The 72,089-nt window shown below is 44.0% G+C and overlaps 1 long non-coding RNA gene across 2 annotated transcripts; it reads left to right on the forward strand.

The window, feature by feature from the left end:
* The first annotated feature begins 36,739 nt into the window (after positions 1-36,739).
* Positions 36,740-56,366, forward strand: LOC140190108 (uncharacterized). 2 transcript variants are annotated; one of them, XR_011883536.1, is made up of 3 exons: positions 36,740-36,887; positions 54,250-54,598; positions 55,361-56,366. It is a non-coding gene; the product is annotated as an uncharacterized lncRNA (long non-coding RNA). The 2 variants fall into 2 exon arrangements; XR_011883537.1 differs by having other exon boundaries at positions 54,250-54,427.
* Positions 56,367-72,089: the final 15,723 nt, after the last annotated feature.

A 72,089-nucleotide genomic window follows, 5' to 3' on the forward strand; every position in this document is an offset into this window, starting at 1 on the left:
GCTTGGTCTCATCCACCCAAGTAGGCTGTCAAGAAACTTTCCAGAATATTTTATCCCTAATTAGCATTACGTCTTCTCTACTTGTTTTTTTAAATCTTTCCTTGCAGGTTTCCTTACAAAACAATTATGTACACAATCTTAGTGTAGGGGCACTATCCTCCCACATTTCTCTTCCTCTTTGCTTGAACATAGCGACGGAGACGCAACATAAAGATTTTTACTCCGTCATGTTGTGAGATAGATGCAAGAAAAGAAATAAATACATAAACAAATAGATAGCTAATAAATAAGTAATAAACAAATAATAGATAGATAAATGGTTAGAAAAAAACAAATAGATAATAAATAAATAAACAAACATACAAACAAACAAACAAATAAATGGATAGATAATAGATAGATACATAGATAGATTAGATTAGATTATGAGGACGCACAGTCCTCTTTTATTGTCATTTAGTAATGCATGCATTAAGAAATGATACAATGTTCCTCCAGAATGATATCACAGAAACACAAGACAAACCAAGACTAAAAAAACTGACAAAAACCACATAATTATAACATATAGTTACAACAGTGCAAAGCAATACCGTAATTTGATAAAGAACAGACTATGGGCACGGTAAAAAAAAAAGTCTCAAAATCCCTCGAAAGTCCCATCATCTCACACAGACGGTAGAAGGGAGAAACTTTCTTCCTGCCATGAACCTCCAGCGCCGCAAACTTGCCAACGCAGCACCATGGAGGCACCCGACCACAGCCGACTCTTGAGTCCATCTGAAAGCTTCAAGCCTCCGACCAGCCCTCCGACATCGAGCACCGAGCAACGTCTCTACCGAGCGCTTCGACCCCAGCCCCGGCAACAGGCAATAGGCAAAGCCGAGGATTTGGGGCCTTCCCCTCCGGAGATTCTCGATCGCACAGTAGCAACAGCAGCAAAGCAGGCATTTCAGAAGTTTCTCCAGATGTTCCTCCATGCTGCTCACGTCTGTCTCCATCAAAACAGGATTGTACACTGTACCTACTTACAAATACCGATATCATTTCGGAGCAGTCGCGCGCACTGCGTTGCGCCGCCATCTTCTCCTCCCCTCCGATAGATAGATAAATAGTGATGTGGGGCCATCAGAGAAAGGACTGGAGAAATGCTTTATTCCAGTGCTCCAACCGTTGCCATGGTGCTGACTGACAGATGGATTAGCCACTGCTTGGTTACTTGACGGTTCAAAGTTCAAAGTTCAAAGTGTGTATACTTTACACCGCCTTGAGATTCGTCTCCTTACAGACAGCTACTAAAGAAGAAAGCCCAATAGATGCCATTAAAGCAAACGAAGACCGTCAAACACCCAGTTGTGCAGAGAGAAAAGCAAATCATGCAAAGGATAAAAGTAAGCAAATAGTGTTCAGAAGTGAGTCCACAGCCATGGAGCTGGGCATCACTGCAGCTGACTGTGAAGCCCATCAGTTGTAGGCCGCAGCCTCAGGCTACGTCTACACTAGACCGGATAAGTCTGTAACCGAAGCTTTTTCTCTTTGTTTTGACCTTCCGTCCCCACTGAAACGGCGTTTTCCTCCCCACAAAATGGAGATTTTCTAAAATGCCCTCCAGAGTGTGTAAATTTGAAAATGCCAATTGTGCAGAGCAGTGACAATAGACAACAGACAATAGACAATAGGTGCAGGAGTAGGCCATTTGGCCCATCGAGCCAGCACCACCACTAACTGTGATCATGGCTGATCATCCACTATCAGTATCCAGTTCCTGCCTTATCCCCATAACCTTTGATTCCACTATCTTTAAGAGCTCTATCCATCTTTTTTTTGAAAGAATCTAGAAACTTGGCCTCCACAGCCTTCTGGGGCAGAGCATTCCATATATCCACCACTCTCTGGGTGACACACATCAAAGTTGCTGGTGAACGCAGCAGGCCAGGTAGCATCTCTAGGAAGAGGTACAGTCGACGTTTCAGGCCGAGACCCTTCATCAGGACTCTCTGGGTGAAAAAGTTTTTCCTCAACTCCGTTCTAAATGGTCTACCCCTAATTCTTAAACGGTAGCCTCTGGTTCTGGACTCACCCATCAGCGGGAACATGCTTCCTGCCTGCAGCGTGTCCAATCCCTTAATAATCTTATATGTTTCAATAAGATTCCCTCTCAGCCTTCTAAATTCCAGAGTATACAAGCCCAGTTGCTCCAATCTTTCAACATATGACAGTCCCACCATCCCGGGAATTAACCTTGTGAATCTACGCTGCACTCTCTCAATAGTAAGAATGTCCTTCCTCAAATTTGGAGACCAAGACTGCACACAGCTACTCTAAGTGTGGTCTCACCAGGGCCCTGTACAGCTGCAAAAGGACCTCTTTGCTCTTATACTCAGTTCCCCTTGTTATGAAGGCCAGCATGCCATTAGCTTTCTTCACTGCCTGCTGTACTTACATGCTTGCTTTCAGTGATTGATGTACAAGAACACCTAGATCTCGTTGTGCTTCCTCTTTTCCTAACTTGACTCCATTTAGATAATAATCTGCCTTCCCGTTCTTACCACCAAAGTGGATAATCTCACATTTATCCACATTAAACTGCATCTGCCATGCATCTGCCCACTCACCCAGCCTGTCCAAGTCACCCTGCATTCTCATAACATCCTCCTCACATTTCACACTGCCACCCAGCTTTGTGTCATCGGCAAATTTGCTAATGTTACTTTTAATTCCTTCACCTAAATCATTAATATATATTGTAAACAGCTGCGGTCCCAGCACTGAACGCTGCGGTACCCCACTGGTCTCCGCCTGCCATTCCGAAAGGGACCCGTTAATCGCTATTCTTTGTTTTCTGTCAGCCAGCCAATTTTCAATCCATGTCAGTACTCTGCCCCCAATACCATATGCCCTAATTTTGCCCACTAATCTCCTATGTGGGACTTTATCAAAGGCTTTCTGAAACTCCAGGTACACTACAACCACTGACTCTCCCTTGTCCATTTTCATAGTTACATCCTCAAAAAATTCCAGAAGATTAATCAAGCATGATTTCCTCTTCGTAAATCCATGCTGACTCGGACTCAGTGTGGACGGGGTAAACGGATATTTTTAAAAACGCTGTCATGACGTGCTGGAACAGTTGGCGGCAGCGCGGCATTTCATTGTTTTCTTGAGCGCAACCCCCCACACAACCTAACAATTTCAGAACAGACAGCAATGAGACTGAAGCCAGAAGAGTTAGAAATGTACCCACCAAATACTTTGACCCATAGCTTACTGAATAAATAAGTATACTCACTTTGCCCTGTTTTCTGTCCTTGTTTGTATGAAGGTGGTTTATCTATTTATGCAAGTACTTCTCTGACAATAGATGTGTAACAGCCTAACGTAACATTGTATGGAAATACAAGATAACACTGATGCAGACATGTTTTATACATTTAACAAGGTGCTTTATTAATGCAACAGAGTTAGTCAGTTTTTCAATGTTCATCGTCAGCTGGGTCATACTGTCTGTGAACTCCCTGTCGGTTGCCTCCACACGCTCCAGTATTTAAAAGTTGCTGGTGAACGCAGCAGGCCAGGCAGCATCACCAGCTGCTTGGCCTGCTGCGTTCACCAGCAACTTTTATGTGTGTTGCTTGAAATTCCAGCATCTGCAGATTTCCTCGTGTTTGCGCTCCAGTATTTGTTGTTTTTTTCAGTTTTAAGTCCTCCTGCGCGAGAGCCAACAGCAATTCCTTTAAAGTTTTTCTAGTCTGTAACTGGACAAACGCGCACCAAATATACCGTTTCCTCTTCGCTTGTTTCCTGTGTGACCTGCGCATGCCCAGTAGGAGGAAATTCGCCCAAATACCCGTTTTAATGCGGATGGAGGTATTTTGAAAAACGCCTGGAGTGGATGCCTATCGTTTTTACGCGAAACCGGCGTTTTCAAAATTATCCGATCTAGTGTGGACGCAACTTCTGTTCAGCGCAGAGACAAGTAAATCTGGCGGGGAAACGAGCTGAACTGGCCCGTCCCTTCCTTGCTTCCGGCCACGACACCCTAACCTTTTCAATCTTCTTCAGCGCTTAAATCGTCCAAACCTTGGGTTGGGCCTGGGCCCTGCCACCTCGACATGCTTCACAGGCCTGAGCCCCGCGGCCTCGACTCAGCCCACATCCGACTTTTCTAATTTGGCTCGGTGCTTAACTCGATCAGGTTTCGGGCCTGTCCTCACTCTCAGGCCTGGGCTGCACCTCACCCCAGCTGTATATTAAGGGGCAGCACAGTGCTGAGTTCAAGCCTGACTTCCTGTGCTGTATGTGTGCAGTTTGTGTTTGTTCCCACTGGCCTCCACCCACACAGGGCACTAGGTTAACAGGCCACTGCTTGTGTATTGAGGAATTGAGGTGTATAGGGAACTGGCACTGAAAAGTTTTATTTAGATATTTATTTATTGAGATACAGCATGGAGTCATGCTGCCCAGTAACCTCTCCCCGATTTAATCCTAGTCTAATCACGGGGCAATTTACAGCGACCAATCAACCTACCAACCGGTACGTCTTTGGACTGTGGGAGGCACCCGGAGGAAACACACACGGGGAGAACGTACAAACCCTTTACGGGCAGCGGCGGGAATTGAACCTGGGTCGCTGGTACTGTAAAGCGTCGTGCTAACCACTACGTTACATGCCGCCCAGTAGGAGCAGAATTAAGTCATTAAGTCTGCTTCAGGTTGAGGCAAAGATCGTATGGCCACAACCATACTGAGTGGAACGGGTGGACTATTGGGTCAGAGTGGCATTGTGAGAAAATTATAAACATTGTGACTTGGTCCTGTCCTGCAAAAATATCCTACAGATGGAGGAAATCTGAAACCAAATCAGAAAATGCTGTAAACGTTCACCAGGGCAGACAGCATCTGTGGAGAGAGAAACAGACCTCAGATCTTCGAAATTCTGCCTGATCTACTTGGTGTTTCCACCATTTTCTGTTCATGTGAAGACCGAGACTGAGGAACAGAGGCACAGATAAGAATGTTTAATGCCAATGGGAAAGAGGAGGGATTCAAAGTCACAACTGATGAGGCAGTGTGTTGACTAACATTACATACGTTGGGAAAGTAAAGATCAAAAACACAAGAGGTTCTGCAGATGCTGGAAATCCAGTGCAACACACACAAAATGCTGGAGGAACTCAGCAGGCCAGGTAGCGTCTATAGAGGGGAGTAATCAGCTGACATTTCGGGCTGAGAACCTTCACCAGAACCAACAAACCCCAGACGTCCAAATCTGATTCTGTGGCCAAATACTGCTGAACGTGAGCACAATCTCAACTTCATTCTGCCTAAGAACCCACGAGGGGGCCTATCGTCTGACAGCTAGCAAGCATTCTTGGAGGGCAGTCATCTCTCTTCAGTGTTTGTCACCAACGCCTGAAACTCGTTAAACACGACACCGATGCCTTCATCTCACGTGCCTGTGTCATCAATCGTGAATGTGAAAAGTTCAAGCTGGGAACCACAATTCAAATGTCTGTTTTTTTACTTGAGGACTTCAAGCATTTGGTGATGCAGACATTTACCAACGTCTTCTGGCCGGATTGGAGCAAGACCCTGATAGGACTTTAGAAGCTGTCACTCAAGAACATCAGCGTTTGACCAATCAGAAACACAGTTCCAACCTGGTCGAGCAGAACCATGTCAATACAATTTCCTTTGGCCCAGCCATCAACACTCAGCAGGTCTCCAAGCAGCCAAGCACAGCTTGTTGGAACTGTGGTGTGTGGCATGCAAGAAAATGCCAATACACGATTCACATTTGCAGCAACTGTGTAGTCACAATGAAGGGTTTTGCTGTCCTTCACTCTAGGCCACTGAAGCACAAACACAAGAAGTTTCAAAATCCATCAAAATCTACATGGGATTTAATGGTCGTGTTCAAAGTTGGCTTGGCCCCCAGGATAAGGTACAATGCATTTGTCAGCAATCAGCTGCCAAGAGGTCTGCCTGGCCAAACACTACACGATATTATACATGCTAAAGATCAAAGGGCAATTCAGGTTCAAGATCAAATGGCAATTCAGGCTAAAAGTCAAAGGACAATTCCATATTTACAATGCTTCATTTGAATTACATGTAACAGTTTCAAATACTTGGATCTTCCCACCGTCACACCTCCCTGTTCATACCTACATTACAGAGCCCAACACGTATAAGTAGTGAGTTTAAATCAGAATTGTCTGTTCTTCCCATCAATTTGGTTTATTATTCTTAAAAATCCATTGTTCAGAGCTGCATTTTATTGGAATATTTTTCCATTGTTCATATTCGAATCTGGAGGCTAGTGGCTGAAGTCAGTTAAAGTTATTTGCTACATATGCTAACCTCAAAAATCACTCTAACACCATGCTGAGTGGTACTATGGTGTTGACCTCACCTCTACGACGTCATTGTAATGGGCGTGGATCAGACAGAGCTACACCAATGCCTAGACCAAGCTGAGAACAAACTGCAAGACTTTGGATTGTGACTTCAGGCAAAAAAAAAGCAGCCTTCTGATGTTTACAATTAAATATCTGGGATTCACCATAGATGGGCATGTTTGTTGCCCAGATCCCAAAAATATCACCACTATCTTAAAGATGCCTTCACTATCAGATCTCAGCATCTCACGATTGTTTTTTTGGGCACGATCAGTCATTAAACAGCATTTCTCCCAGAAGTGCACCAGCTGAGGGAGTCACTCAATATCCTGCTCAACAAATGTGCTACATAGAAATGGTCCAAACGACGGCAAGAAGCTTTTGATCAGTCGAAGATTATGCTGTCATCTGACCTTTTTTGACCCATTTCAATCAAGCATTGCCAATCGTCGTCACGATATCACACAATGCCATATGACATATTTTCCTGAAAAAGCTGTCATGCATGCAGCCTGATCATTGACCACAGCAGAGAGGAACCATGGACAAATTAAGAAGGAAGCTTTGGGAATCACTTCGCTGTGAAGAAATTCCACAAGATGCTTTATGGCAGACACATCACTCGCCTTACAGATCACAAGCCACTGTTTTCCATCTTTGGGGCAAAGAAAGACATCCCATTGCATACAGCTAATCATCTACAAAGGTGGGCAATGATATTATTAGCCTACAATTTTTGAAATTGTACACACTTACAGTACACATCAATGTAGGCACTTCGTCAGGCAGATGCCCCCTCCAGACTGATGAGTCAGCATAAAATGAAGACTCAGTCATGGTTGCAATTTTAGTGGATTCCAAAGCCCGCTGGGTTGTATGGGATGCTGCTGAAAGTCTTCCAGTCACGGTCGACAAGGTCAGAGCAGAAAGAGCTGCAGGTCATTCTTCTTCAGTGTATCTCCAGATACCTCGATAATGGATGGTCAGTCAGGGTTGAGAAAGACGTCGTACCCTTTTACCAATGTCATACATCGCTCTCGAGTGTGGACTTCTGCCTAATGTTAGTGCAGGAGCGCTTTGACTAAAAGTACTGAAGCAATTCCAGCCTGGTCACCCCGGCATCAAACAAATGGAAGCCCTGACAAGAAGGACTAGAAGGGCTGAGATGGCCTGATTCCGTGCTGTAATTGTTGTATGGTTATATGGTTATATGGTTAAGAAGGTTTCTGTATAGGTCAGGTATGGATGAAAATATCACAGCTGTTGGCATGCAATGTACTTGATGCTCAATAGCAGCAAAGAATCCGCAACCACGGCCTTGGGCTACCGGACCTTGGAGTCAAGTACATATTGACTTCACTGTCCCAATCAATGGATGTGCCTACCTTGTCCTGGTTGGCACATATTCCAAATGGCCAGAAGTATAATCTATAAAGACAACAATGACTGAGCCTAACATTCAACAGCTGCTGCAGGTTTCAAAAACTTCAGGATGCCAGAAACGCTTGTTCCTAATAACCACACTCAATTCGGTTCACAGCAGTTTGCTGCATTCTTCTAGAGCAGTGGAATTATTCTTATCTGCTCACCATCACCACCCGCCCCCCCCATATCATCCACAGTCCAACAGCTAGGCAGAGAGGTTTGTGGACACCTTCAAACAGCCGCTTCTGAAATCAAGAGGGAAAGGAGTATTGGCTGAGGCCCTCAACACATTTTTGCTGACATATTGAATAACACCACATTTGGGCCTTGAGGGGAAGTCAGCAGTTGAAGTGCTCTTGGGAAGGAAACTGCACGCGGTGTTGGATGTCCGAGACAGCAGATGGTCAGGTGCGCAAAGGCAGCCACGAAGACCTTGGTCCACGGGTGAAGTCATTCAAGCCTGGAGCTGAAGTGCGGGTCAGACTGTATCGCAATGGGCAAGGCCCCTGGGGAGCTGGTCAGATCGTCAAACGCATGGGAAATGTGCTCGACAAAGTTATCGTAGGTGGACCACGCTGGCGTCACCATATCAACCAGTTGCGACCAAGTACTTTCGAAGGCACAACAGGCTCGCCGGGCAGATCATCGTACACAGAGCTGGACCTTCACCTCCTTCTGGAAGGGTTCGATCTTCCCCGACCAAACCAACCACCAGTGCCAGCACGGTCACAAGCAATGTTGTGACAAGAAAGTCACAGCCTGCAACCACTAAGAAGGACTGATCTCCAGAATAAACCGGTTGTTCCAATCCAAATCAAGGCTTCACTCAATTCCTACAGGTAATCATCTTCAAGAGAGAGAAGCCAAAACTGCCTATGCCTATTGGTCAACTGACAACCAATCCCAGGCTGACTTTTACTAATTGATCATTGTTCCAGTCAATGGCTTGAGTCTTCTTTGGGTAAACTATTTAATTAGTTGAGTTTTGGGTTTGAAATTTTGTACTTACGCGGTTTTACTGAATAAAGGAGAACTTTGAGTTCCGGTTTTGTCCTGTCTCCTGGCTTTGGGTCTCATTAGTAGTTATAGCCGAGCTGACACAACAATAGTTGGCTGGTGGTGTAGTGGTATCAGCACTGGGCTTCAAGGTGAATGGTCCAGGGTTCGAATCCGGCCAGCTCCTTGCATGCTTCTCATTCGTGCTGGGTTGAGCACCCAGCAAGCAACGTAATAAACAAACGAATGCTAAAGAAACAGCAAAGTTTCTGATGTGGCACAAGGCGTGGAGAGGATCAGCAATACCCAAAACTGAATCGAGAAAAAGAATCAATTAGCCTGGAAACTGAAGGGCTGCCCTTGAGATGAAGGATTATCTGCGTGGGTGGGAGGCCTGCTTTGATTTTGTTGCTTGTTGTGTTCTGTGTTGTTCTGCTGAGCCTTGTTAGCGTCGGAATATGTGGCGACATCCTTAGGGTAACAGTATATTGGTCGTTAACACAAGTGACTCATTTCACTGCGCGTTTTGATGTATGTGGGATAAATAAACGAGATTCCAAATTCCTTTTTGGAAGCTGCAGCTGAATGTTCAGTATACCTACGACCAAATCATGGGCATATATTAAAAGAATTATTCACGTCCAAATAAACAGGAAAATGAGGCTGAGAGTCAGAGAGGGAGAACCTTCTCACTCCACTTTCCCGAACCCCCCAGCCTCCATTGCTCACAAGGCAAAATAAACATGGGGGCATTTGAATGGCAATGAGAGCTTTAATTCAGAGAACCTGTGGTCCTTTGTGGATTTGTTTGCATATTCAGGATTCACACCCCTTGTGAAGTGCAACAGTACATGGTGCTCTCAATCTGTTCCTCTGCTTTCCCAACCCTCTCCTTCCCGACTGTGTCACTGACAGCCACTCTAACAGATGGGGGAGCGCACATCACAACCCTCTGCACCCGAGACAGCTCGTGGTTAATATCTCCCCTCGGAACAGGAATATCGCTCGCTGATGAAGAGCAGAGGCCAAAACTTCCCAGAGTTATGCTGTGTTCTGGGCAGAACAATTAATTAATTAATTAATTAATCAACTAATTAATTAATTCATTAGTTAATTCATTCTCACTGGATTGTACATTAATGGCAGCTTATACAAACATAAGGAATAATCAGAATCAAAAACAGGTTTAATATCATGTGTCACGAAATTCATTGTCTTTGCGGCAGCAGTACAATGCAATACATAATAATAGAAAAATCTGAGAATTACTGTAAATATGCTTCTTCTTCTTCGGCTGTCCATCGATCTTCGATGATGACTGAGGCCTGGGCAAGGTTGTATGGAAGACCGGCAGTTGCCCATGCCGCAAGTCTCCCCTCTCCACGACACTGATGTTGTCCAAGGGAAGGGCATTAGGACCCATACGGCTTGGCACCAGTGTCGTCGCAGAGCACTGTGTGGTTAAGTGCCTCGCTCAAGGGCACAACACGCTGCCTCAGCTGAGGCTCGAACTAGCGACCTTCAGATCACTAGACCGACGCCTTAACCACTTGGCCACGTGCCAAACATGTAAATATACACACACACACACACACAAACACACACACACACATAATATTTAAGTTCAAAAAGTAGTGCAAAAATAGAAATTAAAAAATGTGTGAGGTGGTATCCATGAGTCCAATGTTCATTCAGAAATCAGGTGGCAGAGGAGAAGAAACCGTTCCTGAATCGCTAAGTGTGTGCTTTCAGGCTTCTGCAACTCCTTCCTGATGGTAGTCATAGTCATACTTTATTGATCCCGGGGGAAATTAGCAATCAGAACAAGGCGTAACCCGGGTGATGCAGGTCCTTAATGATGGACGCCACCTTTTTGAGGCACCGGACCTTGAAGGTGTCCAGGATATTATGGAGGCTGGGAAGATGCCCTGGATATTACATGATGGAGCTGACTAATTTTACAACTCTCTGAAACTTACTTCAGTCCTGTACAGCAGCACCCCACCCCTTTACTAGACGGTGAATGATCTCCACTGTACATCTGTAGAAATTTCCGAGTGTTTTTGTTGACACACCAAACCTCTCTGGTGACATATCAAAGTAGAAGGAGGAAAGGGCCATTCAGCCCCTCTTGATCATGGTTGACCTTTTACCTCTGCTACTTTCTCGCACTAATCCTTGATTTCATTAATATCCAAAAATCTCTGCCGTGTGGGAAGAAAAATCCAAAGATGAACTACTCTGTCAGGGTGACAGAATTTCTCCATATTACTATCTTCAATAGCCAATCTCTTATTTTGATCCCTAGTTCCTTTTGGAGAAAAGTTATATCCACACTGATCTGGTTAAGCTCCCTGGAAACTTTTATTAAGTTGGCCTCTCATTATTCTAATAAACATACAGCACTATGCAAAAGTCTTAGGCACATATATATAGCTAGGGTGCCTAAGACTTTTGCACAGTACTGTAGTAATTTTATGTGTTGCACTGTACTGCTGTTGCAGCAAAGAAAAATCATGACATATGTGAGTGATGATAAACCTGATTCTGATACGGGTCTCTATTGTGGACTGGGAGTGGGAAGGGGGCAGGGAGAGGGGAATCATGGTTGGGAAAAGGGGAAGGGAGAGGGAAGCACTGGAGAGACATTCTGTAATGATCAATAAACTGGTTGTTTGGAATCAAATGATCTTGCCTGGTGTCCCGGGGCTGGGTGCGTCTACACCCGTGCCACCCCTCACCCCTGGCACTCCTTCTCTGCCACCTGTCCCACACCCCTCTTGTGGACGCCCCACCCTCGCCTTTCCCAACATCCTTTGCTCCTACGAGGTTTACAAACTCGCTCTCTGTTCCATGTTGACAAATACAGTACTGTTATGCTGTATACGTGCCTAAGACTTCTGCACACTGCTGTTTTGTCCTCGGTTACTTAATCAGTCCCCACACAATAAACTCGTCATCACAAGATTCAATCTGGTAAATATTTGCCAAACATATTTCTTCCCAGGTGTTGAAGTTGAAAAGGGGAGTCTGGAACAATTGGCCCTGACAGGAAATCCTAATAGAATTTTTCAAAACGAGGGAATGGTGGATCTGTGAGACAATTGAAAATTGGATGTCAAGATAATTTAAAAAGTAAGAATGAAATGGGATCTACAAATTCCATCAGAAAGGTTAATGGAATGTCACGTGCCTCATTAGTGCTGGAGGGCAAAGGGGAGGAAGCTATTCTTCTGTGCTGTGGATGCCTGACCAATCTGCAAATGGTCACAGGGGGGCGGGGGAGAAGAGAGAGAGAGAGAGAGACAGAAGAATAAATGTATTTTAGACCTGACTCTCAGTATTGCCATGGAAGAGATGCGAAGCTTCCATTTTAGTACCAGATCATTAAATGCCCCTTATCAATTGATGGAGTATTTACACTGTAGTGGCATGGTAGCGTAGTGGTTAGCACAACGCTTTACAGTGTGGGCGACCTGGGTTTAATTCCAGTCCCGCCGCTGCCTGGAGTTTCTACGTTCTGCGTGGGCTTTCTCCAGATGTTCCGGTACCCTCTCGCAGTAGGTTAATTGGCCATTGTAAATTGTCCTGAGGATTAATCAGGGAAAAGGCCCTACGTCGCTGGTCATAGGACCTACTCCATACTGTATCTCAATAATTAGATACATCATCTTGACCGAAAAGAAAAGAAACTCCTCACTCTCACAAACACCAGGAAGTGCTTCCCTCTCTTCCCACTTACGCTTGCGTGAAAATCCAAAAAAAAATTACCCTTCTCCTCATCCCAGGATGCCATATCTATTTAACCTTAAAATTAATTCATTAGATTGGAAATTCCTTGAGGGGAATGCTCCCAGACTTGCAATTTGGAGGTGATAAATGCAAGCTATTCTCGTAATGCGAGGTAGTATCTGAAAAGTTCTGTTGCCTGCAGTTCACGGATTATTAATTAAATGGAACAATTTGCAGTTTAAAAATACAAGGCTGTTTTATACATTGCTAATTCCTCCTTGTGCGAGTTGCTACTGATAAGGAGCAAAGGATACACAGGAAAACTCAACAATGAAATTTGATAATAGGCCCTTGTATTAAATCAGAAATGCAAACCCATCGCACTTTGCTATAAATATCTAGTTGTGCCTCATTTTGTTTTGTAATAAAACATAATACTCTGACTTCTCCATCTGGTAATTACTACTTAATATGTAAATTGAGCTACTTTATGCAAATCTGATGCAAGTCCTCTGTTAGTCAGTGTATATTAGGCAAGGGAACATTGGGACTGAGGAAAGGGGAGAACTGATCTGTGTGGTGTATTCTCTTAGGCTGTGAAAAGTACAAGCAGAGGGCAGTGGCCAGCTCTCCCCTCTCTGGTAAAGAGCTAACGCTCACCCTCTGCACTTGCAGAGGGATGATTCAGTCTCCCTCGCCGCCTCAGCTGGTGAACAATGGGAGCTTTAATTGGCAAAATGGAGCCAAACATCAGCTTGTGCCCCATCCCCCAGCCCGTCCGCCTCAAGGTTTGTGCACGCTGCCTCTGCCTCCCAGAATCCTCTCGAAGACTGCAATTCACAGGAACATCCAAACAACCTCCAAACTTCTGCACTTGCCTCATTGTTTCAATTGCCCCTCATCGCTTTAATCGGCAAAACGAGGTCAAACATTGGCTTGCGCACCATCCTGCAGGCTTCTCGCCTTGAGGCTGGCCCTGCCTCCCAGAACCCTCTCGGGAACTGCAGAGCGCCCAAACAATCTCCAGGCAGCAAAGCACAGGCTCCAATAATTCCAGAATGACATTCAAGATGAGAAACAAATGCAAAAGAGATAAAAGAAGTGAAAAAGATGGTTTCATGATCTATCCAGAAGATGTTGACCAAAGCAAGCGCCATCTCGACTGGAACTATCGTGGGGTAGTCTAGGACCAGAGAGCACAGCCTCAGAATAGAAGTATGTCTCTTTAGAACAGAGATGAGAAGGAATTTCTTTAGCTAAAGAGAGATTAATCTGTAAAATGAAATCAAATGAAATGAAACACAATGTTGGAAAGTGTATGGTTATGCACTTTGGCAGAAGAAATAAACGGGCAGACTATTATTTGAATGGAGAAAGAATTCAAAGTTCTGAGATGCAACGGGACTTGGGAGTCCTCGTACAGGATACCCTTAAGGTTAACTTCCAGGTTGAGTCGGTGGTGAAGAAGACGAATGCAATGTTTGCATTCATTTCTAGAGGAATAGAGTATAGGAGCAGGGATGTGATGTTGAGGCTGTATAAGGCACTGGTGAGACCTCACTTGGAGTACTGTGGGCTGATTTGGTCTCCTTAATTAAGAAAGGATGTACTGACGTTGGAGAGGGTACAGAGAAGATTCACTAGAATGATTCCGGGAATGAGAGGGTTAACATATGAGGAACGTTTGTCCGCTCTTGGACTCTATTCCTTGGAGTGTAGAAGAATGAGGGAAGCCCTCATAGGAATATTTCGAATGTCGAAAGGCATGGACAGAGTGGATGTGGCAAAGTTGTTTCCCATGATGGGGGAGTCTAGCACGAGAGGGCATGACTTAAGGATTGAAGGGCGCCCATTCGGAACAGAACTGCAAAGAAATTTTTTTAGGCAGAGGGTAGTGAATCTATGGAATTTGTTGCCAAGGGCAGCAGTGGAAGTCAAGTCATTGGGTGTATTTAAGGGAGAAATTGATAGGTATCTGAGTAGCCAGGGCATCAAAGGTTATGGTGAGAAGGCAGGGGAGTGGGACTAAATGGGAGAATGGATCATCTCATGATGGAATGGTGGAGCAGACTCGATGGGCTGAATGGCCTCACTCTGCTCCCATGTCTTATGGTATAGTTCATGGAAGATTTTTCTGAAGCAGGAGGTGGGAAGCCAGGGTTGAGAGGGCAATTGACCTAGGAACGGAATACATGGTGAACTGCACATGGCAACTGAAGGTACAAGGGATGGGAGGAGTAACCCTGAGTTGGAGGGGTGGGGAGGCTGGAGAAGGCAGGATGGGGCAGGCCAGTGGAAATGTGTATTAGAGAGGAATCTATCTACCAGTGTGGAAAGCTTGGTTTTTTTCCTTGAATCAGATTTACTGAATTGGTTGCTGGCGTCATCAGGACAAGATGGTGTCAGCGGCCAATGTGACCTGCCAGTGATGCTTGATATTCTACGCGTTATTTGCTTCCTTTTTGCCGTATACACAATTGGTTCTTTTTTTTTTGCTTGTTGGGTGTTTAATGTTTTCTTGGACAAGTTCCATGCTGTTACATTTTCTCGTGGCTGCCTGGAGGAGGACGAACCTGAGAGTTGTATTCTGTATTCACACTTAGAGAATAAATGCACTTTGCACTTCCAACTAGAGTACACAACATTAACCTGAAGTCTTTGGACCGCAGAAAGGGACAGAAGTCAGAACTAATTATTAATAACGATTAACCTTCAAACATTCAGACTGCAGTGAAGATGTGCAATATTTTCTGTGCTTGTGTGAGGGTATTTTTTTTGTAAACTTTAGATCTACATCTTTGCCAGTACTCAAGAAGCTCTATTGCCACAACCAGCAGTGTTCGGGTGTTGGTTGACGATGGTGCACTTGATTGACATGAGTAGCAGCAGGTAGCAGGGAAAGACTGCTGTTCTTCAGAGTCTCATTGGCAAGAAAAAGAGCTTCTCCCCTGGCAGCTGCACTGGAATAGAAAGCAAAGAATCAAAAGCCTTGGCCACTATTCAAGGTCAAAGGTGTGGAAATGCTGCAGACAATTGTCCTCTGCATTCATGTGATGTCAGCTCAGTTAATGATCCTGGTTTCAAAACCTTCACCTCCTTCTGCAACATTAGGCACGCTGCGTTGACCAAGCGTGAATGGGTTCCGTTTGCTGGAAGGTCAAACGTGCTCAAGACCACCTACTGAAGCTGTTTGGGTTTGCAAAGATAGGATTACCTACGTGTTACAGTGTGAACAAAGTAACCGGAGAGTTGCAGATGGTAGATATGAAGCAGTCTCTTTATTCGACAAAATGAGACACAGCAAGCATTATATTGAAACCCTTTCAGAGGAAGATGCCTGCTCGACCCAACACTCCTTGACATCTTATATGCTAAAGATCAAAGGACAATTCTATATCTACAATGCTTCCTTTGAATTACATATAACTTCCACATCTTCTTCTTTGCGTCCACACTCCAGGCACCCAAACTGGATGTTTTAGATTATGAGGACATGCAGTCCTCTTTTATTGTCATTTAGTAATACATGCATTAAGAAATGATATAATGTTCCTTCAGTGTGATATCACAGAAACACAAGACAGACCAAGACTGAAAAACTGACAAAAACCACATAATTATAACATATAGTTACAACAGTGCAAGCAATACCGTAATTTGATGAAGAACAGACCATGGGCACGGTAAAAAAAAGTCTCAAAGTCTCTTGAAAGTCCCATCATCTCACGCAGATGGTAGAAGGAAAAAAAACTCTCCCTGCCATGAGCTTACAGCACCGCAAACTTGCTGATGCAGCACCCTGGAAGCACCTGATCACAGTCTGACTCTGAGTCCATCCGAAAACTTCGAGCCTCTGACCAGCCCTCCAACACCGAGCACCGAGCACCATCTCTGCTAAGCGCTTCGACCCCAGCCCTGGCCTCCAGCAACAGGCAAAGCCGAAGATTTGGGGTCTTCCCCTCCGGAGATTCTCAATTGCACAGTAGCAGCGGCAGTGAACCGGGCATTTCAGAAGTTTCTCCAGATGTTCCTCCGTGCTTCTCACGTCTGTCTCCATCAAATCGGAATTGTGCACAGCATCCTACTGACAAATACCGATATCATTTATCGGAGAGGCCGCACGCGCTGTGTCGCGCCGCCATCTTCTCCTCCTTCCAATCCGTATTGTTTGGTTTTTCAATTAAATGCTGTTCACAGCCCCAGGAGCCTACTGTCCAGAGTTGCATTTTAAATTTAATCTACAGTCCATGTTCAGGTTTAAAGATCGGTTGATGAAGTTAATATTTTACTCTACACCCCTAATTCCAGAATATGCTCCACCACTGCACTGCTGTGTGAAAGGGCTCCTTCACCTTGAAAAGAATCAAAGCTGTCACAGCTTGTAAAATTGCTTTCTGCATGAATTAGATTAGGGATTAGATTTATTTATTAATTACATGTACATTGAAACATACTGTGAAATGCATTGTTTGCATTAACAACCAACACAATTTGAGGACGTGCTGGGGGCAGCCCGCAAGGACCGCCACACATTCTGGTGCCTACAGCGTCTGCAGTTTGCAGCAGAACAACACACAGCCAATATACAATATGCAACAACAGCAAAACAAACCCTTTTCACAACCCCTCCCCAACCCACACAGACAGAGACGGGCCTCCAACCGCAGGACAGGCCTCCAACTTAGGGGCTTCGGCCTCCAGACTCGCTGACCTCTGGCCTTCAACCTCAGGACCTGTCAACTGACCTTAGGCCCCCAATCCTGGCTGACTTCTGACGACTGGCCATGGGAATCGCTGGCCCTCGTACTTGGGGTCTGCAGACCTTGGAGATCGCTGGCCTTTGACTTCGGAGTGCTCCAACCTCCAGCTGCTTCCCGAAAACACTTCATTTAATGTCCCTTGAACCCTCACTCTCCTCATTCTTGCCCCTAAGCTATGACCTGACCCCTAACCTCCCACGCCGTCCCCAAAATCCATCCTTATAAACCTTAAAAAAACTAAACCTGAGCCTCAAACCCAACAGACATCATAGCTCAGTATAAAGGATGAACCTAATCCTGAAATCTAAAAAATATTTTATGTTTGTATAGGCCTTTCAATACCAGATAATTTAGCACATCTTTCAATGGTTGCTGATCTATTCACCAATAATTATATGATATTTAGAGTTGCAGTTACTCCCCCAATCTGCTGTTCAACTGCTATGATTTTAGGCTATCTCAAAATATTGCTTTTTTTAATGACCTGAGAGCATGATTCCCATGATTCAGGACATTTACAAAGACAGGCATGAAGAATCATTGGGGACCCGAGTCACCCCAACCACAATCTATTCTTGCTGCTACCATCTGGGAAACGGTGTCGCAGCATAAAAGCCAGGACCAACAGGCTCCGGGACAGCTTCTTCCACCAGGCCATCAGACTCTTTAACTCACGCTTTTTTGAGCATATTTCTATGTTACACTGACTGTTCTATTTACTATAAATTACAATGATTGCACATTGCACATTTAGACGGAGACGTAACTTAAAGATTTTTACTCCTCGTGTATGTGAAGGTTGTAAGAAATAAAGTCAATTCAATTCAATTCAACATCCACATCGAGAAGCTGTTGCTCCCCACTACTTCTGACATTTGCTGGGACTGTTGTCTACAAAGGGCCTGAAAAATTTATGAGGATCCCCTCTGCCTGTTGTAACAGTGAACAAAGTAGCCAGAGAGAAACTGAAGCTAGTGGATATAGAAGTGTTTTATTCAGCAAAAATTTAGCAACAGGCATCACAGTGAGACATTCTTGCAGGAAGAGTCCTCCCGACCCACTATTACATGACATTTTTATATGCTGAAGATCAAGGGAAACAGCAGGACAATTCTACAACTGCAATGTATCTACAATGTTTCCTTTGAATTACATATAGTTTGCACACATCTTCTTCTTCGCACCCACACTCCAGACATCCGAAATGAATGCTAATTGCCACTGACTCTGGGCTGCATTCATGCATATACAGGCTTCTGCGGTCAAATGGAAGGCCATTGTTCAGAGCTACATTTTAAATTCAATCTGCATTCCACTTTCAGGTCTGAAGACGGGCTGCTGATAAGATTAGTATTTACTATAAACCATAGCTCCAGAATATGCCCTAACATATCCATCCCACTATCTCTTTGACCCACTATTGTCAGAAAGGGCACAGAAGCATCAGGACTAGGACTACCAGACCGGGTAACAGCTTCTTCCCTCAGGCTGTGAGACTTTTGAATATTCTGCCACCACCGAGGTCTCATCACTAGGATAGAGAGCTGTTTACTGTTAACCTGCACTGCTCTTTGAGTTATATTTTATTAACTTATTTGTGGTATAATTTTGTTTCATGTGTTGTGTGTGATACACGTTTTTGTGGTCTGGAGGATAGTTGTTTCATTTGTCCGTATATAGGTACATTCAGATGACAATAAATTTGAACTTGATATGCATCTCTGCACTCAACATCTGGCGATTCAGCACTCCCACTGTTGTCAAAGCAGAAATTTGTTTACAACAGCTTGTGAAGTTGGCACAAATCTTTTTCTTTTCATGTTGCTTTTAGATAATGGAGGAGAATAAATGCGCTCAGTCTATGAGTATTCTGGCAATCAATCAGGTTTAATGCAGGCAAGGATCAAACAGAACCCAGAATTAATGCAGGAAAAGGTGCGTTCCAGATATTCATGTCGTCTTCTCAAGTACAAAAAGAAAGCAATACTTTATTCAATTATGTTTTTTAACTAACCTTCCTTAATGAAGGTTATAAGCCTGCATGGTGTCTTTAACACAGAATTGGACTAAATTTGCAGCATAAGATCAGAATCAGAATCAAGTTTAATTTGTTGTTACGCTGCAACAGTACAATGCAATATATAATAATAAAAATGCAAATTACAGTAGGAAGCATAGATATATATATATATATTAAAGTTACATTAAATAAGTTGTGCAAAAAGAGAGAAATAAAAAAGTAGTGAGGTAGTGTTCATGGGTTCAATGTCCATTTGGAAATCTGATGGCCGAGGGGAAGAAGCTGTTCCTGAATCGTTGAGTGTGTGCCTTCAGGCTCCTGTATCTCCTTCCTGATGGTAGCAATGGGGAGAGGGCATGTCCTAGGTGATGAGGTTCCTTAATGATGAATGCCACCTTTTTGAGACATCGCTCCTTGAAGATGTCCTGGACGCTGGGGAGGCTGGTGCCCATGATGGAGCTGACTGAGTTTACAACTTTCTGCAGCTGATTTCCATCCGGCGCAGTGCCACTCCCGCCACCCCATATCAGATGGTGATGCAGCCAGTTGGAATGCTCTCCATGTTAAATCTGTAGGCTATTATTTTTCCCAACCATGTGTAGAAAAAACATGTAGGAAGAGTGGCTAGATCCATCTACAATATCAGGACTGGGATGCCTACCATCCAGGCCATGTTCCCTTCTTGCTGTTGCCATCAGGAAGGAGACACAGGAGCCTTAGGTCCCACACCACCAGCTACAGAAGCAGTTATTACCCTCCAGCCATCAGGCTCCTTAACTAGCGCGAATAACTTCACTCACCTCAATGCTGAACTGATCATTAGACACAACCCATTGACTCACTTCCAAGAACTCTACAACTCAGGTTCTCAGTATTATTTATTTTTGTATTTGCACACTTCGCCTTCTTTTGCACATTGTTTGCATGTTATTTTTTGTTTCTGTGCAGTCCTCCATTGCTCGTTGTTCAATACTTTTGAGCGGAAAATCCTACAAAAGGTAATGGATTCATCCCGGTACATCACAGGTAAAGCCCTCCCAACCATTGAGCACATCTACATGAAACGTTGCTGTAGAAAAACAGCATCCATTATCAGAGATCCCCACCACCCAGACCATGCTCTTTTCTCACTGCTGCCATCAGGTAGAAGGCACAGGAGCCTCAGGACTCGCACTACCAGGTTCAAGAACAGTTACCACCCCTCGACCATCCGGCTCTTGTACAAAAAGTGAAAACTGCTCTCATTTGAAGACTTTTTTATCTTGTTATTTCATGCTCGCTATTTTTTGCTATTTATTTAAACCTGGATTTGCAGTTTGTTGTTCATTGATCCTGTTTACAGTTACTGTTCTATAGATTTGCTAAGTATGCCCGCAGAAAATAAATCTCAGGGTTGTATGTGATGATATGTACTCTGGTAATAAATTTTACTTTAAACTTTGAACTTTCTGCTGTGAATGCATGCAAGAAAATGAATCTTAGGGTAGTATTTGAATTGAATTGAATTGACTTTATTACTTACATCCTTCATATACATGAGAAGTAAAACTCTTTATGGCACATCTCCGTCCAAATGTGCAAAGCACAATTTATAGTAATTTATAATCAATAGGATGTACAACAGGACAGTCAATATAACATAGAAATACAGTTGCGTCAGCATGAATTAATCAGTCTGATGGCCTGGTGGAAGAAGCTGTCCCGAAGCCTGTTGGTCCTGGCTTTTATCCTGCAGTACCGTTTCCCAGATAGTGGCAGCTGGAACAGTTTGTGGTTAGGGTGATTCGGGTCCCCAATGATCCTTTTTAAACACTTACCTTTGTAAATGTCCTGGATAGTGGGAAGTTCACATCTACAGATGCACTGGGCTGTCCGCACCACTCTCTGCAGAGTCCTGCGATTGAGGGAGGTACAGTTCCCGTACCAGGCAGTGATGCAGCCAGTCAGGATGCTCTCAATTGTGCCCCTGTAGAAAGTTCTTCAGATTTGGGGGCCCACACCAAACTACTTCAACTGTCTGAGGTGAAAGAGGTGCTGTTGTGCCTTTTTAACCACACAGCCGGTATATACTATACATACTTTACTTTGAATTTTGAGTAAATATTATAGCCCTCAGGTCCAGAAACTGACCGGATCTGTAGTTTCAAGTGTGTCCTGGGAGAATGTAGACATACAAGATAGAGCAACGGAGGGAGCTGGAGACGTGCCTGACCGCTGTGATTTCTACAGAGCCACAATATTCATAAAGCTGTTCCAAATAGGCTCCTTCTGTCTGAGTTCATCCCTCAGAGATCATTAGACAATCTTTAGAAAAGGCAGAGTAGACTCATTTGGCTAATTCTGCTCTTATGCCTTATGGTCTGTGGTTAAAAATATTTGATTTGTTAAAGTTCTGAGAAAGATGGATGAATGACTTGTTAGCCTGCACTTGGCATTTGATATCAATATATGCGAGTGATTTTGAAGAAAATACATGCTCAGAAGCATTTTGAAGTTATTATTCCACTCTCTCCCCCCCCCCCCAAGGTTTAACAAGTGTGCAATTCTATTACCTGTATCCCTTTTAAAGAGAAATAACCCCTTTGTAATGAGTGAAATTATTTTGGAACATCATTCAGAATTGTGACTCACACCATAAGACCTAGGAGCAGAATGAGGCCTTTGGCCAATGGTCTCTGCTCCACCATTCTTATTTTCCCTCTCAATTCTTATTTTCCCTCTCAATACCATTAACCTGCCTTCTCCCTATCACGCAAACACGAGGAAATCTGCAGATGCTGCAGTTTCAAGCAACACACATAAAAGTTGCTGGGGAATGCAGCAGGCCAGGCAGCGTCTCTAGGAAGAGGTGCAGTCGACATTTCGGGCCCAGACCCTTCGTCAGGACTAACTGAAAGAAGAGCTAGTAAGAGATTTGAAAGTGGGAGGGGGAGGGGGAGATCCGAAATGATAGGAGAAGACAGGAGGGGGAGGGATGGAGCCAAGAGCTGGACAGGTGATTGGCAAAAGGGATACGAGAGGATCATGGGACAGGAGGTCCAGGGAGAAAGAAGGGGTTGGGGGGGGAGAAGCCCAGAGGATGGGCAAGGAGTATAGTGAGAGGAACAGAGGGAGAAAAAGGAGAGAGAGGAAAAAAAAGAAAAAAGTTAATAATAATAATAATAATAAATAAATAATGGTTGGGGTATGAGGGGGAGGTGGGGCATTAACGGAAGTTAGAGAAGTCAATGTTCATGCCATCAGGTTGGAGGCTACCCAGACGGAATATAAGGTTTTGTTCCTCCAACCTGAGTGTGGCTTCATCTTTACAGCAGAGGAGGCTGTGGATGGACATTTCAGAATGGGAATGGGATGTGGAATTACAATGTGTGGCCACTGGGAGATCCTACTTTCTCTGGTGGACAGGGAGTAGGTGTTCAGCAAAACGGACAGCTCTTGGCTCCATCCCTCCCCCTCCTGTCTTCTCCTATCATTTCAGATCTCCCCCTCCCCCTCCCACTTTCAAATCTCTTACTAGCTCTTCTTTCAGTTAGTCCTGACGAAGGGTCTCGGCCCGAAACGTCGACTGTACCCTTTCCTATAGATGCTGCCTGGCCTGCTGCGTTCACCAGCAACTTTTATGTGTGTTGTTTCTCCCTGTCACAGTCTTTTCCTAAAGTACATGATAATTATGGAATAATGATATGCTTTTCTGCAGCTTCCTTAATAATACAGCAATGGCAAGTGTTTCTGGGAATAATGCGTAAGGTGCAGGATCCGTTCATTCCAAAGAGGAAGAAAGATCCTAAGGGGAGTAAGGGGAGGTTGTGGCTGACAAGGGAAGTAATGGACAGTATAAAAATAAAAGAGAAGTATAACATAGCAAAGATGAGTGGGAAGCCGAAGGATTGGGAAACTTTTAAAGAGCAACAGAGGGCAACTAAAAAGGCAATACGTGGAGAAAAAATGAGGTACGAAGGTGAACTAGCCAAGAATATAAAGGAGGATAGTAAAAGCTTCTTTAGGTATGTGAAAAAGAAAAAAATAGTTAAGACCAAAATTGGGCCCTTAAAGACAGAAGCAGGTGAATTTATTATGGAGAACAAGGAAATGGCAGACGAGTTGAACAGGTACTTTGGATCTGTCTTCACTAGGGAAGACACAAACAATTTCCCAGATGTAATAGTGGCCAAAGGACCTAGGGTAATGGATGAATTGAAGGAAATTTATATTAGGCAGGAAATGGTGTTGGATAGGCTGTTGGGTCTGAAGGCTGATAAGTCCCCGGGACCTGATGGTCTGCATCCCAGGGTACTTAAGGAGGTGGCTTTAGAAATCGTGGACGCATTGGTAATCATCTTCCAATGTTCTATAGATTCAGAATCTGTTCCTGTGGATTGGAGGGTGGCTAATGTTGTCCCTCTCTTCAAGAAGGGAGGAAGAGAGAAAACAGGGAATTATAGACCGGTTAGCCTGACGTCGGTGGTGGGAAAGATGCTGGAGTCAATTATAAAAGATGAAATTACGACACATCTAATTAGTAGTAACAGGATTGGTCCGAGTCAGCATGGATTTACGAAAGGGAGATCGTGCTTGACTAATCTTCTGGAACTTTTTGAGGATGTGACTATGAAAATGGACAAGGGAGAGCCAGTGGATGTAGTGTACCTGGAGTTTCAGAAAGCCTTTGATAAAGTCCCACATAGGAGATTAGTGGGCAAAATTAGGGCACATGGTATTGGGGGCAGAGTTTTGACATGGATTGAAAATTGGCTGGCTGACAGAAAACAAAGAGTAGCGATTAACGGGCCCCTTTCGGAATGGCAGGCAGTGACCAGTGGGGTACCGCAGGGTTCAGTGCTGGGACCACAGCTGTTTACAACATATATTAATGATTTAGATGAGGGAATTAAAAGTAACATTAGCAAATTTGCCAATGACACAAAGCTGGGTGGCAGTGTGAAATGTGAGAAAGGATGTTATGAGAATGCAGGGTGACTTGGACAGGCTGGGTGAGTGGGCAGATGCATGGCAGATGCAGTTTAATGTGGATAAATTTGAGGTTATCCACTTTGGTGGTAAGAACGGGAAGGCAAATTATTATCTAAATTGAGTCAAGTTAGGAAAGCACAATGAGATCTAGCTGTACTTGTGCATCAGTCACTGAAAGCAAGCATGCAAGTACAGCAGGCAGTGAAGAAAGCTAATGGCATGCTGGCCTTCATAACAAGGGGAATTGAGTATAAGAGCAAAGAGGTCCTTCTGCAGCTGTACAGGGCCCTGGTGAGACCACACCTGGAGTACTGTATGCAGTTCTGGTCTCCAAATTTGAGGAAGGACATTCTTGCTATTGAGGGAGTGCAGCGTAGGTTCACAAGGTTAATTCCCGAGATGGCGGGACTGTCATATGTCGAAAGATTGGAGCAACTGGGCTTGTATACTCTGGAATTTAGAAGGCTGAGAGGGGATCTTATTGAAACATATAAGATTATTAAGGGATTGGACACACTGGAGGCAGGAAGCATGTTCCTGCTGATGGGTGAGTCCAGAACCAGAGGCTACAGTTTAAGAATAAGGGGTAGGCCATTTAGAATGGAGCTGAGGAAAAACTTTTTTCACCCAGAGAATGGTGGATATATGGAATGCTCTACCTCAGAAGTCTGCGGAGGCCAAGTCTCTGGATGCTTTCAAGAAAGAGATGGATAGAGCTCTTAAAGATAGCGGAATCAGAGGTTATGGGGATAAGGCAGGAACTGGATACTGATTGTGGATGATCAGCCATGACCACAGTGAATGGCGGTGCTGGCTCGAAGGGCCGAATGGCCTACTCCTGCACCTATTGTCTATTGTCTATTAATACCAAAAATTCTAATGGATGAAGGGTCTTGGCCCAAAACATTGACTGTACTTTTTTTTCCATAGACGCTGCCTGGTTGTGACGTGGCATGTATGGGCAAACTGAGGCAGAGGGGCCCAGGCCCGGGAGTGGGGAAGGAGCCAATGTATGGCCATTGCTGGAGTAGACTTGGAGTTGACTCGAGGCAGCAGGTCCGAGGCAAGGTGACTTGACTCTACACTGAACTGAGTATGCGGCCTGCAACAGACGGGCTCCTGGATCGACTACAGCCTTCATGGCTTGAATTCACTTCCATGAACTTTAGTTCTGTATGTTATTTACTTTCTTTTATTGTTTGCATGATTTTTTTTGCACTGTGTGTGTTCGACGGTCTTTTTTTAATGGGTTCTTTTGGGTTTCTTTGTTTTGTGGCTGCCTGTAATAAGATGAATCCCAAGGTATACAAACCTATACAAGGTATACATAGCATACAAACTTTGATATTAGGTGTAGTTTGAACTTTAATTATAATGAAGGTCCCAGGCCAGGCAGTAACTCTAGAGAGAGAAGCAGAGTTATTGTTTCAGATTAATTGATTCAAAGATTCAAAATACATTTAATAGGTTTCAATAGGTATACTTAATGTCAGAGAAATGTATACAATATACATCCTGAAATTCTTTTTCTTTACAAACATCCACAAAAACAGAGGAGTGCCCCAAAGAATGAATGACAATTAAAATGTTAGGACACCAAAGACCCCCAACCCAACTCCCCCTCCCTCGCACAAGCAGCAGCCAGGTCACGATCCTCCCTCCCCCACCAGAAAAAAAAGCTTTATTATCAAAGTAGGCAGGAAGTATGCAACCCTGAAATTTGTCTTGCCATAGACAGCCATGAAACAAAGAAGAACCATAGAACCAACCCATTCAAAGCAGAACATCAAACATCAAATCCCCCTCCCCCCACATGCATACGACAACAGAAAAAAAATGAGCCATAACAAAGAATACAAAACACAAAATCTACAGGCACTTTTCAGTTCCGTTCAGCTCGGTGTTCATTATCTGCAGGCCACTCCAATTCAAAAATTGCCCAAAAGTGGTGACAAAAAAGAATGCCCAGAACTAGAACACATCATAAACCTGACAGCCCAAATCTACAAACTGTGCCGATTAAGTCTCACTACAGCGCCATCCGCTGACAGCATCGGGGGAGAGAGGTCACTCGAATGTTAGGACCTGAAACTGACTGGCTCTCTGCGCAAGTGTTCCCATCACTCTGACACTCTGGTCTCATTGTTCTTCAGAAGATTATGCTCTCAAAGTCCTGTCCATGGTCAAGGTGATGTATAACTCCTGCATGCTGAATGCCAAAGCACTGTATGCCACACTGTAATTTCTTGATCTCTAATGCATTTTAAAAGCTTAGGAACTACTGTCAGCATTATTAATAGGAGAAGACACTAAATACACTTGTCTGAGATTTCTCTATCAGCTATTTTAATAGACATTAATCCAGTTCACATAAGTGGATTATCATCTCTGCTATAACAAGAGAATATTTCAATATATCAAACTTAAGCATCATCATTATGTGCTGTGTCATATGACATCATCATTATGTGCTGTGTTGTATTGACGTAGGCGATCCTGGTCTTCCCATGACCATGACCATTCCTGGCAAATTTTTCTACAGAAACGGTTTGTCATTGCTTTCTTCTGGGCGGTGTCTTTACAAGATGGGTGACCCCAGCCATTATCAATACTCTTCAGCGTTTGTCTGCCTGGCGTTGGTGGTCGTATAACCAGGACTTGTGATATGTACCAGTTGCCCATACCGCAGGGTAATGTAATGGGTGGAAATGTACACAATTCACAACCACCAATGTTGAGTTGGGGTTCACTTTAAGAGGCTGGTCTGATGTGATGATGTAATTGCGTGAAGTTCTGTTACTGTGCTTCGTTTTTGGAATACAGTAAATGAGTTGTTGTGGTTTTCCTTAAATATAAAACGTCTGGAGTCATTTTATTTTAAAAAAACCTACAATACAACTATTCACCATCTGCTCCTATGGTCGCGTGACCCTGATTGGGGAGGGGGGGGGCTACACAGGCGCTACACCTTGCCCGAGGGTGACTTGCAGGCTAGTGGAGGGAAGGAACATCTTACACCTCCTCTGGTCGTCTCCACCCCGCCACCCAAACTTAAATATCAAGTACAAAAACAAACAGCAAAAAAATATTTTTTGGCTTTTTTAAGCTGATCTACAGGAAGAGTCATGCATGCCGAAGTTAAATGATGATCCACTTACTTTACCAATAGCAGTTTTCAAATTTATGAAACGCATTTACTTGGAAATTCATTCCCCTTCTGTAACACTAAAAGCACTAAAAGTGCCTGTCTGTCTTCTCCAATTTTAATTTGTTTGTATTTGAAGTCAAGATAGCATGAATATATTGTGCATTTGACGCAATTACCAGGAATGAATTTTTAGGCAATAAGTTTCACAAACCTTAAGACATAAGTAGGAGCAGAATTAGGCCATTTGGCCCATCATGTCTATTCCATTATTCCATCATGACTGATTTACTATCCTTTTCAATCACACTCTCCTGTTTTTTCCCTGTAACCTTTGATGCCCCGACTAAGTTAACCTAGCAAGCTCTGCTTTAAATATGCCTGATAGAGTCATAGAACACCAGAGCGCAGAATCAAGCCCCTTGGCCCATCTAGTCTTTGCCAAGCCATTAGTCTTCCTAGACTCATTGATCTGCACCTGGACCATAGCCCTCCAAACCCCTCTCATCCGTGTATCCATCCAAATTTCTCTTATATGTTGAAACCCCACATCGACCACTTGTGCTGGCAGCTTGTTCCACAATCTCGCCATTCTCTAGGTGAAGAAGTTCTCCCTCATGTTCCCCTTAAACATTTCACCTTTCACTCTTAACCCATGACCTATAATTGTAGTTTCACGCAACCTCAGTGGAAAAAAAACTGCTTGCGTGTACCCTATCTATACCCCTCACAATTTTGTTCATGTCCATCAATTCTCCCTTCAATCTTTTACCCTTTCAACCTATCCCTATAACTCAGGCCCTCAAGTCCCACTAACATTCTCTCTGCACTCTTTCAATCTTATTTACTCCTTTCCCATAGGTAGGTGACCAAAATTGCACACAATACTCCAAATTAGACCTCACTAATGTCTTATACAGTTTAAACATAACATCTCAACTCCTGTACTGAATACTTTGATTTCTGAAGGCCAATGTGCCAAAAACTTTCTTTAAAACCCTATTTACCTGTGACCCCACTTTCAAGGGATTATGGCTCTGAATTCCCAGATCCCTCTGGTCTACCTGCACTCCTCAGTGCCCTATCACCCACCGTGTAAGACCCACCCTAGTGTGGTCTCGTTAAAGTTCTATATAGACAGCATCCACAGCCTTGTCTTCATCAACTTTCCTGATAAATTCCTCTAAAAATTCTATAAGATTAGTTAGAGATGACTAACCATGCATAAAGCCGTGCTGACTATCACTAACCAGTACCAGTCAGTCATGGTCCCTCAGAATACCTTCCAATAACTTCCCCACTACTGATGTCAGGCTCACTGGCCTATAATTTCCTGGCTTATTCACAGAGCCTTTCTTAAACAATGAGACAACATTAGCCATCCTCCAACCCTCCAGCACCTCGCCTGTCGCCAAGAATGTTTTAAACACTTCTGCTAGGCCCCTGCAGCTTTTGCACTTGCCTCCCGCAGGATCCCACGGAACACCTTGTCTGGCCCTGGGGATTTATCCACCCTTATTTGCCTCAAGGCAGCAAACACCTCCTTCTCTATAACCTGTATAGGGTCCATAACCTTGCTGCGGCATTTCCTCACATCTTTTGACTCTGTGCCCATCTCCCAAGTAAATACAGATGCAAAAAAAAATCCATTTAAGTTCTCCCCCATCTCTTTCGGCTCCTTAGATTACCACTCTGATCTTCCAGAGGGCCTATTTTGTCCCTTTGCTCTTAATATATCTGCAGAAGATTTTCCTTCACCGTGTCTGCTGGAGCAAAACCTCATGTCCTCTTTTGTTGTTGTTGTTGAGTGCCGCTGAGTCGTCATGGCAACCCTATGGCTAGTGTAGTTGCCCATAGGGTTTTCGTAGCAAGATACGGAAGTCGGTTGCCAGGCCTTTCCTACGTGCAGATACCGCTGCGCAGGTTGGGACCCAGCTGGGTTTGAACTCAGGACCATCTGTTTCGAAGTCCAGAGCTGATGCCACTATGCCCACCGGCCCACCACTTTTACCCCTCCTGATTTCCAGCGCCTCAATATCTCTTGCAAACCAAGATCTCATAAATCTGTTATCCTTTCATTCTGACAGGACCATTAAAAACTCTGTATTCTCAAAATTTCAGCTTTGAAGGCCTCTAATTTACCAAGTACTATCCCAAATCCATACTTGCAAGATCTTTTCTAATACCATCAAAATTGGCCTTTTTCCAATATGCAATCTCAACCTGAAGACCAGACCTATCTTTTTTTCCATAATTACCTTGAAACTAATGGCATTTTGGTCACTAGATGTGAGTATTCCCCTATTCAAACTTCTGTCACCTGCCCCATCCCATTCCCTGATAGGAGATCAAGTATCACACACTCTCTCATTGGGACTTCTATGTACTGATGACGGAGACTTTCCTGAACATGTTTGACAAACTCTTTCCCAGCCAACCTTCATACAGTAAAGTAGCCCCATTCAATATGGGGAAAGTTAAAATCACCTATAACTATCTTATGAAACACTCTGGTTCCATTGGCTGCATAAGTCTAGGGAAGACATCAGGAGGGAGGAAAAGATGACAGAGCGACGCAGCGTGCGCGGCTGCTCTGAATTGATATTGTATTTGTGAAGTAGGATGCCGTACACAATCCTGATTTGATGCAGACAGCCGTGAGAAGCACGGGGGAACATGTGGAGAAACTTCTGAAATGCCCGCTTCGCTGCCGCTGCTACTGTGCCATCGAGAATCTCCGGAGGGGAAGGCCCCAAATCCTTGGCCTTGCCTTTTGCCTGTTGCCGGGGCCGGGGTCAAAGCACTCAGCAGAGATGGTGCTCGGTGCATCGGTGTCGGGGAGCTGGTTGGAGGCTCGGAGTTTTTGGACGGACTCGGAGTTGGACTGTGGTCGGGTGCTTCCAGGATACTGCATCGGCAAGTTTGCGGTGCTGGAGGTTCACCGTCTGCGTGAGATGATGGGACTTCCGAGAGACTCTGTGACTTTACCATGCCCATGTTCTGTATACCAAGGAACTTGAAGCTGTTCACCCTATCAACCCCAGATCCATTGATGTCAATAGGGTTTAGCCTGCCTCCATTCCTCCTGTAGTCCACAACCAGCTCCTTTGTTTTTGCAACGTTGAGGGAGAGGCTTTCTTGACATCACTGTATCAGGGTGATGACTTCTTTTCTATAGGCTTCATCGCTATTATTTGAGATATGGCCAATCAATGTACTATCATCTGCAAATTTAATTACCAAGTTGGAGCCATGGATGGTGACATAGTCATGGGTATACAGAGAGTAAAGGAGGGGTCTTAGGACACAGCCCTGGGGGGCTCCTGTGTTGGGGGTCAGAGGGGCAGAGGTGAGGGAGCCCATTCTGACCACCTGCTGGCAATTTGACAGGAAGTCCAGGATCCAGCTACGTAAGGCAGGGTGAAGTCCAAGATCTCCGAGCTTCTTGTCAAGCCTGGAGAGAATTATGGTGTTGAATGCTGAACAGTAGTCCAAGAACAGCATTCTCACATAAGCATCCTTCTTCCTCAGGTGTGTAAGGACGGTGGCTATTCCGTCATCTATCGATCAGTTGTGTCGGTAGGTGAGTTGTAGGGGGTCCAATGTGGGTGGTAGCATGTTGCCGATGTAGTCCTTGACCAGCCTCTCAAAGCATTTGCTTATTATTGAGGTGGTGCAACAGGACGCCAGTCGTTCAGACATGTTACCTTGGTCTTTGTTGGTACAGGAACAATTGTAGGTATTTTGAAGCAGAAGGGCACTCTACACTGGAAGAGGGAGAGATTTAAAATAAATAAATAAATAAATAAATAAATAAAGATATATAGATACATACATATATGTATATATATTTGTGTTGGTGCAGTGGCCAAGTGGTTAAGGTTTCGGTCTAGTGATCTGAAGGTCGCTAGTTCAGCTGAGGCAGCGTGTTGTGTCCTTGAGCAAGGCACTTAACCACACATTGCTCTGCGACGACACCGGTGCCAAGCTGTATTGGCCCTAGTGCCCTTCCCTTTGACAACATCAGTGGTGTGGAGAGGGGAGACTTGCAGCAGGGGCAGCTGCTGGTCTTCCATAAAACCTTGCCCAGGCCTGCGCCCTGGAAACCTTCCAAGGCGCAAATCCATGGTCTCACAAGACTAACAGGTGCCTATAAAGATATATATATATTTGCTTACTGTAAGTCACAGCTTTTCTCTATTATTATGTGTTGCAATGTATTGCTACCACATAAGAACAAATTTCACGACATATGAAGAAGGAGTCTGAGGGTCTGAGTGGGAGTGCCGAGAAAGACATTTTTGAAATTTTCGTTATTTTTTTTCTCCAATGGCGTTCTGAGAGGCGGGTCTGCGCAGGCGTGTGACGTCGGGCTGTGCAGCGCGGCAGATTTAAAGGGAACAGAGCCTCATAGAGCGGGCAGCATAGTTTGCGGGCTGCGGAGTGAGCGGGGAGCAGAGTGAAGACTTAAGGGCTTCGGCTCAACGGGCTTAGGCGGAAACAGGCGAGGAAGGTTTGGCAGTCATTTTCTGTTGTTATTTGAGGAGAGGGGCAGTATGAGTGTGAGGGCAGTTTGTTGTTCTCGGTGTCGGATGTGGGAGGCCCTGGAGTCTCCAAGCCTCCCGGACATCTACATCTGCGCCAAGTGCATCGAGATGCATCTCCTAAGGGACCGCGTTACGGAACTGGAGCTGCAGCTCGATGACCTTCGTCTGGTCAGGGAGAGTGAGGAGGTGATAGAGAGGAGTTGCAGGCAGGTGGTCACGCCGGGGCCACGGGAGGCAGACAAGTGGGTCATGGTTAGGAGGGGGAAGGGGAAGAGTCAGGTAATAGGGAGTACCCCGGTGGCTGTGCCCCTTAACAACAGGTACTCCTGTTTGAGTACTGTTGGGGGGGACAGCTTACCCGGGGGAAGCGACAGTGACCGTGCCTCCGGCACAGAGTCTGGCCCTGTAGCTCAGAAGGGTAGGGCAAGGAAGAGGAGGGCAGTTGTGATAGGGGACTCGATAGTAAGGGGGTCAGATAGGCGATTCTGTGGATGCAGTCCAGAGACCCGGATGGTAGTTTGCCTCCCTGGTGCCAGGGTCCGGGATATTTCTGATCGTGTCCAAGATATCCTGAAGTGGGAGGGTGAGGAGCCAGAGGTCATGGTACATATAGGTACCAATGACATAGGTAGGAAAAGGGATGAGGTCCTGAAAGGAGAATATAGGGAGCTAGGAAGGGAGTTGAGAAAAAGGACTGCAAAGGTAGTAATCTCGGGATTACTGCCTGTGCCATGCGACAGTGAGAGTAGGAATGCGATGAGGTGGAGGATAAATGCGTGGCTGAGGGATTGGAGCAGGGGGCAGGGATTCAAGTTTTTGGATCATTGGGACCTCTTTTGACGCAGGCATGACCTGTACAAAAAGGACGGGTTACACTTGAATCCTAGGGGGACCAATATCCTGGCAGGGAGATTAGCGGGGGCTACTGAGGTGACTTTAAACTAGAATGGTTGGGGAGTGGGAATCAAATTAAAGAGGCTAGGTGTGAGGAGGTTAGTTCACAACAGGGGGATGGGAACCAGTGCAGAGAGACAGAGGGGTGTAAAGTGAGGGTAGAAGCAACAAGTACTAAGGAGAAAAGTAAAAGTGGCAGGCCGACAAATCCAGGGCAAGCATTAAAAAGGGCCACTTTTCAGCATAATTGTATAAGGGCTAAGAGAGTTGTAAAAGAGCGCCTGAAGGCTTTGTGTGTCAATGCAAGGAGCATTCGTAATAAGGTGGATGAATTGAAAGTGCAGATTGTTATTAATGATTATGATATAGTTGGGATCACAGAGACATGGCTCCAGGGTGACCAGGGATGGGAGCTCAACGTTCAGGGATATTCAATATTCAGGAGGGATAGACATGAAGGAAGGGGAGGTGGGGTGGCGTTGCTGGTTAAAGAAGATATTAACGCAATAGAAAGGAAGGACATAAGCCGGGAAGATGTGGAATCGATATGGGTAGAGCTGCGTAACACTAAGGGGCAGAAGACGCTGGTGGGAGTTGTGTACAGGCCACCTAACAGTAGTAGTGAGGTCGGAGATGGTATTAAACAGGAAATTAGAAATGTGTGCAATAAAGGAACAGCAGTTATAATGGGTGACTTCAATCTACATGTAGATTGGGTGAACCAAATTGGTAAAGGTGCTGAGGAAGAGGATTTCTTGGAAAGTATGCGGGATGGTTTTTTGAACCAACATGTCAGGGAACCAACTAGAGAGCAGGCTATTCTGGACTGGGTTTTGAGCAATGAGGAAGGGTTAATTAGTAATCTTGTCGTGAGAGGCCCCTTGGGTAAGAGTGACTATAATATGGTGGAATTCTTCATTAAGATGGAGAGTGACATAGTTAATTCAGAAACAAAGGTTCTGAACTTAAAGAGGGATAACTTTGAAGGTATGAGACGTGAATTAGCTAAGATAGACTGGCAAATGACACTTAAAGGATTGACGGTGGATATGCAATGGCAAGCATTTAAAGGTTGCATGGATGAACTACAACAATTGTTCATCCCAGTTCGGCAAAAGAATAAATCAAGGAAGGTAGTGCACCCGTGGCTGACAAGAGAAATTAGGGATAGTATCAATTCCAAGGAAGAAGCATACAAATTAGCCAGAGAAAGTGGTTCACCTGAGGACTGGGAGAAATTCAGAGTTCAGCAGAGGAGGACAAAGGGCTTAATTAGGAAGGGGAAAAAAGATTATGAGAGAAAACTGGCAGGGAACATAAAAACCGACTGTAAAAGCTTTTATAGATATGTAAAAAGGAAAAGACTGGTAAAGACAAATGTAGGTCCCCTGCAGACAGAAACGGGTGAATTGATTATGGGGAGCAAGGACATGGCAGACCAATTGAATAATTACTTTGGTTCTGTCTTCACTAAGGAGGACATAAATAATCTTCCAGAAATAGTAGGGGACAGAGGGTCCAGTGAGATGGAGGAACTGAGCGAAATACATGTTAGTAGGGAAGTGGTGTTAGGTAAATTGAAGGGATTGAAGGCAGATAAAACCCCAGGGCCAGATGGTCTGCATCCTAGAGTGCTTAAGGAAGTAGCCCAAGAAATAGTGGATGCATTAGTGATAATTTTTCAAAACTCATTAGATTCTGGACTAGTTCCTGAGGATTGGAGGGTGGCTAATGTAACTCCACTTTTTAAAAAAGGAGGGAGAGAGAAACCGGTGAATTATAGACTGGTTAGCCTAACATCGGTGGTGGGGAAACTGCTGGAGTCAGTTATCAAGGATGTGATAACAGCACATTTGGAAAGCGGTGAAATGATTGGACAAAGTCAGCATGGATTTGTGACAGGAAAATCATGTCTGACGAATCTCATAGAATTTTTTGAGGATGTAACTAGTAGAGTGGATAGGGGAGAACCAGTGGATGTGGTATATTTGGATTTTCAAAAGGCTTTTGACAAGGTCCCACACAGGAGATTAGTGTGCAAACTTAAAGCACACGGTATTGGCGGTAAGGTATTGGTGTGGGTGGAGAATTGGTTAGCAGGCAGGAAGCAAAGAGTGGGAATAAACGGGACCTTTTCAGAATGGCAGGCAGTGACTAGTAGGGTACCGCAAGGCTCAGTGCTGGGACCCCAGTTGTTTACAATATATATTAATGACTTGGATGAGGGAATTAAATGCAGCATCTCCAAGTTTGCGGATGACACGAAGCTGGGTGGCAGTGTTAGCTGTGAGGAGGATGCTAAGAGGATGCAGGGTGACTTGGATAGGTTGGGTGAGTGGGCAAGTTCATGGCAGATGCAATTTAATGTGGATAAATGTGAAGTTATCCACTTTGTTGGCAAAAATAGGAAAACAGATTATTATCTGAATGGTGGCCAATTAGGAAAAGGGGAGGTGCAACGAGACCTGGGTGTCATTATACACCAGTCATTGAAAGTGGGCATGCAGGTACAGCAGGCGGTAAAAAAGGCGAAAGGTATGCTGGCATTTATAGCGAGAGGATTCGAGTACAGGAGCAGGGAGGTACTACTGTTGTTGTACAAGGCCTTGGTGAGACCACACCTGGAGTATTGTGTGCAGTTTTGGTCCCCTAATCTGAGGAAAGACGTCCTTGCCATAGAGGGAGTACAAAGAAGGTTCACCAGATTGATTCCTGGGATGGCAGGACTTTCATATGAAGAGAGACTGGATGACCTGGGCTTGTACTCGTTGGAATTTAGAAGATTGAAGGGGGATCTGATTGAAACGTATAAGATCCTAAAGGGATTGGACAGGCTAGATGCAGGAAGATTATTCCCGATGTTGGGGAAGTCCAGAACGAGGGGCCACAGTTTGAGGATAGAGGGGAAGCCTTTTAGGACCGAGATTAGGAAAAACTTCTTCACACAGAGAGTAGTGAATCTGTGGAATTCTCTGCCACAGGAAACAGTTAAGGCCAGTTCATTGGCTATATTTAAGAGGGAGTTAGATATGGCCCTTGTGGCTACGGGGGTCAGGGGGTATGGAGGGAAGGCTGGGGCGGGGTTCTGAGTTGGATGATCAGCCATGATCATAATAAATGGCGGTGCAGGCTCGAAGGGCCGAATGGCCTACTCCTGCACCTATTTTCTATGTTTCTATGTTTCTATGCTGGTGGTATTAAACCTGATTCTGATAAAATAATACTAGTCAGCCCAGTTACTAACTATCAACCCAAAATGGTAAAAATGACAGGAGGAATAATAAAAAGAGGTTTTGCTAAAGTTGTCACAGCTCTGGAATAAAAACAGAAAATGTTGGAAATATTCAGCAGGACAAGTAGTAACCGAGGATCAAAGGTCAAGAGAGTTCTTTCTCTTAAGCATTAATTCTGTTTCCCTTGAGCAGGTAGTTCAAGAGTACTTGCAGCAGGTTCTGTTGATTTTATGCATTTTCATGACCTAAGAACGCTGCAGAAGAAACCAAGGACAGTCAGCAGGACATGAAGACAAGGCAGGATAAAGCACTATTGGGGAGAAGATTTCCTGCAATGATCTTGGGAAGATGTGAATCCAGTGACAAAAGGGCAATGGTTTTTGGAACAGAACCGAAAAGTTAATGGAGCGGACACTAAAAGATCAGCTATCAACGCTGGAGCAGAGATTGTAGATGGGCTGTGCTCCAGATTCCTCTAGCTGTCCGAGTACAGGTTGGAGTTCAATCAAAGGCTTTCTTTTCCTCATACTAAACAGCAGCACGTGACTACTCTTGAAGTTGGGCTGTCACGAGAGAAAGGCAGGCCGGAGATTAGACAATTAGTCAACACTCAGAGCAGGCGAGGAGGAGCCGTGCTGAGAATTGTTGGATCACTGAGTGCCCCCGACTGTGTGAGAAATCTTCAAATGTAGCATTCTCTAAGAGTCAAGGAGAAGCTATTAGCAGCTTCACATCTTCCCATATGGGGCTGTCAGTTACGGAGGTGAGAACACAGTCAGATTTCCTGGTTGGTTTATGCTTGTGGAAGTCAGGTAAATATCAGTAGAAAAAGGTAGATTTTTGATATGAAAATAGATTTCCTCTCCTCCTGTTGTTTTGACTAATAACACTGGACAACAACTGCTTTCAAAAGTGTTGCTTCCTCAGAATTTTTAATTTGTTTACGATAGACCACAAAGCTGAACACAAATATAATTTCAGACTTCTTGGATCAAAGGTCAAGAAGAAATAATTCTCTTAAGCGTTAATTTAGTTTCCCTTTGACAAGATAGTTCAAGAGTACTTCCAGGATGGTCTGCAGTTTTCAAACATTTTCGTGACCTGTGAGTGTAGGAATTTCGAGAAACAAGAAGTTAACACTTATTGAATATGTGTTTAATTGCATATGGTGCTGACACTTTGTAATTGTTGAACTAAGTTTAAAATGTTTCATTTTTTTGGTTGTACTCAGTGTCTAAGGCTGCTCGCTTAAGTGTCCTACAATAATCAGCCAGCATTTATGGATTCCAGTTGCCCTGATACCATTTCTCCATGACTGCAATGTCCTGGCAAAATCTTTTACCATGTTGGTCACTGACAGCACCAAGATTTGCAGGGAAGAAGTCTAAGTGGCAAGGCAGCAAATGAATCTTTAGTAACATGTTGCATTTCATGGTTTTGCATGCCTGAAGCATGTTCTCAACCAGCCGCACGTAGTTTGGTGCTCCGTAGTTGCCAAGAAATTTTTCAACAACATCCTTGAATCCCTTCCATGTAATTTTCTCTGCTCCCACTGGAAGTTCTTCAAATTGTCTGTCATTAATGACCTGTTTGATTTGTGGACCAACAAAAATGCCTTCCTTAATCTAGGCATCAGTTATTCTGACTTGATTTATGAATTGAAATAATAAATATAGTTGATTTTTTAAAATGGTGAGTAAAAGAGAAATTCCATGGTGATTTTCATGATCAGCTGCCCAGAATCCATAAGATGCACCCGAAAGTATTTGGGAAGCAAAATGTTTGTATTCCAGTGAAATGGAAAGATCCAAATGATATAACACAAAGGCTCCACAATTACCCAATCTAATTGCCCTAATGAAAAGCCTTGGCCCAAAATGTTGACTGTTTATTCCCTTCCACAGATGCTGCCTGAGCTGCTGAGTTCCCCAGCATTTTGCATGTTGCTTCAAATGGAATTATTGTTCCCTAATGTACTTTATTCATTTTATTATCCCCAAAATTCTGTCCAACATTAAACCCTCTGGTACCTTTGCTGAAAGTGATATCTGATCATTTTGTCACATTGTTAGCCGAAGTGTCAATTTTCCTCATACTTGACCTGTTGGAAAATATCCCAGGACATGGTGTTCGTCCATCGTCGACATCAACGAGGACCTCGACAACATTATGATGGTGTTGAGACTAGCGCGTGATTTGGATTTAAGTGAGGGAGAGTTGCGCAGCGTCAGCCTCACTCTCTCTTCCCAATTCCCATCTGGATCCAGTGGCAAGACAGAGTTGAGATGGCTGGAGATGGGACTAGGCGCAGTGGATGACCAGGAAGTCTTCTGTGTCTTGTCCTGCTCTACATGTTCCACGACGCTTGCAGAGACCGCCTTCTTGACTGTTGGACCTTCCATTGGTTTCATCCGCTCAATCCACCGGAGTCTGTCTTCACATGCTGGGATAGACAACTCCCTATATCACCGAGGTGTATGGGGCGTCAGGGAGGGGTAGCACCTCTAGTGGGGGAACATATTGCGTCCTTTTCAAGGCGGTTAGTCCACCTTTGGTCCCCACCTGGCACTCAGCTCTCACCTGTGGCTCCCCTTAGCTGTTTGCATGTGACAGCGGCCACACCCCGGGTGACGGCTTCGACAAGCCGGCTAAACCAGGTGAGGGTAGTCGACGGGTCCCAGGACATGCCAAAGTAGTGAAATGTGCTATGGAAATTCAAACTGGCCAGCTTTCTTGAGATCTTGCCATTAAGGAGAATATGTCAAGAGGAGTGTCCTCTTTTGTAAATTTTTCAGGCATTTCCTTTTCCAAGGGTCAACGGGAGAATCCATCACCATTTCCATGATTGGTTGTCCTCTTGAATTCGATCTTGTAATTGTGACCTCCAAGAAACAGAGCCCAGCTCTGCATTAGTGCTGCTGCTGATTGTCCATATCTGGATTGAAATTGGGCACTAGTGGTCAATGATCCCTAATGCAAAATTCAAAGTTCAAAGTGCATTTATTATCAAAGTATTATATAACCATTATATAACCTCGAGATTTGGCTCCTAACAGGCAGCCATGAAACTAAGAAACCCAAAAGAACCCATTAAAAAACAAGACCATCGACAGTCAATTTGCAGAGAGAAAAAGAATCATGCAAACAATAACTGCAAGCAAATAGTGTTCGGAACTGAAGTCCTCAAAGAGAGTCCGTCCCCTGATCTTTAGCTCAGCACAGAGCCATGTAAACATCGCAGAGTAGCGAGCTACACTGGCCCATCCCTTGTCTTGGGCCCCGACATCCTGACCTTTTCAACCTGATACAGTGCCTAAATCGGCGTTCAAACGTCTAGTCCGTTGCATTGATATGCTCTAGGGCCTGAACGCTGCCACCTCAACCCAGCCTTTCCGATCTGGCCCACGCTTAAATTGATTGAACCTCGAGTCTCCCTCGCTCTCGGCAGCAGACCTGCTGCCTCGTCTCACCTTGGTTTTGCCGCATCTGCAGCACTAAGGGAACGTGATGCAAAGACTATGGGACTTTTACTTCCATCACTCATAACATGTGACATGATGGCACCTATACCACAAGGCAAAGCATCACTGGTGGATATGGATCATAATGTGTGAGTACAGTGTCTGATGTCACCATTTCCCAGCTCACATTACTTTGTCCATTGCCATTTCTTCCCAATTTATTGTAATGAGTTCAAGGGGTGGAGCACAGTAGCCAGGTCTGGCAGGAGCCTGTTATAGTAATTGACAAATTGACCACAGATGTGACTCATCCTTTGGCTGTGGGTCATCCACCAAGCTTGAATTTTGTCAGCACACTTGTGCAATCCTTGTGCATCAATGGTGTGACCACAGTAAGTGATGTTTGGTTTCAAGCATTCACACTTGTTACATCATGCCCTTAGCTCATAATCTTCTAATCTTTTTAATACTCCCTTGAGGTTTTTGAGATCTTCCTTATAATCCTCACTGGTAACAATGATGTCATTCAGGTAACACTGAGTACCTGGACAGCTTTACGCCACCTGATCCATAACATTCTGCCAGGGTGAAGATGCAGATACTACTCCAAAAATAAACCTCTTATAGCAATAAATCCCTTTGTGAATGTTTATGGTGAGAAACACTTTGGACTCTTTTTCCACCTAGTCTGTAGGTAGGCCTCAGATAAGTCCACTTTCCTGAAGTTTATTCCTCCAGAAAGGTTTGCAATGATATCCTCCAGCCTGGGCAGAGGGTATTCATCTACACAACATGCACAACATGTTGAAAGAACTCAGCAGGTCGGGCAGCATCCGTGGAAACGAACAGTCAACTTTCAGTATGGGGTTAATGGTGACCTTTACATCACCACAGATCCTGACATTTTCCACCAGCAGCATGCAGATTAGTGCCTTTTTGAAACTACAATGTGATTTTTTAAAATCTTTTTTACTTCCCTGTGCAGTTCATTTATTTTTGTCTGCCTGACATGCTCTTTGCATGTGCCATGCTTTGTTGCATTTTCTGCAAGTTTCATCTTTAAAACTGCATTGGTCTGGTGTATGTGAGGCCCTGCCACAATGGTAATGCAATTCGGATGTTGCAATTTTGTTCACGGTCAGATTCATTCCTGAAGGCAACTCAGTTGCATTTCTGGCTACTGTTTCCATTGATACAGTGATTTCAACTGCTCTTTTAATGTGAGTTGTGCTTCAGTTAGGAGCCATCTTGAAATGCTTTCTTGTAAGATTCCACAAACTTAACAATCTCATAGTGCATCATTAAGCCCATCATTGAACTGACAATCTCTTCAATTCAGCCACATACGTTGAAATCAGAATCAGAATCAGGTTTATTATCATCGGCATGTGACGTGAAATTTGTTAACTTAGCAGCAGCAGTTCAATGCAATACATAATCTAGCAGAGAGAGGAAAAAAAAATAAAATTAAAACATAATAATAAATAAACGTGTAGATCAATTACCTATATTGAATTACATATACTACATATATTTAAAGAAATGTGCAAGAATAGAAATACTGTATATTAAAAAAAAGTGAGGTAGTGTCCAAAGCTTCAATGTCCATTTAGGAATCAGACGGCAGAAGGAAAGAAGCTGTTCCTGAACTGCTAAGTGAGTGTCTTCAGGCTTCTGTACCTCCTACCTAATGGTAACAGTGAGAAAAGGGCTTGCCCTGGGTGCTGGAGGTCCTTAATAATGGGCACTGCCTTTCTGAGACACCGCTCCCTAAAGATGCCCAGGGTACTTTGTAGGCTAGTGCCCAAGATGGAGCTGACTAGATTTACAACCTTCTGCAGCTTCTTTCGGTCCTGTGCAGTAGCCCCTCCATTCCAGACAGTGATGCAGCCTGTCAGAATGCTCTCCACGGTACAGCTATAGAAGTTTTTGAGTGTATTTTTTGACCTGCCAAATCTTTTCAAACTCCTAACAAAGTATAGCCACTGTCTTGCCTTCTTTATGACTACATCAGTATGTTGGGACCAGGTTAGATCCTCAGAGATTTTGACACCTAGGAACTTGAAGCTGCTCACTGTTTGCACTTCTGACCCCTCTATGAGGATTGATATGTTCTCCTTCGTCTTACCCTTCCTGAAGGCCACAACCAGCTCTTTCGTCTTACTGACGTTGAGTGCCAGGTTGTTGCTGTGGTACCATTCCACTAGTTAGCATATCTCACTCCTGTACACCCCTTCGTCACCACCTGAGATTCTACCAACAAATGGACTCTCTTTTCATTTGGTTCTGCTTATGAAACTTAAAGCATTCAGCAATCAACAATGGTTTTGGTTCTAAATGTTCCTACAATATGTTGACAATATCAGCAAAGCTATCTTGGCTGGTTTGGTTGGAGCAGTTAAGCTTCTAAGCAAACTGTAAGCTCTTCCACCAAATGCACTCAGCAAAACTGGCACTCGTTTCTCATCGGTTATTCCATTTGCTTAAAGATTCTTCTCAATTTGTTCAGTATACATCACCCACTTATTTGTTGTGCCATCAAATATTTCTATCTTTCCAATGTAGCCAGCTACTTCTGATATTTATTTATTTATTTTAGATTAGATTAGATTATGAAGACACGCAGTCCTCTTTTATTGTCATTTAGTAATGCATGCATTAAGAAATGATACAATGTTCCTCCAGTATGATATCACAGAAACACAAGACAAACCAAGACTAAAAAAACTGACAAAAACCACATAATTATAACATATAGTTACAACAGTGCAAAACAATGCCATAATTTGATAAAGAACAGACCGTGGGCACGGTAAAAAAAAGTCTCAAAGTCTCTCGGAAGTACCATCATCTCATGCAGATGGTAGAAGGAAGAAAAACTCTCCCTGCCATGAGCTTCCAGCGCCGCAAACTTGACGATGCAGCATCCTGGAAGCACCCGACTACAGCCGGCTCTTGAGTCCATCCGAAAACTTCGAGCCTCCAACCAGCCCTCTGTCACCGAGCACCGAGCACCATCTCTGCTGAGCACTTCGACCCCAGCCCCGGCAACAGGCAATAGGCAAAGCCGAGGATTTGGGGCCTTCCCCTCCGGAGATTCTGGATCGCACAGTAGCAGCGGCAGCGAACCAGGCATTTCAGAAGTTTCTCCAGATGTTCCTCTGTGCTTCTCACGTCTGTCTCCATCGAATCAGGATCGTGCACGGTACCTACTTAACAAATATCAACATCATTTCGGAGTGGTCACGCGCGCTGCGTCGTGCCGCCATCTTCTCCTCCCCTTTTTATTATTATTATTATTATCATCATCACCTGGTAGTCAATATTTAAGAACCTGTGAATTTCATCCATTTTCTGCTTTTTATAAACTTAATTATCTCTCTCTCCCTCAGCTGAAAAAATATGCTGCTTTTTATAAATAGTTGAATGCTTCCCTCTCCCCTTCCGAAGAAAAAAAATGTATTGTGCTTCAACAGGTAGGTAGCCATGTCAGGTTCATTTTACGATTTACTCATTGCCACTGCTATTTTGTTTTAGTTTAGTGAGTGTCTTGGTGGTGTAATAACGTATGCCATTCATGTACTTTTATATATAACCCAAAATGAATTATGTAAACAACAAAGGACACTTAATCAAACAAGTTATCCACAATATTACTCAAATATTACTGAAATATTAAATGCACTGCAGTAAGGGCATCAAAGTCTAGAGGGAGAAGGCAGGAGAATAGGATTGAGAGGGATAATAGGTCAGCCATGATCAAACAGTGCAGAAGACTTGATGGGCTAAATGCCTTAATTCTGCTCCTATATCTTACCACCTTATGGTCTAACATAACTACATGGCTCTTGAACACAATCCCCTGACTAATCAAGACCAGCAGAACACATAACTCTCAATTAAATTGTGTAGCAACTTTGAGGAATACATGGACCTGGACCCCAAGATCTCCCTGTACCTCCATATTGCTAAGAATCCTGTCGTTGACCCTGTAACTAACTTTCCAGGTCCAATCTTCCAACTTGCTATCCTGAGGTACTTAAACTAGTCTCAATAGGCAACCATGGCCATTTTGAATGACCATTGCCTGAAAATAATCCATGTATTTGAGTGAACCAATAAGTCCAAAACACAAGTTTCCAGATCTTGCTCAACAACAGCTTCACTTTATCATTGACTTCCTTCACTGCCAACAGACGAATAAAAAAAGCATAAAATCAACATCGTTGTTCTTGGTGGAAAACAGCATTCAGGTTATTGGGATTAAACACCAAAATGGCAGATCAAATGATAATCCACAATTAACCACAATAAATTCCATAATTTAGATCGTTTTAAATTGGAGGTGTTGGCACAGTCAAGTGCATAGGCAAACATAAAGACTGTTACTGAAGATAATGAATTCATCCTCTTGTTTCAAAGAAAGATTAAAGATTAGCTTTATTTGTTGCATGTACAAGGGGATATACAGTAAAATGTAGTGTTTGTGTCAAAGACCAACACAGTCCGAGATGTGCTGAGTGCAGCCCACAAGTGTCACCATGCTCCCAGTGCCAACGAAGTATACCCACAACTTCCTAGCCCTAACCCGTAAGTGTTTGCAATGTGAGAGGAAACTGTGACATCCAGAGGAAACCCACACGGTCACAGAACAAAGAAACTCCTCGCAGGTAATGGTGGGAATTGAACGCTGATCTTACAATTGGTGCAGTAAGACACTACGCTAACTGTGCTGGGATGTTGTTCAAAGCACTTGGTAGAGACTTTGATTTAGAAGTTGATATGGTTTTCTTTCAAAACAGCCATGATGTTGTTTAATATCAAAATAGATAAAACTATTGAGAAGAAATCGTTTTGTTTGAAGAAAGAAAGTAAGCTTCAAAAGGCTGATTTAAAAAGGACAGAAAAAAAGGAATTATTCTTCACTGGTCTGTGGGTGACCCTGCGCTCAAATATGTCCAGGATATTATCTCTGACAACATGATTATCCAAAGACGCCAGAAGGTCAGGTCAAGGACTGACTTGTGATAGAATCAAGTCAATCTCCAGCTTTCAAAAAAAAACTCTGAACATGTTTGAAATAAAAAGATTAAGATGTTGGCAATATTCAGCAGTCAGATGCAATCGACAGAGGGAAAAACAACGTTAACATTTTGAGTTAATGGTATTTCTTTGGAAAGCCATTGACTTGAAATATGAAAGCTGTTTCCCTCACCAGTTTGTTGCATTTTTCCCTCATTTCTGTTGACTGAATGTAAATAGTAGGTTATTTAATATTTCTCAACTCTTAAGCTTAACGGATTTCTCTGAGAAGCACTGGAATAAAAAGTTTAAGAGAAAAGTAAGTGGTTGAATCAGCTGGGAATCAAAGGGTTGTGTGCAGGAGGAGAAACGTTCATTGGAACAGGGTTGGGACCAGTTCTTAAAGGGTTTGTGCCACTGAGAAATGATATTATGACAAATGAGTCAGCTGTTGCCTCAGTACCCTCGTCAAATAGAGACCCGGCCAAAGGTGAGAAATAGTAACTACCTTTAGTCTCAGTAAACCTGAACATAAACGAAACCTGCAGGAATTTAGACTAGACTACAGTCAGGAAGAATTTTGTGTGTGCAAGTTTACCATTATCTAAAATCTGGGGATTCTAGTGGCTAAGAGATTCGAACTAATCAGAAGAGAACATCTAGCACTACCCTAACAGATCAAAAAAAAAGCATAGTGCAGGTTAACTAATTAGATCAATATTATTAATAATCAATACTCTGTAGACATGGACTGATAGGTTGAACGTGACCAACTGACCAATGCACAGGCACCCAATTAATTTACATTTCTTCATTTTCAGTCTATTGAACTTTTCACTACCCAAAGTCATTTAATTCAGTGCAAAAAAATAAATCAAGACCCACTAATTGAAATTTAAATAGTCCAATTGAAATGTAACTTTACAATAATGAATTAAAACATAGAACATAGATCAGTGCACTGCATTACAGGCCCTACAGTTCAAGATGTTGAGTCAACCTCTGCATATAAATCTATTTCATGATCAATCTGACCTCTTCCTCCTATACAACCTATAAACCATTTTTCTTACACTCCCTCCGCCCCCAAGAGGTCCACAACCTTGTCATTGGGTTTGGAGGCTTGCGTGCCTCAATGACCCGGAGAGCTATGTTGGCTGGAGTCAGGGCCTTGTGCTTTGGCTCTTGGTAGTGTCACCCATGCCAAACAGGTCAAGGGGTAAAGGTCAGACTAAGGTTCGGGGGTTCAGCTCAGGACTAACAACCTGGTCAAAAAAAAATTGTTATGGAAACGGCAATGAAAAATCCTTCTATATCTGTGTGTGACTGTATGGACATACAGCGATGGAGGACATTCATTGCTTCAGTAACTAATTAAGTTTCTTACATCCATGTACATATATAAAAGTATTTTAAATTTCCCTATGGTATCAGCTTTTATAACACCCTTGGTCTGCGTCTCAGATACTTACCACTCTCTGTGTTAAAACCTTACCTCTACATTTTCCCCAAGCTTTCCTTCACTCACTTTAACCAGATGACTGACTGCCACCTCGAGAGAAAGCCGCTGGCTGACCACACCATCTATCCCTCTCATAATTTTATACAGTACAGTCCTATTAAGTTGATTCTCATCTTCCTTCACTCCAAAGAGAAAAGCCCTAGCTAGTTCAACCTTTCCTCATGAGATGTGCTCTCTAATCCAGGCAGCATCCTGATAGATATCCTCTGCACCCTGTCAAATGCTTCCATATCTTTCCTATAGTGAGGTGATCAGAACTGAATTCTGCAAGCGTGGTCTAACCAGAGTTTTATGGAGTTGCAATAGTGTCTCGCAGCTCTTCAACTCAATCCTCTGACTAACGAAGGCTAACACACCACAATCCTTCTTAACCACCCTATTAACCTGTGTGGTAACGTTGAGAGACCTATGGACTAGGACCCCAAGTTCCCACTGTTCCTCCACACTACTAAGAATCCTACTGTTAGCCTTGTGCTCAACCATTAAGTTTGATCTTCCAAAGTATACTTCTTCGTTCATTATGTGCCACCTTGTATGAGGTGTGCGATCATGGTCTCGTGACCATGATTGTTCTTGGCAATTTTTTTTCAGCAGAAGTGGTTCACCATTGCCTTCTTCTGGGCAGTGTCTTGACCCGATGGGTGACCCCAGCCATTATCAATACTCTTCAGCGATTGTCTGCCTGGCGTCAGTGGTTGCATAACCAGGGCTTGTGATACGCTCTGCTGCTCGTACGGCGGTCCACCACCTGTCTATCACTTCACAGTTTTCCAGACTGAACGCCATCTGCCACTTCTCTACCCAACTCTTCATCTTGTCTATTGTACCCTATGCTGTCCTTCTACAATGGTGAGGTTTAGACCATAGGAGCATAAGACGTAAGAACATAATTAGGCCATTCAGCCCATTGAGTCTGGTCCACCAACCTCCATGTCGTCTGCAAACTTAATAACTTAGGCAGGAACCCTGGTGTTTCCCTTAACATTGCTTGCCAGAAAACTTCTCATATCCCCTTTTAGCTTTCTTAAGTCCCTTCTTAAGCTCCTCCTTAGCTACCTTATAAATCTCAATTTTTTTTTACTCCATAAACCTTAAGTATACTACTTTCTCTCTCTTGACTAAATTTTCCATCTATCTTGTCAATCATGGTTCCTTCACCCTACCATCCTTTCACTGCCTTGGTGGGACAAACCTAGCCAGACATCCTAAATAACTGCACATTTCTGCTGTGCATTTTCCTGTGAACATTTGTTCCCAACTTCCTGTCTAATACCATTTTAATTAGACCTTCCTCAATTAAATACTTTCCAAGATTAAGATTTTGGAGATTATAAAAAAAATTAGGTCCATTTTGTGATTCAAGATATTAATGATGTTGTACTCTCCACTCTGTCTGTCATTATTCTTCATTATTCAACACTTTGAAGATGGCGCCAGTGGAAAACGCGACCAAGGACGACGTCCTCCGGAGCGTCCTCATGAAACTGCTTCTTTCACTTATTTTGCTGCTGCTTCTTCTTTCAAATGTGACTCTGCTACTATTGGAACCTGTGATTCACATTCTGATGGTGTTTTTGGGCCAAATTAGCAACCTGGCAGTTTGCTGCCTCCGAGGTGAGGTTTAGACCATAAGACATGGGAGCAGAATTAGTTCATTCAGCCCATCGAGTCTGTTCCACCATTTCATCATGGCTGATCCAGGATCCCATTCAACCCCATACACCTGCCTTCTTACCATATCCTTCGATGCCCGGACTGATTGGGAAATGACCAACTTCCGCCTTAAATATACACACGGACTTGGCCTCCACCGTAGCCTGTGGCAGAGCATTCTGCAAATTTACTGCTCTCTAGCTTAAAAATTCCTCCTCACCTCTGTACTAAAGGGTCACCTCTCAATTTTGAGGCTGTTTCCTCTAGTTCTGGATACCTCCACCACAGGAACCATCTTCTCCACATCCACCCTGTCTAGACATGTGGAATGTGTGGCCTCGAGGCCAAGAAGCCTGGAGACGGGTCATGAGCCCATGATCGCCTCCATTTCTCGCTGATCCCATTGATCTAAGTGTCGAGGAAGATCGAAATCAATGCGGACAGGAGCAGAAATTAAGTAGGTATTCAGGTCTGCCTGCAAGTCTCTCTCTCGCAGCTGCTCGAGGAGGGTGCCAGAGTCTTGGGTCTTGGGCAATCTTTAATTGACGCAGTTTGCGGATTGGTCTCTAGTTCACGTTATGATGTGTTTCTGGCTTCTGGCCGCCCCTTTTTTGGTTGCTATTCTGTGTGGTTTTGATAGGGGGCGAACTTACGCTACAGCCCGCAGTCGGCGCCGGATTGACCTGAACTGAGCTTAGCTGTATATTTCCTCACTGTCTCAATGCAGTTTTTACATTTATATTCTGTGTTTCTCGCTCATTTTTTGCCCTGTTTGTGCGATTTGTTCTTTGCACTTTATATGTTTGATGTTTATCTTTGAACAGGTTACATGGTTTTCTTTGTTTCACGGCTGTCGGTGGGAAAATGAATCTGAGGGTTATATATTAGTATACATATTTTGATAATAAAAATACTTTGCATCTTTGAATCTTGAATCTTTGGCTTGACAAACAGATGAATGTTGCATCGCAAAGATGAGAAAATCTGCAGATGCTGGAAATCAAAGCAACACGCGCAAAATGCTGGAGGAACTCAGCAGGCCAGGCAGCATCTATGGAAAAGAGAAAATAGTCGACGTTTCGAGCCAAGAATTGGAAAGGATGGGGAGAAGTCAGGATAAGAAGGTGGAGGGAGGGGAGGAAGAAGTACAAAGTGACAGGTGATGGGTGAAACCAGGAGAGGGGGAAGGGTGAAGTAAAGAGCTGGGAAGTTGATTGGTGAAAGGGATAAAGGGCTGGAGAAAGGGGATTCTGATAGGAGAGGACAGAAGTCCATGAAGAAAGGGAAGGGGGGGGGAGCACCCGTGGAAGATGATGGACAAGTAAGGAGATAAGGTGAGAGGGGGAAAGAGGAATGGAGAATGGTAAAGGGGAAGGGGTCCATAATGGGATGTTCGAGAAGGCATTGTTCATGTCATCAGGTTGGAGGTTACCTAGATAGAATGTGGCTTCATCTTGGCAGTAGAGGAGCCCGTGAGCTGACATGTTGGAATGGGAATGGCAAGTAGAGTTGAAATGGATAAATATTGTAGTCATTAAGTAGTGTTCATAGCTCCAGTCCTTGTCAGAAATAGGGCAAGCAACAGGTTCAGAATTGTAACCCTGTCTCTACTTTGTGAAACTTAAACACAATGACTCCTGCTTTGGTCCCAGTGAAGTTAGTGAAAATGATATGTGTTGATATATTGGATCATGGGATCAGTTATGAAGGATATTTAGAGATGACTTGCCTTAATTGTAGATCTATTAGGATGGTATGAGACAAAGTGAAAAGTTAGTGTGGTATCTAGAAAGCGTTGTGTGACTATTTGCACTGAAGGCCTCCGCAACAGAGATCTTCCTCACTTCAAGCGGCCTGTATTGAAGAGTAGCACCGGTGGGTATAACTGAGCAACAATTCTATAATCGTGTATTATTCAACATTGGCTGCAAAATGTTATAATCATCTGATGCTTTATTTCTTTATGTTCCTCTAAAGGCAGTGTATGACAACACATACATACTTTGATAATAAATTCACCTTGATTTTGAGGTTCCAAACCAGGCAGGAAACATTAGGAGATTTAACACTGTGTGACTCAGAGTTGGAATTCACTATAGCTGAGCATTAAGTGTTATCAGAGCCAATCACAGATGACCGGTTGGGTTGGAGTTCAGAGCTTTATTAGTGTAGTTGGCCAAAACCATCCAATTTCCAGCCACGTGGGCTGAGGATATAATCTCGACATTGGCTTTTGGCTGAGGGCAATTCAATCGCTATGATATTTGTGTTGTCTGTTGAGGGATTCACACAGAACGGAGAACATGACCGCACAGCACAGGCCCTTCAGCCCATGATGTTGTGGCTTCCTTCTAACCCACTCTAAACCTTCCCTCCTGCATAGATCTCCATGTTTCTATCATCCATATGCCTATCTTAGAGTTTCTTAAATGTCCCTAATGTTTCTGCCCTGTCACCACCCCATCCCACACACACACCACTATCTGTGTAAAAAAACTTACCTCTGACATCCCCCTGTAGTTTCTTAAAATTAAGCCCCCTCAAACTGAGTTGTGGATGCTGCCTTAAGAATATCCATGCCACATGTTAATATCGAGTTAAAGCATTCCCTGGGAGGGGGAAGAAGATGGCGGTGCGACGGCAGCGCGCGCGGCCACTTTGGTGAAGATACCTGTTATCCGTCAAGTAGGGGACCGTGCACAATTCTGATTTGATGGAGACAGACGTGACAGTACGGAGGAACATCTGGAAAACTTCTGAAGTGCCCGCTTCGCTGCCGCTGCTACTGTGTGGTAACCAGAATCTCCGGAGCTGAAGGCCGCAAAATCCTTGGCTTTGCGTGCTTCATCGGTGGGGGCGAGGTTGAACACGCTCAGCAGAGGATGGCGCTCGGGAGGCTGTATCGGAGAGGCTGGTTGGAAGCTCGAAGTTTTCGGACGGATGGACACAGTGTCGGCTGTGGTCGGCTGCTTCCAACGTATCGGCAAGTTGACGGTGCCTGGAGGTTTATGGCAGGGAGTTTCTCCCTTTTGCCGCCTGCTATCGGGGACTTGGGAGTCGATCGACTCGGGACTTTGAGACTTTTTTTTACTGTGCCCATGGTCTGTTCTTCATCAAATTATGGTATTGCTTTTCACTGCTGTAACTATATGTTATAATTATGTGGTTCTGTCAGTGTTAGTCTCTTGGTTTGTCCTGTTTTCTGTGATATCACTCTGGAGAAACATTGTATCATTTCTTAATGCATGTATGCATTTCTAAATGACAATAAAAGAGGACTGAGTGTTTTCATAATCTAAAAATTAATTGGATAATCTTTGTTTATAGTTGAAATAAATGTGTTTTTGATGTCCTTAGTCATGATGAGTTTACATAAACCATACATGAATACAGTCAATTGAAACAGCGTTACTCCGAGGTCAAGGTACAAAACATAGTATCAACAGTCATACACAGCACAAGTGACATACAGCACATGTAAGACAGCAGTAAACATACAGTCACACCGAAAACTAATATAGCCCAAGTCCCCGAGTGTTATGTCCCGTAGACTGATGGTGCGTGGATTTTGTCAGCAAGAACAAGCCCACAGCAGGTCATCGTGTGCTAGTGCAGCCGCAGACGAACGCAATCCAGCTTGTCTTCCACTCAGCGAACACTGGAGGGTAGGACCGCAAGAGAGGCCAGCCCCCAACCCAACACGGGCTCAAGTGCGGCCGCCGCGCCCCAGCTCTCTCCCACACCTCCTCTGGCATCTCTCCCCTGGGCGGCTGCAGCAGGCAAACCCACAGATTGAGGTCCCGGTCTGTGCTGCTACCAACCCCGCACAGCTCCCGCACTGTCGGTCTCGCCAATGAACCAGTGAACCAGGCATGTTGCAATCTGTATTACCAACGTCCATCAGGCTCTTGGGATCACAAGAAATACATTCAAGACAATCACTCGCTCCGCTTGTTGGACTGCACACTGCCTCCACACACCAATTCAGATACCTTCCTGTAGCGGGCGGCAACACAGTCGGCACCAAGTCCAGCTCCTCCGCTATCAAGAAACTCGCCAGCCGGGTGGAGATGCAGTACTCAGTGTTCTTAATAACCAGCAGTGTCTTGCAAACGTAAAAATGGTATAAAGGATGAACAATTACACCCTTTGGTTGGACCTGGAGTGGCATCTGTGACCATGCACACTGTCATCTTACTGGGTATAGGCATCCGTTAGTCTCGTGAGACCATGGATTTGCGCCTTGGAAAGTTTCCAGGGCGCAGGCATGGGCAAAGTTGTATGAAAGACCAGCAGTTGCCCATGCTGCGAGTCTCCCCTCTCCACGCCACCGATGTTGTCCAAGGGAAGGGCACTAGGTCATCGCAGAGCAATGTGTGGTTAAGTGCCTTGCTCAAGGACGCAACACGCTGCCTCAGCTGAGGCTCAAACTAGCGACCTTCAGATCACTAGACCGATGCCTTAACCACTTGGCCACGCGCCAACCGGATATACTGGTTAAGAAAAGGATATATGAAGATTCCAAATTATCCCACAATTCTACAGTTACAAAATGTACCACATTTTCCTTACAATACCAGTTAGTCCAGGAAATTGTGCGCAGTTTTCATCCAAGAAGTAATAGTTTCATTTGACCTGGCGCGGGTGGTGTTTAATCACATCAGTTGTGCTACCCTGATTATGACAGTCTAAAGGGGTGAGGCCAAGAAATTAACTCAACGTGGCTATTTTGTGACCTTTTTTTGTGCAAAGGTTCACACGTCGCATCTTCAGAGCTTGACAGGTAACCTTGTCAATTAACCTGCTGATTCAGCACTACAAAAATTCTTTGTCTCAGAAAGGAAAAGGCACTTCGTAAATATGCGTCCCTCTGTTGGTGGTAGCTTAGCCAGGTGGATATTATGTTTTGCCGAGTGAGTTTAACTTCACGTTTATTTTAAGCGAAGTGTGCATGACATATGTAATTCACGTACTTATACATATAATCTGTAATGAATTATTTAAACAAACAGGAATACTTAGTTAAACTGAATAGATACAAGATTATTGTTGTTCCTTTTCACGCCTTGCGGCACATTGGGCGGCATTTTTGCCGTTTCCGTAGCATTTGACAGCTTTTTTTTGAGAGGCTGAGTTACTAGCTGGACACTCAACCTAGCACAGATGGACAGCGTGCAAGGAGCCGGCCGGATTGGAACCCCAGAACCACTCACCTCAAAGTCTGGTGCTGATGTCACTACACCACCGGCCAGTTAATACACACGATTACTCAAATGTTAAATAGACTACAGTGGACTGCGTTAGTTTTCACTCAGCATTCTTTGAGTTAGTCTGATTTTAATTGATGAATTTAAAATCAAAAATTCAAATTCCACCACTTAATTCAGTTTGGACTTTTGAGGCAATATTTACTGAATCAATGCCCGTGTTTAACTTGCTCTGGTCTTGTTAAGATTTTCAAGTAATAACATTTGCCGAATTCTGCTGCTATGAGGCTTCTTAATTCAATGGTGGACAGCACCAGCATTTTTTTGTTGTGTGCCTTCATCATCATTATGTGCCATGTGATGACAGAGGCGATCTTGGTCTTTTCCATGACCATGATTGTTCTTGGCAAATTTTTCGACAGAGGTGGTTTGCCATTGCCGGCTTCTGGCCAGTGTCTTCACAAGACAGGTGACCTCAGCCAATATCAGATACTCTTCAGCAATTGTCTGCCTGGCGTCAGTGGTCGCATAACCAGCACTTGTGATGTGTACCAGCTGCTCGTACGGCCGTCCACCACCTGCTCCCAATGCTTCACGTGACCCTGATGGGGGGGCGAAGCTGGTGCTACTCCTTGCCCAAGAGTGACCTGCAGGCTAGCGGAGGGAAGGAGCGTTTACACCTCCCTCGGTAGAGACGTATTCCACCTTGCCGCTCACTCGACACAAAGCCACACGCATCTCGGCTGAGCTGCTGCACACCTTTTCACTTCTCCGAAGATCGTCACCTCGTCACGGTGGTCTCCTGACACCGATGCAGTCTGGAGTTTAGCCATCCGGCGCTGAGCTCTTGGTGGGGTCGCCCGTGGCAGTAAGGTCAAGGGGGAAGGTTCCAGAAAAAGAGCGATCCAACCAAGGCCTCATCGGTGGAGCTGGTGGAAGATGATGGCACGTCGCAACGGCAGTGAAGGTGAAGGAAGGCTGGAGAAGTGAAGGGTCTGCAGGCGCCTCGCAATTCATGTCACTGGACACCGACCCCGATCTGTCAAAGACCACGCGGCACTGCCTGTGCATCAGCTGAAATCTCTATTGCAGCAGTGCTCCTGATAACCACAGCAAAGGTTGCAATTTAACCCTTGGAAACCTTTGAATATGAGGAAAGGTGGAGCTTGGGAGACGATGGCGCCTAACAGCAACTCCTTTGCTTGCATCTTTAAAAACAGTTCTGTTTCTGTCTTTAATATCTCTATTTTTCTCTTTCAGGGTTCTTTTGAAGACCCTGACCTGGAGTTACACGCTGAGTTTGGTTCTTTACGGAAATGGGACCCGCTCTCGGGGACTCACGACTGGCCGTTATTCAATATACCAAGGACGTGGCCTAGAAGATTAGCTCACCTCGTGGTTTCGGGATTTCGTGGCTCTGGAGGCAGACGGACTCGAGGTCAGTGCCTCTGCAGTGAATTGGTGTGTCATAGGAGGTGGAAGATCGAAAGCAACAAGCTGGCCACTGGCTGTGTGCCCAGGGACCCGAATTCTCGGGGCACAGAGCTTGGAAAAAGCGACGCAACGGACTTACCTCTTTTTCCCTTATTAGGGAGAGAAAGAGCCTGTGGTATGTGAATACCGGGTGAACCAGTAGCCTTTGGGGTACTGCGTCTGTGTCTTTACTGATGCTTTGTTGCACGCTTGAGTGCTCGGTGGAGGGCGCCGATGCTCTTTTTTTGCTGGTGGGGGTGGAGGGGGCAGTTGCTTTGCTGCTGCTTATGCATGGGGGGGGAAGCTGGGGGGTGCTTTGGAGTTCTAACATTTAACTCACTCATTCTTGGGGCACTCCTTTGTTTTCATGGATGGTTCGGAAGAAAAAGAATTTCAGGATGTATATTGTATACATTTCTCTGACATTAAATGTAGCTTTGAAACCTTTGAAACTTCGAAAATATTCTTGGCTTCCCATTGATTGGGTTGAATTTTCAAAGTCCAAAAAAAAGGGGAACGATGGTTAGGTGTACAGTAGCAAAGCGGTTAACTTACTGCTGACGTATTTGAAGGATGAGATTATTGATCCAGACAGAAGATTTCAATTCCTACCAGAACTGCAGTGAATTTTAATTCAAGGTAGTAAATCCCAATATTTTAAATGTAATGTAATCATTTATGGTCGTAAAAAATCTACCTGGTTCATTACTTCTCTCTAGGAAAGGAAATCTGCCTTCCTGTCCAGTCCTTCTCGGTAGATGCGTTAGCACAAATAATGTAGTTGGTTTTTCATTGGTTTTAGAAATAGGCCATTTTTTAAAATGTGGCAGATTGAAGTGTTCATTAAAAAAATCACGTGAGTATGCTGCTCCTCACCCATCTTAAATAAATTTTACAGGAGCCCCATTGAGAGCATCCTGGCAAGCTACATCTCCATCTGGTTTGGGAGCAGCTGATCATCAGACTGGAGGGCCCTTCAGAGAACTGTGAGAATGGCCAAGAGGACCATAGGGGTCTCCTACCGTCCATCAGGGACACTTATCAGGAGCACTGTGTACAAAGGACACTTGGTATAATCAAGGATCCCACCCACCCATTCAGCATCCTCTTTTGACTTTTTACTATGAGGCAGGAGACTCCGATGCATAAAGACAAGAACGGTCAGGATGAAAACACCTTCTTCACTCAGGCCATTAGGCTCCTGAACATTCAAAGTGTCACCGGTCAATCTGTTATATACCTTACAATATTTAATTTATGCACTTCACTTTGTTTATGTATGAATAATTCATTCATAGGTTTAATTCTTACTTTCCTAAGTTTTTGGTGTGTTATGTGTCCAAGGCATCCGTTAGTCTTGCGAGACCATGGATCTGCGCCCGGAAAGTCTTCACTCTCCAGAGCGCAGGCCTGGGCAAGGTTGTATGGAAGACCAGCAGATGCCCATGCTGCAATTCTCCCCTCTCCATGACACCAATGTTGTCCAACAGAAGGGCATTAGGACCCATACAGCTTGGCACCAGTGTCATCGCAGAGCAATGTGTGATTAAGTGCCTTGCTCAAGGACACAACGCGTTGCTTCGGCTGGGGCTCGAACTCACGACCTTCAGGTCGCCAGTCCAATGCCTTAACCACTTGGCCACATGCCCACGTGTTATGTGTACTACTGTGCTTTACACCCTGGTCTGGGGAAATGTTGTTTTGTTTAGAGGTATACATGTGTACAGTTAAATGACAATAAACTTGACTTGTTTATTAATAGACAAACAGAGATCAAGATCAAGGAAGTTATGAAATAAAAGCAGCACCAGGAAAGTCTGAGCTGGACATTGTCTTCAATTTTCTCTTCAAATTTATTACCACAGGCAGCTGTTGAGGCCAGGTCGTTGGGTATATTTAAGGCAGAACTTGATAGGTTCTAGATTTTAGACACGGCATCAGAGGTTATGGGGAGAGGACTGGGGAGTGAGGATGAGGAAAGGAGAAAAGGATCAGCCATGATTCAATGGAGGAGCGGATTTGATGGGTCAAATGGCCTAATTCTGCTCCTATGTTTTAATGTCTTGTGCTCTAATTTGGGCACTGTAGAAGGTGCAAAAGAGAGTTATTAAAACAGCACCCAAACTGAAGTGTTTCAGTGAGATGGACAGACTGGAGAAGGGTAAAATTAATCAAAGTCGTTATCATAAGGGTGCCATTTCCATGGACAATGCAACTGGTTACCAGATAGGAAGATCTGAGAGGATTGGCAAAAGGGCAAAGGGGGCAAGTGAATGCATTGAGTGGAGCACACAAAATGCTGGGGGAACTTGGGAGGTCAGGCAGCATCCGTGGAAAGGAATGAACAGACAATACTTTGGTTCGCGACCCTTCATCATGATTCACCAGGACTGGATGAAGTGATTCTTTATGAAGTCCAAAGTTCCAAGTACATGTTATTATCAAAGTACATAAGTGTCATCACGTACAATGCAGAGATTGATTTTCTATACCATTCTTTTAAACAATAACGGAATCAGTGGAAGACTGACCAACTAGAGCGTTCAACCAGAGCACAGAAGACAGCAAACTGTGCAAATGCAAAACCAAGAAACAACAATATTAATAAATAAGCAATAAATATCAAGAAATGAAATGAAGAGTCCTTGAAAGTGAGCCCATTGGTTGTAGGAACATTTCACTGATGGGGCAATTGAAGTTATCCCCTTTGGTTCAAGAGTCTGACGGCTGAGGAGTAATAGCTGTTCCTGAACCTGGTGATGCGAGTCCTGAGGGTCCTGAACCTTCTTCCTGATGGCAGCAGCGAGAAGAGAGCACGAACTCTCGGGCACAAGCAGAGAAACGGCAGAAAAGTAACAAAATTAGCTGCTAATTTCCTGAATGCTGGACCAGCAGTATAGGTTTCTAGAATTACATATTTACCCATGAGGCATTGATTGGGCACCCTGATCAAAATAGACAAGGGAATACGTACCAAAACAGAACGATGTCTTCTTGCTGTCAATCTTCACCTTCGGAAAAGCAAGATAAAAGTGCAAATTGTTAAAGTGAGAGCATTCATTGCAAGAGGTCGAGGATACAAGAGCAGGGATGTGACACTGAGGATTTATAAGGCACTGGTGAGGCCTCACCTTGAGTATTGTGAACAGTTTTGGGCCCCTAATCTTAGAAAAGACGTGCTGGCATTGATTTTGAGAAAAGATGGGGCTCATTTGCTCGTTATTATCATTTGAGCTAATTGATAGATTTTTTCCAGGATCTAATTGTAAATTTTTTGGTATATTTTCTTTTCTTGCTGGAGATTTGATGTTTATTTTTAGAAGCTTTTTGCATGACGCATGGCTCCGGGGTTGTACACCTAATGGGTTCTTTTTCTCTCACTTTTTCTGCTTAGTAGGTTTTTTTTGTTATCACAAATTTTTTTTCAATCCTTAAGATAATGTCTTTTTTGAGACATTGTAAGTGTTGTTACTTCAATGTACTCATGTTATTTCTTTTGTATAATACAAGACAAAGATTTGAAAAGAAAGAGATGTGCTGGGATTGCAAAGGGTCTACGTGAGGTTCACAAGGATGATCCCAGGAACGAAGGGGTTACCATACAAGGAACGTTTGATGGCGCTGGGTCTGTACTCACTGGAACCTAGAAGGATGAGGGGGATCTCATTGAAACCTCTTGAACGTTGAAAGGCCTAGATAAAGTAGATGTGGAAAGGATGTTTCCCATAGTGGGACAGCCTAGGACAAGAGGGCACAGCTTCAGCATGGAGGGGGGTCCATTCAAAACAGAGATGCAGAGAAATTTCTATAGCCAGAGGGTGGTGAATTTGTGGAATTTGTTGCCACAGGCAGCTGTGGAGGCCAGGTCTTTGGATATGTTTAGGGCAGAGATTGATAGATTCTTGATTGGCCATGGCATTAAAAGTTACGGGGAGAAGGCCGGGAAATGGGGTGGAGGAGGAGAGAAAAAAAGGATCAGCCATGATTGAATACGGAGCAGACTCGATGGGCTAAATGGCCTTACTCTGCTCCTGTGTCTTATGGTCTTAAATTAAAAGGACAGAAATGGGGGAATTATGATGAGTATCATAGATATAGTTATTTATCCAAACCTACTGACAAAGTTATCATCTTAAATTGATTTTAGCACACAGAGCAACAAAGGGAAAATGTTATCCCTTAAATATAAACGAGGTGCTGTGAGCCTCGAACCCTAACTCATCCGGTCAGACTGCAGTTGTGAGGTTATCAATGGGCTTTGATAGGAATTCCTCGCAGAATTGACAGCACTGAGGGGATTGTTTGCACTTGAACTGGAGGGGGACTAAGATCCCAGTGGGAAGGTTTGTTAATTCTGCATGGTGGGGTTTAAACCGGAGTTGTAGGGGGACGGGAAACAGAGTGCTAGAAAAGTTAGTGGCGGGATTGTGGAGGCAGATGTTGGTAAGATCTCAGAGAAAGTCACAAATGAAAAGATTGAGCATGGCGTGCTGGGTGCCCTGAGCTGTGAATATTCCAACGCAAGAAGTATCATAGGAAACGTGGATGAGCTCAGGGTGTGGACCCACATCTGGAATTACAGTGTGATGTTGTGGCCATTAGTGAGACTTGACTGCAGGAGGGACAGAGCTGGCAGCTCAGTACTCTGGGGTTCCTTTGTTTTAGACATAACAGAGTAGGAGGGATCAAAAGAGGAGGGATGGCCTTACTATTCAGAGAAAATGTCTCAGTAGTGCTCTGTGAGGACAGACTAGGGGACTCAACTAGTGTGGCCCTTATAAGAGCATAAGAATTAGGCCACTTGGCCCATCATGTCATGTTTAAGGTGGGAGGGGTTATATGGGAGGCAGGGTTTAAGGGTCGGCACAACATTGTGGGCCGAAGGGCCTGTACTGTGCCATGCTATTCTATGTTCTACATTCTGCCATTTCATCATGGCTGATCCAATTTCACTCACAGCCCCAATATCCTGCCTTCCCCCATATCCCTTCATGCCCTGCCCAATCAAGAATCTATGAACTTCTGCCTTAAATATACTTAAGGACTTTGCATTCACAGCTGCCTGTGGCAATGAATTCCACAGATTCGCCGCTCTCTAGCTGAAGAAGTTCCTCCTCATCCCCGTTCTAAAAGGACGCTCCTCTACTTTGAGGTTGTGTTTCTGGTCTTAGACATTCCTACCATAGGAAACATCGTCTCCACATCCACTCTATCAAGGCCTTTCACCATTCATTAGGTCTCAATGAGGTCACTCCTCATTCTTCTAAATTCCAATGAATACAAGCCCAGAGCTATCAAATGCTTTTCATATGAAAAGCCATTTAATCCTATTCATTTTTGTGATCCTCCTTTGAACCCTCTCCAGTTTCAGCACATCCTTTCTAAGATAAGGGGCCCAAATTGGCTCAGAATACTCCAAGTGAGACCTCACCAAATGCTTTATACAGTCTCAACATTACATCCTTGCTTTTATATTCTAGTCCTCTTGAAATGAATGCTAACATCATATTTGACTTCCTCAGCACAGACTCAACCTACAAATTAACTTTCAGAGAATCCTGCACAAGGACTACCAAATCCCTTTGCATCTCAGATTTTCGTATTTTCCCTCCATTTAGAAAATAGTCGGCTTTTTCATTTCTTCTACCAAAGTGCATGACCAAACACTTCCCGCCACTGTATTCCACCTGCCTCTTCTTTGCCTAATCTGGTCCTTCTGTATCCACTCTACTTCCGCAAAGCTACCTGCCCCTTCACCTAACTTCATATCGTCTGCAAACTTTGCAACAGAACCATCAATTCCATCATTCAAGTCACTGACATATAACGTAAAAAGAATCGGTCTCAACACAGACCCCTGCGGAACACCACTGGTCAGCGGCAGCCCTCCAGTAAAAGGTTTCCTTTATTCCCACTCTTTACCTCCTGCCAGCTAGCCTCTGCTTTATCCAGGCTAGAATCTTTCCTGTAATACCATGGGCTCATAGCATGTTAAGCAGCCTCATGTGTGGCACCTTGTCAAAAGCCTTCTGAAAATCCAAATACACAACAGCAACCAATTCTCCTTTGTCAAGCCTGTATGTTATTTCTTCAAAGAATTCCAACAGATTTGTCAAGCATGGTTTTTCCCTTCTCTATTTTATCATGTGCCTCCAAGTACCCTGAGACCTCATCCTTAATACTTGACTCCAACATCTTCCCAACTACTGAGGTCAATCTAACTGGCCTATAGTTTCCTTTCTTCTGCCTCTCTTCCTTCTTTAAGAGTGGAGTCACAATTTCAATTTTGAAATCTTCCGAAACCATTCCAGAATCTAGTGATTCATGAAAGATTATTACTAATGCCTCCACAATCTTTTCAGAACTTTGGGGTACACCATCTGGTCCAGGTGACTCATCTATCTTCAGACCTTCCATTCCCAAGAACTTTATCTCTAGTAATGATCACTTCACACACTTCATGACCCCTGACACCTGGAACTTCCACCATACTGCTGGTGTCTCCCACAGTGAAGACTGATGCAAAATATTTATTCAGTTCATCTGCCATTTGCTCGTCCCCCATTACTACCTCTCCAGCATTGTTTTCCAGTGGTCCGATATCCACTCTCGTGTCTCTTTTACACTTTATGTATCTGAAGAAACTTTTGGTATCCTCCTTAATATTGTCTGCTGGCTTATTTTTATATTCCATCTTTGCCTTATTAATGACGTTTTAGTTTTTGGTTTTTAAAAGCTTCCCGATCCCCAAACTTCCCACAAATGTTGGTCTATTATATACCCTCCCTTCGGCTTTTATGTTAGCTTTAACTTCCAATGACATGGTTGTGTCATTTTGCTTTTAGAATACTTCTTCCTCTTTCGGATGTATGTATCCTGTGCCTTCCGAATTGCTTCCAGAAATTCCAGCCATTGCTGCTCTGCCACCATCCTTGCCAGTGTTCTTTTCCCATCAATTCTGGCCAACTCCTCCCTCATGCCTCTGTAATCCCTTTGTTTCACTGTAATACTGATACATCTGACTTTAGCTTCTGCTTCTCGAATTTCAGGATGAACTCAATCATATTATGATCACTTGTCTCTAAGTGTTCTTTTACTTCAAGCTCTCTAATCAAGTCTGGTTCATTGCACAACATCCAATCCAGAATAGCTGACCCCTTAGTGGGCTCAATTGCGAGCTGCTCTAAAAAGCCTTCTCTTAGGTGTTCTAGAAATTCCCCCTCTTGGAATGCCGAACCAACCTGGTTTTCCCAATCTATCTGCATATTGAAATGCCCCATGACCATTGTAACTTTACTATGCATTTTCTATCTCCCATAGTAACATATCCTTACTACTGTTTGGTGGTCTGTATATATCTTCCATCAGAGTCTTTTTGCCCTTGCAGTTTCTTAGCTCTATCCACAATGATTCAACACCTTCTAGCCCTATGACAGAGCCACACCACACCCTCTGCCTCCGTCCCTATCCTTTCGATACAATGTGCATCCTTAGACACTAAGCTCCCAGCTATAATCTTCTTTCAGCCATGACTCAGTGATGCCTACAATATCATACTTGCCGATCTCTAGCTGTGCTACAAGTTCATCTACCTTATTCTGTATACTGTGTGCATTCAAACATAACACCTTTAGTCCTGTATTCACACTTTTCAATTTTGTCTGCCTTTTATGTTGCAGTTCATCCTGTTGACTGGAATTTTACCCTGTCATCAGCTTCTCCTTGCTGGGAGTCTCAGTACACATTGCCTCTGTTTGTAAACCTCTTCTTCAGCACTATCTCTCAGCTTTCCATGCCCCTGCCAGATTAGTTCAAACCCACCTGAACAACTCTAGCCAACCCCCAAGGATATTGGACCCCTCAGATTCAGGTCTAACCCATCTCTTTTGTACAAGTCATACCTTCCCCAGAAGAGATCTCAATGATCTGAACCCCTGCCCCCTCCCCCTGCACCAGTTACTCAGCCATGCATTCACCTGCCAGATCATCATATACCTACCCTCACTAGCACATGGCACAGTCAACAATTCAGAGATTACTACCCTGGAGATCCTGTTTCTCTGCTTTCTACCTAGCTCCCTAAAATCTCTCTTCAGGACCTCCTCACCTTGCCTACCTATATCATTGGTGCCAAAATAGAAACATAGAAAATAGGTGCAGGGGTAGGCCATTCGGCCCTTCGAGCCTGCAACGCCATTCGGTATGATCATGGCTGATCATCCAACTCAGAACCCTGTACCTGCCTTCTCTCCATACCCCCGATCCCTTTAGCCACAAGGGCCATATCTAACTCCCTCTTAAATATAGCCAATGAACTGGCCTCAACTGTCTCCTGTGGCAGAGAATTCCACAGATTCACCACTCTCTGTGTGAAGCAGCTTTTCCTCATCTCAGTCCTAAAAGGCTTCCCCTTTATCCTTAAACTGTGACCCCTCGTTCTGGACTTCCCCAACATCGGGAACAATCTTCCTGCATCTAGCCTGTCCAATCCCTTTAGAATTTTATACATTTCAATAAGATCCCCCCTCAATCTTCTAAATTCCAGTGAGTGTAAGCCTAGTCGATCCAGTCTTTCATCATATGAAAGTCCTGCCATCCCAGGAATCAATCTTCTTTGTACTCTCTCTATGGCAAGAATGTCTTTCCTCAGATTAGGGGACCAAAACTGCACACAATACTCCAGGTGTGGTCTCACCAAGGCCTTGTACAACTGCAGTAGTACTTCCCTGCCCCTGTACTCTAATCCTCTTGCTGTGAATGCCAGCATACCACTCGCCTTTTCCCACCGCCTGCTGTACCTGCATGCCCACTTTCAACGACTGGTGTACAATGACACCCAGGTCTCGTTGCACCTCCACCAGCCTGCAGTTTATCCTTGGGCAAGGGGTAACACCAGCCTTCCTCCATGGGAGCACTGCTTGCAGGCGCCAGCTTTAGAAGAGTCAAGGGTAAGTTCAGATGGGTGATAAACTTCGGCATTGCCAGTGAGGCCTGCTTCCTGAATATTAACCATTTTTTTAAAAAATCTGATCTGAAAATTTTAGAAACTCGTGATTGTTTTTACCAAGCCATGTTTATGCAGTGACTTAGACGTCAAATTCCTCAAATTCCCTATAGTTGCTCGTCCGTGGGCGTGACACTGGGTGATGGGGTATTGCAAGTGGGGCTGGTACAGTGAGAGTCACTGAAGCGCCCTGCAACACCTGGTGACACACAGCACCTTGAGTCAGACGTTACCTCATCTTCTCCAATATGACCCTTTCGCTCTTCACTTCCATTAATCCTGGGTTTCCATAGCAGCTTTGCTTTTGTCTGTTCCCCATTAGCTGAGAATATTGGATATTTGAGCAACAGAGCAATAAATTAGTAGATAAAAGGATTGCCTCCTTCTCATTATTTTTTTGTTCCTGATGACACTGTCCAATTGTTTATTTAACCAAAAGAATAAAAAAAGGATTCAAATAACCAAACCCTTTACGATGTTGAATAATTGGGGTCAGCAGGATTGTTACAGCGCTTTTAATTTAGCTTAAATGAAATGCCTGCTGTCAGACAAATGATAAATCTGTTCCAGCAGTGTTTTATAAAAAGCAATGCCATCTTATTAAATTGAGGAAGCCCATGAAATGGAATTTTGGTTCATTTGAAGGATAAATGATTTTTCTCTTTTAATGCAAGGCAAGGCTTGCAGTAGCTGGGAATTCTTTTCCTTTCCTCTGTGGACTGCTGTGCTAGCTGGTGGTGTAGTGACACCTGCTCCGGACTTCGAGGCCGGTGGTCCCAGGTTCGAATCTGGCCGGCTCCTTGCACACTTTCCATCCGTGCTGGGGTTGAGCGTCGAGCTAGCAACTTGGCCTCGTTTAAAAAAAAGATAAAAAATGCTAAAGAAATGGTGAGGTTTCCACCCAATGTGCCATGGAGAGGAACAACTGTGGGCTGCCAGATGAATATCTGGCTGATGCAAAAAGAAAAAAAATTTAATTTCATCAGGTAAAGACGGCACACTGCAATATGTCCTGTACCATACAAAAACAGCAATATTTAATTGATCATTATTCCTGTTTTGTGAAATAGGTAATCAACACACTGTGAGTTTAAAATTAGAGGAAAGGTCTGCCTTTGCCAAGTTCATTAAGTCGCCACTCAGTTAACACTGAGGGCTGCAGACCATAAAGGAAATTGGAATAGCTTTGCCCGCAAGAAGCCTCAGCAGTTGTCCGCTTCTAACACACCACCCACTCAGCCAGATGTCACATTTGACAGAAGTTTTAGGAAAATGCATGTGAGGAAAAAATGAGGCACTGGCTGATACTGGGTCAGATAGATTCCTCATACATCCTAAAAGCTTTCCCGACAGACTCTCTGTACAATACAGAGTTCAAAGTTCAAGCTAAATTTATTCTCAAAGGCCAAAGTAAATTTATTATCAAAGTACCATATATTACCCTGAGATTCATTTTCTTGCAAGCATTCACGGTAGAACAACAAAGTACAATAGAATTGATGAAAAACTATATGTAAACAAAGACTAACAACTATCGTACGAAAGAAGACAGACTATACAAATACAAAAAATAATCAAGCAAACAAACAAACAAATAAATAAATAGAACACCAGTTGTAAAGTCCTTGAAAGTGAATCCGTAGGGTGAGTCAGTCGGGTGTTTTACTTTCACAGATCGATCTGATATTAACATATATAACCATATAACAATTACAGCACGGAAACAGGCCATCTCGACCCTTCTAGTCCATGCCGGACTCTTACTCTCACCTAGTCCCACCGACCTGCACTCAGCCCATAACCCTCCATTCCTTTCCTGTCCATATATCTATCCAATTTAACTTTAGACAGCATTGAACCTGCCTCAACCACTTCTGCTGGAAGCTCGTTCCACACAGTTTTACCCTTGTCATTTCAGCCAACCTGAAGTTTAATCCATCACGGGTAAATCCCTCCCCACCATCAAGCACATTTACGTACCACAGGAAAGCAGCATCCTTCATCAGTGATCCCACCACCCAGGACGTGCTCTCTTCTCGCTGTTGACATCAGGAAGAAGGTACAGGAGCCTCAGGACCCCCACTACCAAGTTCAGGAACAGTTATTAATCCTCAACCACCAGGCTCTTGAACTGAAGGGGATAACTTTACTCAACTTCACTTGCCCCATCATTGAAATGTTCCCACAACCGATGGACTCACTTTCAAGGACTCTTCGTCTCATTTCCTTCATATTTATTGCCAATTTATTTATAATTATTATTTCTTTCATTGTGTATTTGCAGGGTCTGTTTTCTTTTGCACACTGGTTGAACGCCCAAGATGGTGAGGCTTTCATTGATTCTATCATTATGATTATTATTCAATGTTTCAAAGGTTCAATTTAATATCAGAGAACGTGTAGTATACAACCTGGAATTCTTCCTCTTCACAGACACCCACAAAACAGGAGAAACCCCACAAAGAATGAATGACAGGAAAATGTTAGAACCCATAAGCCCCCCCCAAGTGCAAACAGTAGCAAAAACATCAACCATCCCCCATCTGCTTTAGCAAAAAGCATTCTCCCCCACCACCTGTCATGAATAGCAAAACCCTCAAAGAAACCATGATTTCAAGCTCATCAAAAATACTGTTCACCCCAACGGTTCGACATGCCACAGCCTCTCTCTCTCTCTCTCTCTCTCTTCTGGGGATACAGGAACTTTATAATATTTGTCCATAGCCTCCTCCGGCTCAATGGTTCCAATTATGTTTATCAGACTAATCAATTTACACCTATAGATGGAAAGGAAATCTTGTTTTCATTGCCAAGCATGCTTTGCAACATCAGGAAATCCTGAAGCTCTGAGGAGAAAATGGTCTCTGTTTGCTTTTTTGGGTTTAGTATTTAGTTCCTTTTTTTGCTTGTTTTTTTGGGGAGTTTTCTTTGTATTTTTTTCTTTTTTTTTTCTATATGATTAATTACATCATGAGTTTGGAAGTCCATACCGATGTTATCTGAAATCTTTTCTGTATATGTTTGTTAACAATAAGATTATTCCAATCTCTTTGTATCAACATTGTTATTTTGTTTATAACTTTGGAAAAATTAATAAAAAGATTTTAAAAGGAAGAAAGAAAATGGTCTACCCCCATGAGGAAACCATTTGTTTCTACAATAATGATGTTAATCCCAAATTCTCACTCAGTTTCAGAGCATTTCACCAAACTAGAAAGCCAGAGATAAATTGATCTTGGTATAAATCTCTTAGATGGATCCACATCATTCCTGGAATTAGCAACCAAGGTGGCCTGATGTTCTTCTGGAAGAGTATTAACCTGAGATTAAAAACGCAAACATGAGGAAATCTGCAGATGCTGGAATTTCAAGCAAGACACATAAAAAATTGCTGGTGAATGCAGCAAGCCAGGCAGCATCTCTAGGAAGAGGTACAGTCGATGTTTCGGGCTGGGAGCCTTCGTCAGGACCAACTGAAAGAAGAAATAGTAAGAGATTTGGGAGGGGGAGGGGGAGATCCAAAATGATAGAAGAAGACAGGAGGGGGAGGGATGGAGCCAAGAGCTGGACGGGTGATTGGCAAAAGGGATATGAGAGGATCATGGGATGGGAGGCCTATAGAGAAAGAAAGGGGGAGGGGGGAAGCCAGAGGATGGGCAAGGGGTATAGTGAGAGGGACAGAGGGAGAAAAAGGAGAGAGAGGGAAAAAAAAGAAAAAAATTAATAATAATAATAATAAATAAATAAGGGATGGGGTATGAGGGGGAGGTGGGGCATTAACAGAAGTTAGAGAAGTCAATGTTCATACCATCAGGTTGGAGGCTACCCAGACGGAATATAAGGTTTTGTTCCTCCAACCTGAGTGTGGCTTCATCTTTACAGTAGAGGAGGCTGTGGATAGACATATCAGAATGGGAATGGGATGTGGAATTAAAATGTGTGGCCACTGGGAGATCCTGCTTTCTATGGGGGAAAGAGCGTAGGTGTTCAGCGAAATGGTCTCCCAACCTGCGTTGGGTCTCGCCAATATATAAAAGACAGCATCAGGAGCACCGGACGCAGTATATCACCCCAGCTGACTCACAGGTGAAGTGTCACCTCACCTGGAAGAACTGTCTGGGACCCTGAATAGTGGTAAGGGAGGAAGTGTAAGGGCATGTGTAGCACTTGTTCCGCTTACAAGGAAAAGTGCCAGGAGGGAGATCGGTGGGGAGGGATGGGGGGGGGGATGAATGGACAAGGGAGTCGCGTAGGGAGCAATCCCTGTGGAAAGCCGGGGGGAGGGAAAGATATGCTTTTTGGTGGGATCCCGTTGGAGCTGGCGGAAGTTACAGAGAATTATATGTTGGACCCGGAGGCTGTTGGGGTGGTAGGTGAGGACAAGGGGAACCCTATTCCTGGTGGGGTGGCGAGAGGGTGGGGTGAGAGCAGATGAGCGTGAAATGGGGGAGATGCGTTTGAGAGCAGAGTTGATGGTGGAGGAAGGGAAGCCCCTTTCTTTAAAAAAGGAGGACACCTCCTTCGTCCTGGAATGAGAAGCCTCATCCTGAGAGCAGATGCGGTGGAGACGGAGGAATTAAGAGAAGGGGCTGGCATTTTTACAGGTAACAGGGTGGGAAGAGGAATAGTCCAGGTAGCTGTGAGAGTACGTAGGCTTATAGTAGACATCAGTAGATAAGCTGTCTCCAGAGATAGAGACAGAGAGATCAAGAAAGGGGAAGGAGGTGTCGGAAATGGACCAGGTAAACGAAGGCAAAGTTAATGAAGTCAATGAGCTCAGCATGCATGCAGGAAGCAGCGCCAATGCAGTCGTCGATGTAGCAAAAGAAAAGTAGGGGTCAGATACCAGTATACCATGGTGGAATGGCAGAACAAACTTGATGGGCCGAATGGCCTACTTCTGTTTTTCTTATAGTCATGGTATGTGTAAAGGGTTTCTTTTTTTATATGTCACTGCGTAGTCCAATTAAAATGGCTTCTTTGTTATGTTATAATTGAAATGGCTTCTTTGTTATGTTAACTGCTGAGAAAGTCCTCCCGTTAGCAGTTTGTTTGGATCATGTTACTGATAAGAAGGTGTTACGAACCAATTGGGATAGTTGTTATGCTTTCTGTGTGTCTGTAAGATATTGTGATGCACGGGTTTTTGGGGAGAAGGCAGGAGAGAGAGAGAGACAAAGGATGGACCAGGTGCTGTGAGTCTGCTAACGGGGTCGGACCCCGAGCAGGAGTCCGAGGTCCAGGGTGTTCAGCGAGGAGAGGAGACGGAGATGGACTCGAGTAGAGCATCTGGTCGACCACCATTGTTGGTCCCAGGCAGCAGGTCGAGGTGGTCCGAGGGGATCGAATAGTGAAGAAGGAGGATCCTGAGCTCCAACTGTTTGTGCACAAAGAGATTGAACTTTGATAAGTGTGACGCCTTTTATTTTCCTTTTATATTTTATTCTCTATTAATTACATAGTTCCAGTAACATCTATAAACTGTAAATCATTTAATCGTATCTGGTGTATTGTCTGTTATTTGGGCGTGGTGGGGTACATTGCACAGCATCCGCACAAACTAATTACCCAGTTTGGCGGGGCCGAGGGCTGTTTCCTTAGATCACAGTGAGCTGAGTGACCCTGAGGCTGGCCAGGGGGGCTACACAATGGAACATATATAAATACATCAGAATCAGAATCAGGTTTAATATCACCGGCATATGCCGTGAAATTTGTTAACTTTATGACAGCAGTACAATGAAATACATGATAAATAAATATAGAGGAAAACAGAGTCACATGACTGTCCTGTTCCAGTGGCTTTTAGGACCGCCTGGTGAAGGAAGCCATTGAAATAAAACTAGTGGAAAAGAATTTTAACAAAGACAAAGGTCTTGCTCTAAGCGAGAACGGGAATTCGACTGTAAACAAGGTGGGAGAGCGGAAACCTGATTGGATGAGGACTAACCAATCAGGAGGGACGTACTATGGGGGGTAAAAGTACCACCGGACTAGACATGTCCAGGCATCATCCCTGAAGAAGATGGCAGAGTTTATCATTGAAATGTTGGTTATAATCGATACTTATACCCTGCTGGAAGCCCGAGAAGAGTTTATTCATTGAGTTACATTAAGTTTGTATATGTCTATTAAATAATCAAGTTAAAAGTAAGTAGTGCAGAAAAAAACAGAAATAAAAAAAAAGTAGTGAGGTGGTGTTCATGTGTTCAATATCCGTTTAGAATTGGATGGCAGAGACTGTTAAACTGATGGGGAGCCAACACCATAGTTGACCCAATCGACAGCTCTCATTGAAATAAGTAAATGCCAGCATGGATTTAAACCGTAAACAACATTATAAAAAACACTTTAAAGCTTTTACACTGCATCACAGTGACTGCGGTAATAGCTAGAGGGGGTGGTGAGGGGCTAACTGAAATGATTAATCAGATTAACTGCCGGGAAGAAGAAACTTTATGATGGTGCCAAGTTCTTTTGCCTTAACACCCTATAACACTTCTCACTATACATACTGAAAAATTCACTGTTAAATAGATACTCTGTGACCACCTTATTGGGTACACCTGCTTGTTAATGCAAATATCTAATCAGCCAATTACGCGGCAGCAACTCAATGCCGTCGTGGTCAAGAGGTTCAGTTGTTGTTCAGACCAGACATCAGAATGGGGGAAGAAATGTGATCTAAGTGACATTGACCATGGAGTGAGTGTTGGTTGCAGATGGGCTGGTTTGAGTGTCTCAGCGACTGCTGACTCTTCTGGGATTTTCATGCATAACAATCTCTAGAGTGACAAAGGATGGTGTGAAGAACAGATAAACATCCAGTGAGCAGCAGTTCTGTGTGCAGAAGAACTTCTCTGAATGCAAAACATGTCGGACCTTGAAGTGGATGGGCTACAGCAACTGAAGACCATGACCATAAGACAAAGGAGCAGAAGCCGGCCATTCAGCCCATCGAGTCTGCTCCGCCATTCTATCATGAGCTGATCTATTCTCCCATTTAGTCCCACTGCCCCACCTTCTCACCATAACCTTTGATGTCCTGGCTACTCAGATACCTATCAATCTCTGCCTTAAGTACACCCAATGACTTTGCATCTCTGTTCTGAATGGGCACTCTTCAATCCTTAAGTCGTGCCCTCTTGTACTAGACTCCCCCACCATGGGAAACAACTTCGCCACATCCACTCTGTCCATGCCTTTCAACATTCAAAATGTTTCTATGAGGTCCCCCCTCATCCTTCTAAGCTCTAAGGAGTACAGTCCAAGAGTGGTCAAATGTTCCTCATATGTTAAACCTCTCATTCCCGGAATCATTCTAGTGAATCTTCTCTGAACCCTCTCCAACGTTAGCACATCCTTTCTTAAATAAGGAACCCAAAACTGCACACAGTACTCCAAGTGAGGTCTTACCAGTGCCTTATAGAGCCTCAACATCACATCCCTGCTCCTATACTCTATTCCTCTAGAAATGAATGCCAACATTGCATTCGCCGCCTTCACTACCGACTCAACCTGGAGGTTAACCTTAAGGGTATCCTGCACGAGGACTCCCAAGTCCCATTGCATCTCAGAACTTTGAATTCTCTCCCCATTTAAATAATAGTCTGCCCGTTTATTTCTTCTACCAAAGTGCATAACCATACACTTTCCAACATTGTATTTCATTTGCCACTTCTTTGCCCGTTCTCCCAATCTATCCAAGTCTCTCTGCAGACTCTCTGTTTCCTCAGCACTACTGGCCCCTCCACCTATCTTTGTATCATCAGCAAACTTAGCCACAAATCCATCAATTCCATAAACCAAATCGTTGATGTACAAAGTAAAAAGAAGCGGCCCCAACACGGACCCCTGTGGAACACCACTGGTAACCGGCAGCCAACCAGAATGGGATCCTTTTATTCCCACTCTCTGTTTCCTGCCAATCAGCCAACACTTTATCCACATATGTAACATTCCCATAATTCTATGGGCTCTTATCTTGTTTAGCAGCCTCATGTGTGGCACCTTGTCAAAGGCCTTCTGAAAATCCAAATACACAACATCCACTGCATCTCCCTTGTCTAGCCTACTTGTAATTTCCTCAAAAAATTGCAATAGGTTTGTCAGGCAGGATTTTCCTTTAAGGAATCCATGCTGAGTTCTGCCGACCTTGTCATATGCCTCCAGGTACTCTGTAACCTCATCCTTGACAATCGACTCCAACAACTTCCCAACCACCGATGTCAAGCTAACACGTCTATAATTTCCTTTTTGCTTCCTTGCTCCCTTCTTAAATAGCGGAGTGACATTTGCAATCTATTCCTACATACAGTCAGTAGCCACTTTACTAGGTACAGGAGGATCCTAACGATGTGGCCACTGAGTGTGAATATTAAATACAAGCTGATTGCTGAAATCAATTTAACTCGTATAATGGAGAGTCTATTCTGAGATGATTATTCTGATTCGCTAATAGAAAACTAAATTTATCCCCACGCCGTTTAATTTTAGGAAGCACCAACAAGAATGCTATTACATTTTACGTCCAAAAAAAAAGATCATTTAGGTACATGTTTGTGAAAATGAGGTGGCAAGATAATTCTGAGAAAATTTGTAGCTTGCTCACACCTTCTTGTAA

This window comes from Mobula birostris, chromosome 29, assembly GCF_030028105.1.
Source record: "Mobula birostris isolate sMobBir1 chromosome 29, sMobBir1.hap1, whole genome shotgun sequence".
Taxonomy (NCBI): Eukaryota; Metazoa; Chordata; class Chondrichthyes; order Myliobatiformes; family Myliobatidae; genus Mobula; species Mobula birostris.